A 72,089-nucleotide genomic window follows, 5' to 3' on the forward strand; every position below is an offset into this window, starting at 1 on the left:
GGAGCTCGGGAAAATGCGAAGGGAAACCCAGAAATCTGGGTCTGCGATGGTGTGCCGCGGCATGGCTTTTGCTTGCCGTGGCCTAGGGGTCTCTGGAGATGGGTGCCGCGGCACAAGGCAAATTTCAGGGAGTTAAATTTTGCAATTTTTGGTCTTTGCTCTGGGGGATTCGGGGGATGCCTCCGGGGTGTTATTCTAAGGTTTTGGGGGTTCCGAGAGTGTGGATTAGGTACCGGGAAGGTAGTCTTGGATTGGTTAATGACAAAGAATATTATATTTGTGTTTTGATTAGGAATTTGGAGAGGCTCGGGGTAGAGGACCGTGCTTGTGGCTACGTGGCATCGGAAATCAGTAAATTGAAAGGTAAGAACACTGCACCCGAGTGTATGATTGTGATGGGACTAAGTGCTCCCGAGAACTGTTTTGTGTCATCGTTGGTATTATGCCAAGGGACACGTATAAGCGGTCTAAGAGTACCGTTCATGATTTTTAGTGCACGGGGCGCGAATTGGCCACTGGGAGCCAGAAATAATAGGATAACAGAGGGAGCAGCTTGCGAGCGCTAGCCCTGGTTATCATTTGTGCATTGTGTTATATGAGCTGATATGCTTTGTATATGAAATACTTGACTATTGATATGCTTGAAGTTTATGAGATGCCATATGTGAGATTGACTTGACAGCTAAATGTGCATGTTCTATTGTTGATATGTGTTCTTGCTGGGCCTTGGCTCACGGGTGCTACGTGGTGCAGGTAAAGGCAAGAGCAAGCTGGACCAGTCCTGAGGTGGAGAGCTCCGAAGTGAAATGTACATAGCCAGCCGCTCGATCACCACGATCGAGGAGTGTGTCAGGACGGAGATCACCTAACTGCTCATTTTGCCTTAGTATGGCTGTTAATGTATATAAACTTTGTAACTTTTGTAGTATGGCTTTTAAACTGTCATTTTTGGGATCCTATGTACATAAACAATGTTTAGCAGTGAAAATGTATCTTTTGAGACCAAAACGCTTTTAACCCTAGTTCCTCTACTATTTCAATAACACGTTTTTACTTTAATGACTTGATTAGCGAGTCTGGCACTTTATAAACACACAGTGTAGCGGTCCTGGCTATCCAGGGCGTTACAACTTGGTATCAGAGCGTCCTAGGTTTATGGGTCCTGAAGACTGGCTGGGTATGTACATTCGCTGCGGGAGACAAGCTCAACTCAGGGTTTGGTAACTGTATATGTCTGATTATGTGTTTCAATGATTTGAGTGAGATATGAATATTGATATCTGTCTGTTGAATAGGGAGCATGAGATTCTGATAAGGCCTGGCCCTTGACTATTGCATGATGTTATTGAGGCGTGCTTATTAGCATTGCTGTGTATGTGGATGAATATTTGAATGAATTGCTATACGTGTTTGCTTGTGTAAGATTGGAGTTTTGGTGGTGGATTATGGTGAGATTATCACCCTGTCATCTTAGCCTAATTGCCGAGTCGTTGTTTGCAGATTGACTTGAATAGCTATGCGTTCAAGGAAATCAACACGACAAGCCAGCAGGTCTGGGGCTAGAGAGGATGATCAGGGCCCAACCCCTCCGCCAGCCCCTGAGAACTGGCAACAGTTAATGGCAGAAATGCAAGCTAGGCTTCAGAGCCAAGATGAGTTGATCAGAATGCTGCAGCAGGCTCCATCTGGGAGTGTTGCCCCAGCTGGGCCACCGGCGCTGGTACCTGTGGTACAGCCTGTTGAGATTGGTAATAAAATGGAACCGTTGTATGAGCGGTTCAGAAAGCAGCAGCCCCCGATCTTTGAGGGTGGGCCAGATCCACTAAAAGCTGAGCAGTGGATGACCTTGATTACCACCACACTTGATTTTATGAAGGTAGAAGGACATGATAGGGTGGCCTGCGCCACTTATATGTTGAGAGAGGATGCCCTAATCTGGTGGGAGGTGGTATCGCAGACCAGAAATGTTGCCACGATGACTTGGGAAGAGTTTAAAGATTTGTTCAACCAGAAGTACTATAACATTGCCATCAGGGCAGCAAAGGTGAATGAGTTTGTGGGCCTTGTTCAGGGCAGTTTGACTGTTACAGAGTATGCCTTAAAATTTGATAGACTTGCAAAGTTTGCACCGGATCTTGTGCCTACCGATGCGGCCAGGCTAGACAGATTTGTTAGAGGATTGAATGTTATGGTATCTCGAGATGTGAGGATTACCATAGTCCCTGGAGTGACTACCTATGCCCAGGCGGTGGAAAGGGCTTTGACTGCTGAGGAAGCAGAGAATAGAATTTGGAGAGATAATGCAGCAAGAAGGGAGGGCCGTAGACCGGTGCCTCCGTATTCTGGTTCTAGTAGAGGTGGAGGTGTTAGTGATTTGAAGAGAAAGACTCCAGAAGCCCCATTTGCTCCTAGGTTTGATAGAGCAGGTCGGGGTACTCAGGGTGGTCGACGGGGAGGCGGTGAATCGTGGAGGACTTACCCAGAATGCCCGAGGTGCAGGAGACGCCATTTGGGCGAGTGTCAGGCTAAGGCCTGTTATGTATGCGGGGTGGTGGGACACCTCAGGAAAGATTGCCCAACAGTGAAGAGGGGCGAGGCAGGAAAGGTGGACAGCTTGACTCCAGCTCGAGTGTTCACTTTGACGCAGGCAGAGGCCGAGGCTAGTCCCTCGGTAGTGACAGGTCAGCTTTCTAGTGCTGGCACTTCTTTTACTGTTTTGATTGATTCTGGTGCTACGCATTCATTTGTTTCTGATAGGGTGATTGATAGATTGTGTAGACCTAGTGAGGTTAGAGCTTCAGGGTTTGGGACAATTTTGCCTACGGGAGAGCTGGTGGTGTCTAGGAGATGGGTTAGGGCACTGCCAGTGTTAGTTGATGGTAGAGAGTTGTCAGTGGACTTGATTGAGTTGAGTATGGAGGACTTTGACATGATCTTAGGTATGGACTGGCTTATTAGGTATGGAGCTACCATTGACTGTAGAAAGAAAATGGTAACTTTTGAGCCAGAGGGTGAGGATCCCTTTGTTTTTGTGGGAGCGGTGCGTGGACCCCGTGTACCCAGGATTTCTGCGTTGAGAGCCAGAGATTTATTACAGGGTGGATGTATAGGCTTCTTGGCTAGTGTGGTGGATACCACCAAAGTTTCATCAGTTGGACCGGAGGAGACCAGACTGGTTTGTGAGTTTTTAGATGTGTTCCCTGAGGATTTGCCTGGGTTACCGCCGCGTAGGGAGATTGAGTTTGTTATTGAGTTGGCACCGGGGACAGAGCCAGTGTCGAGGGCACCATACAGGATGGCACCAGCGGAATTGAAAGAGTTAAAGATACAACTGCAGGAACTTCTGGATATAGGGTTCATCAGACCTAGCTATTCGCCATGGGGTGCTCCAGTCTTATTTGTTAAGAAGAAGGATGGGACTCTGAGAATGTGTATTGATTATCGGGAACTGAATAAGTTAACTATTAAGAATAAGTATCCCCTACCGAGGATTGATGACTTGTTCGATCAATTGCAGGGTAAGATGGTGTTCTCAAAAGATTGATCTTCGATCTGGTTATCACCAGCTGAGGATCAAGGATGAGGACATACCTAAGACAGCTTTTCGGACGCGTTATGAGCATTATGAGTTCTTGGTCATGTCTTTTGGTTTGACCAATGCCCCAGCAGCCTTTATGGATTTAATGAACAGAGTGTTCAAAGATTTTCTGGATCAGTTTGTTATAGTCTTCATTGATGACATCCTAGTGTACTCCAGTTCAGAGGCAGAGCACGAGTTTCATCTTCGACTAGTTCTTCAAAGGTTGAGGGAGCATCAGTTATATGCTAAGTTCAAGAAGTGTGAGTTATGGTTACCTGAAGTGACATTCCTTGGACACATTGTAGGTGCGGATGGGATTAAAGTGGATCCGTCTAAGATAGAGGCAGTTAGGGATTGGCCGAGGCCAAGGAACGCCTCAGAAGTGCGGAGTTTTCTTGGTTTTGCAGGCTACTACAGGCGGTTTGTAGAGGGCTTCTCGAAGATAGCAGCACCGATGATAGAATTGACAAGAAAGAATCTAAAGTTTATTTGGTCAGATAAGTGTGAGGGCAGTTTCCAAGAATTGAAGCGACGACTTATCACTGCACCAGTGTTGAGTTTGCCTTCAGGAGAAGGGAAGTTTGTTGTTTATTGTGATGCATCGATGTTGGGTTTAGGCTGTGTGCTGATGCAGAATGAGAAGGTGATAGCTTATGCATCACGACAGCTGAAGGAGTATGAGCAGCGGTATCCTACTCATGACCTAGAGCTGGCAGCAGTGGTCTTTGCACTGAAGATTTGGCGGCATTATCTTTATGGGGAGAAGTGCGAAGTGTACACTGACCATAAGAGCCTGAAATATTTCTTCACACAAAAGGACCTGAATATGAGACAAAGGCGTTGGCTGGAGTTGGTGAAAGATTATGATTGTGATATTCTTTACCATCCAGGAAAAGCCAATGTGGTGGCTGATGCATTGAGCCATAGAGGTCCAGGTCAGTTGTATAGTTCTGTTCAGGTTTCGAGGGAGTTAGCAGATGAGATGGTTAGAGCGGGAATAGAATTGGTTGTGGGCCGATTGGCTAATATTACTCTACAGTCGACCCTGCTAGAGCGGATCAGAGAGGGGCAGTTGATAGACGCTCAGTTACAGAAGGTTAGAGAGGATGTTTTAGCAGGAACAGCCAAGGACTATTCTGTTTCAGAGATTGGTTTACTGCGGTATCAGGGACGAGTTTGTGTTCCAGCTGACGAGGGGATCAGACGGGAGATACTAGATGAGTCTCATACGACACCGTACTCGCTTCATCCGGGTACCACAAAGATGTATCAGGATTTACGGACTTTGTATTGGTGGGCCGGGATGAAGAGGGATGTGGTAGAGTACGTTGCCAGATGCTTAACTTGTCAACAGGTGAAAGCTGAACATCAGCGACCAGCAGGGTTGCTTCAGCCTTTGGGTATTCCTGAGTGGAAATGGGAGGATATTACTATGGATTTCGTAGGAGGTCTACCCAGGACAGTAGGGTTTCATGACTCAATATGGGTGATAGTGGATAGATATACCAAGTCAGCCCATCTCCTTCCAGTGAGGTCAACTTATACTGTGGATCAGTACGCTGAGTTGTACGTGAAAGAGATCGTACGTCTCCATGGGGTTCCTAAGTCTATTGTGTCAGACCGGGATCCTATTTTCACTTCCAAGTTTTGGGGAGGTTTGCAGAAAGCTTTGGGAACTCAGTTGAAGTTCAGTACAGCCTTTCATCCTCAGACTGACGGACAGTCTGAGAGGACGATCCAGATACTGGAGGATATGCTCAGAGCTTGTGTGATTGACTTTGAGGGTTCTTGGAGTAAGTACCTTCCGTTGATTGAGTTCTCGTACAATAATAGTTATCAGTCAACGATTGGAGTGGCTCCCTATGAGATGTTGTATGGGAGGAAGTGTAGATCGCCTATCCATTGGGACGAGATGGGTGAGAGGAGATACTTGGGACCGGACATGGTCCAGAAGACGAGTGAGGCCATAGAGAAGATCCGGGCTAGGATGCTCGCATCTCAGAGCAGGCAGAAAAGTTACGCTGATCCTAAGCGTAGGGATGTGGAGTTTCAGGTTGGTGATCACGTCTTCCTTCGAATTTCACCTCTGTGAGGGGTGAGGAGGTTTGGTAAGAAGGGCAAGTTGAGCCCTAGATTCATTGGACCATTCGAGATCCTGGAAAGGATTGGTCAGGTGGCTTACAGGATAGCCTTGCCGCCATCGTTGTCTGGAGTTCATGATGTGTTTCATGTCTCTATGCTTCGGAAGTATGTCTCAGATGTAACTCATGTATTGAGGCATGAAGATCTGGAATTGCAGGCAGATTTGGCTTATGATGAGAGGCCAGTTCAGATCTTGGACCGGAAAGACAAGGTTTTGCGAAATAAGACGATTCCTTTAGTTAAAGTGCTGTGGAGAAACAGTAAGGTCGAGGAGGCGACCTGGGAGCTTGAGACAGCTATGCAGGATCAGTATCCGGAATTGTTCAGGTAAATTTCGAGGACGATATTCTTATTAGGAGGGGATAGTTGTAACGACCCAAATTCACTAATAAGGCTTAAGGGCCTTGATTAGTGTGCCGGGAGGGCAAGATGGGAATTATGTGTGGTTATTATGATTAAGATGTATGATTATGATTTTAAGCATGTTATATGACTATGTGAATTATATTATGTGATAATTATGATATGTGAATTGTACTGTGTGGGTGCTGTGATACAAACGTGATGCACGTGCCAAGACAGTCCTAGGAAACTAGATAATGGTAACTGGTGATTTGGTAACCTGCGTAACCGTTAGTAACTATAGAGAGTAACAGGTCTTATTGGGAAAGTGGTAGAATTGCAAAGTTAGGGAAAGGACAAATAAGCCCTTGAGGTCTAGTTAGTAAGTGATATTAATGGAGGGTTAAAATGGTATTTTGGCAGTTAGTAGATGAGTTTCAACTGAAGAGGGAATATCATATACGTGTAACACTTTGGGAGTTGGTTATGCTGAATTGTGGAGACCTAGAATAAGAGCAAAAAGGAGATAGAAAGGAGAAGCAGAAATCTAAACTCTTGGAAGGAGAATCAAGGGATGTTTGAAGTTATCCACCAAGCTTAGGCCAAGAAAACTCAGAGGTAAGATTTTGATTATGTTATATCCAAGTTTAAAGTCTGAATTTTAGTTAAGGAAGGTGAATTGAGATGAGTTGGTGGCTGGCTTTATGTAATTTCAGAATTGGGAACCAAGGGGGAAGGAGGTCAAGAGCTGGAGGTTGAACCTATGACTTAAGGTAAGGTCTCTGTATGTTTATTAGGTTTGTTTTGTTAAGGTATAGGGAGTTTGAAGTGTGGGTTGTGCTTGAGTTCAAGCAGTTCATAATTTCTCTGGTTTGAGTTGTCAAGTGGGAAATTCAAGAGTGAATTTTAGGATTGAAGGTGTGAGTGAGCTTGGGCATGATGTCTTTGAGTTGTTGTGAGGTTTGTTAGGGGTTTAGAGTTGGTTTTGGGGCTTAGGATAGAGTTTGGGGTGATTTGGAGAGGTTGGAGCTCGGGAAAATGCGAAGGGAAACCCAGAAATCTGGGTCTGCGATGGTGTGCCGCGGCATGGATTTTGCTTGCCGCGGCCTAGGGGTCTCTGGAGATGGGTGCCGCGGCACAAGGAATGTGGTGCCGCGGCACAAGGCAAATTTCAGGGAGTTAAATTTTGCAATTTTTGGTCTTTGCTCTGGGAGATTCGGGGGATGCCTCCGGGGTGTTATTCTAAGGTTTTGGGGGTTCCGAGAGTGTGGATTAGGTACCGGGAAGGTAGTCTTGGATTGGTTAATGACAAAGAATATTATATTTGTGTTTTGATTAGGAATTTGGAGAGGCTCGGGGTAGAGGACCGTGCTTGTGGCTACGTGGCATCGGAAATCAGTAAATTGAAAGGTAAGAACACTGCACCCGAGTGTATGATTGTGATGGGACTAAGTGCTCTCGAGAACTGTTTTGTGTCATCGTTGGTATTATGCCAAGGGACACGTATAAGCGGTCTAAGAGTACCGTTCATGATTTTTAGTGCACGGGGCGCGAATTGGCCACTGGGAGCCAGAAATAATAGGATAACAGAGGGAGCAGCTTGCGAGCGCTAGCCCTGGTTATCATTTGTGCATTGTGTTATATGAGCTGATATGCTTTGTATATGAAATACTTGACTATTGATATGCTTGAAGTTTATGAGATGCCATATGTGAGATTGACTTGACAGCTAAATGTGCATGTTCTATTGTTGATATGTGTTCTTGCTGGGCCTTGGCTCACGGGTGCTACGTGGTGCAGGTAAAGGCAAGAGCAAGCTGGACCAGTCCTGAGGTGGAGAGCTCCGAAGTGAAATGTACATAGCCAGCCGCTCGATCACCACGATCGAGGAGTGTGTCAGGACGGAGATCACCTAACTGCTCATTTTTCCTTAGTATGGCTGTTAATGTATATAAACTTTGTAACTTTTGTAGTATGGCTTTTAAACTGTCATTTTTGGGATCCCATGTACATAAACAATGTTTAGCAGTGAAAATGTATCTTTTGAGACCAAAACGCTTTTAACCCTAGTTCCTCTACTATTTCAATAACACGTTTTTACTTTAATGACTTGATTAGCGAGTCTGGCACTTTATAAACACACAGTGTAGCGGTCCTGGCTATCCAGGGCGTTACATCATTGCCATGGCTCTAAAACCAAATTAGGTAAAACATTAAAGATCTTGCGATCTGATAGGGGTGGAGGATATTTAATTAATCAGAACCAATAATCAGAACCAAGATCATTTAATTGAACTTGAGGATTTGTCTAAAACAACTGCCCCAAGGACTCTGCAACAGAATAGTGTTGATGTGCGATGTGAATCGCACGTTTATGAAAATGTGTGTTCTATGATAAGCTATTAAACTCTACCAACTTCTTACCCAGATCTTTTCTGGAGACATACTACCTAGACCGCATGTGATATTTTTTTTTAAATGTTGTGCTGTCTCAAAAGTTGTCTCCAAGACACCACTAGAATTATGAAATGGTTGTGAACTTGGTTTACATCATTATGGAATTTGGTGGTGTCATGTTTTTTTCATGAGTAAAAAGGTAGAAAGCTAGAACAATGAGCTGAGGGTTTGCTTGTTTGATGGCTATTCTAAAGGTACTCAGGGTGGTCTGTTTCATAGTCCAGTAGACAAGAAGTGTTTGGCTCTACAAATGCTACTTTTCTGGATAACGACTACATAATGAATTTCAAGTCTTATAGCAAAATAGTATTAGATGTTAAAATGATAAACTATTGTTCCATCCTTACCGACGCAAGTCGATAAAAACAAGGTACATTTAGAAACCACTAATCCAAGTCAGAAAGTTACGATGCCTCGTCATAGTGGGAGGATTTCTCGGAACCCAGTACCTATGATATGGATAGTGAAACCCAGAAGTTGGTTGGGGACACAAGTAACAATGATTCGTTGGCCTTTAAATAGGCAATGGGCAAGTCTGAAAGGGATTTTTGACTCGAAGCCAAGTACCAAGTAATAAAGTCTAAGTACTCTTAATTTGTCTGAGATCTTGTAGATGTGCCATTGGACTTTAGGCCCATGGGGTGCAAGAGGATCTATAAGAAGAATAGAGGAGGTGATAGAAAGGTCGAGACATTAAAGGCTCGACTCGTGGCAGAGAGAGAAATTTGACTTAGAGAAAACTTTTTCTCCGGTAGCCATGTTAAAATTCATTTAGTATACTCTTATCCATAGCCACAACTCTTGATTAAGAGATAAGGAAAATGGACATCAAAGAAGCATTTTTAATGGCTATCTTGATGAGACAATTAACATGCATCAATCAGAAGGATTTAAAGTAGTTGGACAAGAAATTCGGCAAGCTGAGTAAGTCAATATATGGACTTAAACAAGCTTTGCGCTCCTGGAACTTAAGGTTAAATGGAAACATTAAGACCTGAGTTTTTGAACAAAATGTAGTTGACCCTTGTGTTTGACAACTTAGGGAAAAAGACATTGTGGTGTTTTGAATCCTTTATGTAGATGATATCTTATTCATTGGAAACAATGTCAAGAAATTATCAAACATAAAGAACTGGATAGAAATGAATTTCCAGATTTCGTTGTAGCAAGTCGTGTTCTTGGTATCCAGAACATCAGGGAAATAAATAACTGAACTTTAGCTCTAACTCAAGCGACCTACTTTAGTGAGGTGCTTGGTCATTACTCAATAACAAATTCCAAGAAAGGATGTTTAGTGTCTTGACATGGAATTTATTTTTCTAAGCAACAGTCTCCACAGACTCCTCAAGAGAAAGAAAAGATGTAACGATCCTTATGCATTTGAAATTAGAAGTCTAATGCATGCTATGTTGTGTGTTGTGATCGAAGTTCTTCTATGCAGTGGGAGTGGTGAGCAAGTGTCAGTAAAACCTTGGAAATAAACAATAGATGGAAGTTGGTATCTTTGATGGACTAGAGACTATATGTTAGTCTTTTCAGGTGGATCTTTGTACCTGTTAGGCTACACATATTCAGATTTTAGACTGATGTTGATGACAAGGAGTCTACTTCTAAAAAATGTGTTTACTCTTGGGGGTGGAGCTATGATTTGGAGAAGCGTTAAGCTATCTGCCATTTTAGAATCCACTTTGGAGGCTGAGTACATAGCTGCGTCTATGGCGGCTAAGGAAATAGTCTGGCTAAGGAAATCTATATGGAACTCGGTGTTATTCCAGAAATGGATAAACCACTCATTTTGTCTAGTGACAGTAATGAGGCAATAGCGAATTCGAAAGAACCTTGAGGCTACAAAAGAGCAAAGCATATAGAGAGAAAGTACCACATTATCGAGGATGTGTGGCGAAGGTGTGAAGTGAAGGTGATGAAGATAGCATTGTAAGGCAATCTTTCATATCCCTTTACAAAGATATAAGCAGAAAACATAATTGTGAAGCATGTAGAATGCATGGTTTTGAGAAACATGTCCCATTTGTTTTAAAAGGGCAAGTGGGAGTTTGTTGGGTTTTATGCCCTTATAAAACCATGTCGGACATGTAGCACGGTTTCATATTATCAATAAAAGTAGTAGAAATCATTTAGTTTGACAACCGTGTTGCTTGCTTGTTTTATTACATGATTATTGAAATAATACAAACATTTATAATATCCCGAACATATGGATAGTTACAATTATATTGACTAGGTCACAGTGGATTATAGTTGTAATTATATGTTCAAAAGAACGAGTCCTAAGATTATATCAGTGCATTGGATTTTCACTAATTAGGCAATCTATGATATGATCTACTTACACATTCAGGGTGTGATGTCTTGTCCAAGGCATCGACCAAGTAGATAAGATCTGATGTATTTAGTTACATCGGACTAGGACCGATATTGATTATTGATTGATAAATAAGTATCGTTGTTATCAAATCTAATCAATGTCACAACGTTGACCATATGTTAAGTCGATCTTAATTCTGAGTGATAATATTCTGCTAATTATATTATTTAAATCTTTTGGCTTGTTCGTTACCAGCTTACCCTACAGTCTAGCCCATACTTACATCTTGGAGATTTATTAGTGTAATTGAGTAGGAGTATTATTCATAGATACGAAATCTATAACTTCAGTATGAGAAGTGAAAAGTTGATTTCCTTAATTTCTTTGTTCAAAAGGTTAAATGATTGAGATCTCATTTCTGTGATTAAGTTCACGGAAATATCATTTATAAGGAACTTAGTGGGAGTTAAGGATAAAATACTGATTAGGGGTAAAACGGTAATTTGCACCCAGCTCGTTAGTAAGTCATCGATACAGGATTGACTAATTGTAATGGTTATAACAATGGATAACGTATTTATGGTTTTGAAAATACGTTCTATGAATTCAAGAGTTCAATTCCGAGTCTATAGTGGAGTCACGAGGAATTAATAAGGTAGTGAAATTATTCGTAAATAAATTCACGGTGACTTGTTGGAGCTTGATGTCATGGATCCATGGTCCCCGCATCACCTTTGAGTAAATCATCTAGAATGTCTCAATTAATTGATTTAATTATCAATTAGGATTTTTAAAGTTGACTAGGTCAATTTTGGAAAATTTATAGAGATATGAGAATTAGAGAATAAAAGAAAATCTTTGGGTAAATTTATTAATATTGATAAATTGGTATCAATATAAATAAATAATATTAAATCAAGTTTCAAATTATAATTAGTTGATTTGAATAAGGATTTAATTAATTAATTAAAAAATAAATAAATAAAAGGTTTTGAATTTAGGCCCAGTTGGGATTTAAATTCAAAACAAAGAGATTGGGCCCAAATCCATTTATGGCAGCCCAAGACTTTTATTTTTGTTTATTATTTTTAATTAATTTAAATTTAAATAAATCTCATTAAGTTGCCTATATAAGAAATATGATATCTAGGGTTTTCATAAGGAAGTGAGTTTCAGTTGATTGGTAAGTGAAAAGCTAGACAGTCTAACCTTTCTTGGCCACTCTCTCTTCTTCTTCTCATCAAGATCTCTATCTCATGTGTTGAGAACCAGCCCACACTAGTTCTAGGTTAATCAAAGGCTTGGTGAAGAAGATTGTGTTGCTGATCTTGTTGAATCGCTTGATAATACTCTGCTACAGAAAGGAATCAAGGGTTAGAGAGATTGAAGGATGGATTTGTTCCAGTTCCGTTGCGTAATGTAAGTTTTTACTTTACTTTGTATTTGTATCAATTTCATAGGAGCATGTTCTAGGAATTTGCATGTTTGTTTGATAATATGTAAATTGCAAGAAAATAAATAAAGATCCTGCAATGAGTTTTTTCCAACATACCGTTGTTGGGCTTTCAACCAAGACGGGAACTTCACCTTCATGCAACCAGGGTTTTGGGAACCATATCTTGCCAAGTTCAAGATTCGGTTCTCACAAGAACCCTCGGAGACCGCCGAAGCTTCTAACGCTGCTGAAGGAGATGGCGAGGAAGTGACCTCCTCTGAGCAAGTCGACGGACCCTAGTGATGATATTACTATTTTAGTTTTTATTTTTATGCTTTTGTAATGAAGTCCCTTGGGACCAAAACAATTGCTTTCGGGCTCAGAACGATGTTTTTTCTCCTCGAGATAACAATGTATTTTTTAATTCATATCTAACTTGTGATCTATTTGTGTTCCCCTTAGTCTATTATTTTCTCATGTTTTTTAATCCTTCTATTCTTGTACATTCGAAATCTTAGGGGTTATCTTTAGATCGGCATATATTTTTGATGGCTCGACTAACTAATTTTAGTCGACATCTTAGTTGCATCCAAGATTTTTCCCACCTAATTTCTTCATAACTGTTAGGAATTGGGTCTCGAACCTGGTCGTATCCAGGGGTTTTAATAGGCTTAATAGCTTTGTACCTGTTAGGAATCAGGCCTCGAACCTTGTCGTATCCAGGGGTTTTAATATGCTTAACAGCTTTGTACCTATTAGGAATCAGGCCTCGAACCTAGTTGTATCCAGGGGTTTTTTTATTATTAGAAATTTCTCAAACTTAGTTCGTGTTCAGAATTTTTAAAATTCAAACTTTAAAAATTCGTTGAATAATCAATTTCCAAACTCTAAGTTTTAGATTTCATCCGAATAGGCTGAACTCTTTTAAAAACTCTCTTCGGTTATGTGCCCCCCAAGCAACCAGAACTTATAAATGTTCTCGGTTTCTTTTACAAAGTGAGCCCGCGATAATAAAATGATAAAATTGATAATGTAATAATCCAATTGTTATTAAAATTAAATGGATTTTATAAATAAGCCTTACATAAATGGTAAATCTGAAAACATTATATACAACAAAATTATTAATAATACTTTTTGAGGTGTAGGGCATTCCAGGTCCGTGGAACTATTTCTCCACTTAGTCAGGCTAGCTTGAAAGTCCCTTCGCGTAGGATCTCCACTATCTGGTATGGTCTTTCTTAGTTCGGCCCTAACACATCGTCCTTGGGATGTTTAGTTGGTAAAAAGACCCTCCGGAGAACAAGATCGCCTAATCTGAGTCTGCGACCTTTCACCTTCGAATTGAAATAACAAGTGATATTCTGTTGATAATGGGCGACTTGTAACTATTATGCCTCTCGTTTTTCCTCGATTAGATCAAGGGATGCACTAAGTAGCTCGTAGTTATTATCCTGATCAAAGGTCTTTTGTCAATAGGTTGTCACCAGTACCTCAATTGGGAGAATAGCCTCGCTTCCAAAGGTCAGAGAAAAAGGAGTATGTCCCGCGGACGTTCGATGTAAGGTCCGGTAGGCCCAGAGTACCCGCGGGAGCTGCTCGGGCCATATTCCCTTGGATACATCTAATAGTTTCTTCAAGCTCTCCTTCAAAGTCTTGTTTACGACCTCAACCTCCCATTGGCTCACGGATATGCTACCAACGAGAAACTCTTGGTTATGCCATATTTTTCAAAAAAGTCTGTAAAGAGATCGCTATTGAACTGAGTTCTGTTGTCAGACACAATCTTTTTTGGGAGCCCAAATCAACATATGATATTTTTTACAAAAAAATCCAAGACTCTCTTTGAAGTGATGGTTGCCAGAGGTTCGACCTCTACCCATTTCGTGAAGTAATCGTTGAAGACTACCGCATAATGAACTCCACCTTTTCCTTTCATGAAGGAACAAATTAAGTCAATTCCCCATACTGCAAATGACCAAGGGGATGAGATCATGCATATCTTGACTGAAGCATCTCGGGCAACTATGGCGAAGTGTTGGAATTTGTCACACTTTTGCACATACAAGATAGAGTCCTTTGTTAGCATGGGCCAAAAATATCCCTATCTCAGTAACTTCAAAGCCAGGTTTTCCCCCCAGCATAGTCTCCGTGGAAGCCTTCGTGTTTTCTTGCAAAATAATTTGTGCTTCCTCAAACATAACACATCGTAGGAGATGTAGAGAATTCCCTCGTAGATATAGAATCCCTTAAACCATAACATATCGTGGAGCTTGACAGCAGCTTTCTTGCGCCCTTTCGATCGTCATGCAACTTTTCAGTTGTGAGATACTCCACTATGGGGCTCATCCAGGTCGGTTTTATGTCAATCATTCCGACCTCAACCATTTCTGCTTTTATACTCGGGCTTTCCAAGAATTCCACTAGAACCACATTTAGTGTATCCACCTCTTTGGTGGTAGCAAGTCAGGCAAGAGCATCAGCATTGGAATTTTGCTCGCAGGGTACTTGTTCAACGGAGCTAAACTCAAATTCAGACAACTCATTCTTAACCTTGGCTGAATAGGTTGCCGTCTTGATACGATGAGCTTGGTATTCTCCCAATATCTAATTGACTACAAGCTGAGAATCACTATAACATTGGATAGCTTTGGCCTTTAGCTCTTTTGCCACCCTTAACCCTGCCAATAAGGCCTCATACTCAGGCTCATTGTTGGATGTTTCGAATTTGAACTTGAGAGCTGTATGGAATCGATGCCCTTCAGGTGAGATCAAGATTATCCCAGCTCCTAATCCATTTTTATTAGAGGATCCATCAACGAAGATTTTCCACAATTTTTTTACTTGTCCTCTTATCGACTCGTCTTGAAAACCTGTGCACTAGGCCACAAAATCAACAAGGGCTTGACTCTTGATTGATGTCCACAACATATATAATATTTCAAATTGGCAGAGTTCGATGGTCCATTTCAGTAGTCATCTTGACGTTTCAGGTTTTTGCAAAACCTGCCTTAAAGGTTGGTCGGTTAAGACATGAATAGAATGGGAATGGAAGTATGGCCTGAGCTTGCTTGAAGCCAAAATAAGATAGAGCACAAGCTTTTCTATCAATGGGTACCGGTTTTTGTGCCCAATTTTCTTCTCGAACTAACAAAGAACTAACCGCATTTTCCATCACAGCCAGATATAGAAATAGACATTCTCGGACACTAGTTTTGATAGTACTAGGGGTTCAGCCAGATGCGCTTTCAGGTCGCAAAATGATTTTTCACATTCTTCGGTCCATTCGAACTTCTTGTTTCCTCTGAGCAAGTTGTAAAATGGGAGACACTTGTCAGTGGATTTTGAAATGAAGCAGTTTAAGGCCACCACCTTTCCAGTTAAGCTTTTTAATTCCTTATGCGACCTTGGCGAAGGCATTTCCAACAACGACTTGATGTTCTTAAGATTTGCCTCTATCCCCCTTTTGTTGACTATAAACCCTAGAAACTTTCCCGACGAAACTACAAAGGTGCACTTTTGGGGGTTTAACTTCATATCATATTTCCTCAACTTGCCAAAACATTCTTCCAGGTCGGATACATGGTTACTAGCAGTCTTTGATTTAACGAGCATATGATCGACATACACCTCCATGTTTCTCCCGATCTGGTTAGCGAACATTTTGTTGACTAATCGTTGGTACATAGCACCAGCATTCTTCAGCTCGAATAGCATAACTTTGTAGTAGTATACGTTATGCTCAGTCATGAAGCTGGTATGCTCTTGGTCTGTAGGGTTCATCGCGATCTAGTTATATCCAGAATAGGCATCCATGAAAGACATGAGCTCTTGACTGGTTGTGGCGTCTACCAACTGATCAATTCTTGGTAATTGGAAACAGTCCTTAAGACAACCCTTGTTGAGATCGAAGAAATCAATGAAAGTTCTCCACTTCCCGTTTGGCTTCGGGACTAGAACGGGGTTAGCAACCCAGATTGGGTATTTTGCTTCCCTGATAAAACTGCATTGAAGTAGGTGAGCTACTTCTTTCAATGCTTCCGACCATACTGTCCCCAAAAGCCTTTGTTTTGGGGAAATTGCAGGCACATTCTTGTCCAGGTTCAAGGTATGCATTATTATACTCAGACTGATTTCCACCACATCCTAATACGACCATGTGAAGACATCCAAGTTCTTCCTCACGAATTCGAGCAGCTCCTTCTTCCTTTCAGCATCAAGATTTTTTCCTACTCTTGAAGGTACTTCTGGGTTGATATTTATTTCCTTGAGCTCTTCTATTTCTTTGAGCTTAGATCTATCTTCGCCTACTCACAAATCATTTTCATCCTGCTGGACGAGCTCGTTATCCCCTTCTCGAGGTTCTTCCGTCCCATGGATAATTTCCATTACCTGGGACTCCTCACCTCCTTCATCTATGACTGTTGCCTGTTGCTCGGGTTGTGACTTTCTCTTCATGGCTACGCTATAGCATTCCCAAGCAGCGAGCTGGTCTCAACATATTGTGCATATTCTCGCGGTTGAGGGGAATTTCATTTCCAGATGTCAGATCGAGGTGATGGCTTCAAAAACCAACAATGCAGGTCGTCCCAAAATCGCGTTATATGTAGCCGGAGAATCGATTACCACGAACTCAAGTATTTTTGTAACACTTCGTGTGTCATCTCCTAGCATAACAAATAGTCTAATTGTCCCTACAGTTGCCATCCCTTCACTTGAAAATTTGTATATCGTCATTGAGGTCTCCTTTAAATCGGTTACGAATAGTCCCATCTTTTCTAGGGTTGATCTGAAAAGCACATTTACTGAACTTCCATTATCTACCAATATCCTTTGTACCCTTCGATTAGTGAGATGCACAGTTACCACCAGCAGGTCATTATGCAAGAATTGAATGTGGCTAGCGTCCTCCTCTATAAAAATGATTGGTTGTTTTTCCAACCTCTATTATTTTGATAACCACTGCTCTAGGAAAAATTCCACACCGTTATCAGATTTCAGCTTCTGTATATACCTCATATAGGCTCCATTGCTCGTGCCAACCAAATGATGTCCTTCGGCTATAATAGTTATATCTCCTTCTACTGTTGGGGGAGGGTTGACTTGATTATGATTTGTCTGATCCATCTGAGCCCTTGGCTGACTTGTCGAAGCTTCTGGAGCTGGACAAGAATTCTGCCTGGAAAATTGATTGGGAGCAACTCGATTTTGGGCGTACTGGGCTAATGGTCCTGCCCGAATGAGAGTCTCAATCTCATCCTTCAGCTGTCCGCAATCATCGGTGTTAGGACCGATGCCATTGTGATATCGATAAAAATTTGAAGGATCTCTCTTCGCCCTTTGATGCCTTAAAGGTTTGGGTTTCTTCCATGGAAGGCGTTTAGAGTTTGTCAAGAAGATATGTTCCCATGTATCTATTAGGTCAGTGTAGGTGGCATAAACAGGCTTAAAATTTTCCCCAGGCTTGTTCTTCTTCATGCCATTCTATTTGCCCTCACCATTCCCTTTTCTCTTATTGTTCCCCGCTTGGTTATTCTTGGTAACAAGTTGAGCCGTAGTTGCAATTTCTATCACCACTCCAGCAGGTTGAATATGGGCCTGGCTGGTTCCTGTGACAGCAGATCGCTGCACTTCTTAGTTTATCCACTCCTGAGCTTGGGCCAAGAACTCATCAACACTCTTAATTCCTTTTTGTTGTTGCTCCTGCCATAGATCGCCTCCCACTAGGATTCCAATTCTCATCGCCGTAGCTTGGAGCTATCATCAACGTCTCTAGCTCACACTGCAACATTGGTGAATCTGCTCAGATATGCTTTCAAGGATTCACCAGTTTGTTGTTTTACGTTGGCCAATGAGTTGGATTCTACGCAAGCTTCCTTTGAAGCTCGAAATGCTTTCATGAACTGAAAAGATAGCTTTTTCCAAGAGCTTATCGAATCCTTTTTGTACTTCTTGAACCACTCTCTAGCAGGCCTGATTGGAGTCATGGGGAACAGAATACGCCTTAGGTCGAATCCGGCATCATGGGCCACAATCAACGTATTGAATATCCCGAGGTGGTCGGATGGATCTGTATTTCCATCAAATGATGGCATGTTTGGCATCCTGAAGGAAATAGGATACACAGTTGCTGCAATATTCAGGGCAAAAGGTTCAAGCTCCTTATCGGAGTCACAATCATCAATTCCCTTTCCAGATAAGAGCTTCTTCATCTTCTCCTCCATTAAGGTCAGTCGCTCAAGGGTTAGGTCTTTAGTCTCTAGGTTAGCTGGGGGTTGTTCACCAGCTCCCATCCTATTGTATGCATTTGATCGATTGTTGTCCTTCCATGTTCGAGCTTATTTAGGTGGGACATTCACATTGTTGCATACGATATACAGACCTCCCTCATGCCAAGTATAACTCACATCATCGTGGCAAGCTGAATACCTCCTTTGTGAATTCAAATGATCACACACGTCAGGTTGTGGATCGTACCGAGGACTTTGAACTAAGCAAAGGAGATTCCTCAGGTTGCTCTCAGACCTGCCTCCACGCTGGCACCCTATCCAGTAACTTCCATTTGCAAAACTTACAGCCCACGGTTGAGATTGAAGACCTTATTTATCAGCACGTGCCCATGGGGCGTAAGTATCTACTGACGGGGAAGGATTTCTCCTACTATTTCAACAAGTTGGAGTGTCTCTTTGTCGGCGTGGTGGTGTAGGATGTCTAACTGGCGATGGTGGATGTCTTATTCGTGAGGCTATCCTCGTTTCATCAGGACGAACTAAATTAACCAGCCTCGGCTTTACCCCAATGTCCCGAGTTCTTTGTGCCTGTGGTTCTGATCGTGGCACAGGAGTATTCGCTAGGGAATTTTGTGTCCGTGAACTTGTCCCAGCTCGCCCCAGTGGGTTGTTGTTGGCATTCCTGGGAATCTGTGCAGAAGGCATGGAGCTAGGGGTTGCAGTTCTGACTGAACAACTGACATGCGTATAATGGTTCCTGTGATGACTGGTGGGCTAAAAACTTCAGTGATTTCACTCTGAAGGTACAGAGCTTGGAGTGGGTGGCAGTCCTGATAGAACGACTGGTTTTGGACCGATTATTCATGTGGGACTTATGAGATCGACTTTGCCTCTTTCCGACATTACCGTCGGTTGCTAGAGAGGGTAACTTAGCCAGGAACTCCTCGATCTGTCTGTTTGACCTAGCGCGATGGCTCCCTAATTGGGCATTCTCCATCTCGACAACTGTCAAATATCTTGGATTAGAATTTGGTGGGAGTGACGCTAAACTCCCAGCATCGTCTTGGCCCACCGGTTGCTTGCCAGAACATTGCTGAACGTCTGGGCCCCTTTCAATGGGAGCATTGGTATGATGGACCTCCTGCCCACCAGGCTATTCCATTTCATTGCCATGCATCAATCGAGTAACCTCCATGATGAATGTCGAATGAAACTTGTGAAGCACTAATGTCCTATCAACGAAAGCATTAAACTGTTGACGCAGTTTTTCATCAACAGTAGATTTAGAAATCTAATAGGTATATTAGTGCTTATTTGTAAACTGTAATGAAATTATAAGAACCCTTTCATACACACACAATTTTTACGTGGTACAGTGGTTAAAATCCACCTAGTCCCCAAGATAATATTATTTCTTTTCTCTCACAATTTCTGCAGAGTTTCAGCAATACAAAAAGGTCGTCCCCTTCCCTGTCCATTATCCGTCATATTTATAGTGGAATTTCCTGGACAGGCTTGGGTAACCGTGTGTATAAATATCATATACATTTAATACATATTATTCCCATCTACATTGGGATATAATTTGATAACAAAATATATTCCTTCTATCTCGGACAATAAATGAGAAATGGGCAATACAGCCTGGGCATTAATGAGTGTATAAAGAGCCTCCGAGTCTCTTGGGATCCTTCAGTATGTGTTCTGACCAGGTTTCCACGAGTTGAATATCTTCAATGAGTTGGTGATCAAAGATTATCTGAACCTTAGTTCGAATTAAGTTTAGAGCGCCCAAAGGAGGATCTGGCCACTATAGGTCTCCAACTAGATCGTTATCCTAAGAGGCGACTTGATGATCACCTGAATGTTGTATTGTCAAGTCCCAACTCGAGCTGCTCACATCATTATTAAATAGAGATTCTACTTGGCTGCTTTTCCATATATCCATCTGCCAGTTGTACCCCTAGCTAAGTGAGTAAACTCGTGCTAATTTTAAGGATACAAAAAAATAAATTTAAATAAAATGTGACATCACCAAGCGCTATCACATTTTATTATTAAAATATCCTATAATTATTTTTGGAAATGTACTTCATTCAACAATTTTCCATACACTTTCCATAAAATAGGCATTTTTTTATTTCAAGTTTTTTCTCAAACATAGTTTTGCCAAAATTATTCCATCAAGAATATTTTATCCAAGATTTTTACTCGATAGGGATTTTGACCCGGTCCATGACCAAAGGTCTCGGTTTCTAAAAAATACCGCACTTACCACAATATGGTTAGCATTCAAACATCACGAACTTCTTGTAACATAAAATGTTCACCTAAAATAATACATAATACATAGAATTAAAATTCTTGAAACTAAGAATTAAAATTATACATAATAGATAAAATTCTTGAGGCGTTACAGAATCACAATCAAATGTTTGTTTTATTATCAAGTAAGATTACACATGTCCAATATCCATACCCCACGTGTGCATGAACCATGCACACGTGGCACAGGTTTCATCACTAACTCACACATAAAATCATAGAAGAATAATTCTCAAGCATACTATCATATTCTTAACAAATGCCCAACAATTAACGTTCACTCAATTAAAAGACTTATTTGGAACGTAAAACTAAACTTGCATGCGACATTTGTATGTGGGAAAGTCTTTAAAATGTGCATAGAAGTTGGAAGTATTTAGTTCTTTAAATTCTTAGAAATTGCGTAAGAGTTTATTAAACAAAAATATTTTACCAACTTGATTTATAACGCAAGGCTATATTAAAGTCGTACTCAAAATATAACTAAAAGAATTATTTTAGTTTAGTTGTCATTTTCAAAATATTAATCTCCTTTATTATTCCTAACTCAAATAAAATAATCACAAAAGTATAGTACCATTTTCTATTTCTTTTCACACCAAAAATAATTAATTAATGAAATTAATTAATACTAAATAATTAATCATAATTATTTAAGATAAAATAATTTTTGTACTCTCTCCCTTTACCCAATGGATAAATAAAATATGACACATTTAACTTTGTTAAAATAATAATATCTTAATGTTACCACATTTTCATAAATATCACAATTTTAATTATGTTGAAAAGTTTCTTTGTTCCATCATTTTATTACTCAAATAAAATACTTAGTCTCATAAAAATAATGTCATTTAGTTAATTATTTTACAAATAAAAAAACAGCACTATTTTAATTAAAATATTTCATATTTTAAAGTATGTAAAATCATATTTTTCATCCATAAAGTCTAAGGCTAATTTTATATGGGCATATGCTTTACATATTTTATTTAAAAAGATATTTTCTTCCAATAAATTAAAAAAAAAACTCGCAAGCATTTTATATGTTTAAAATCACATAATTATACAAAAACATATTTTCTTTCACAAAATATATAAAAAAAATACATGTGTTTAATTAGATAGAAATCTCATTAAAATGTGAAAAAATTACCTCTTATTTACATAGGTTTTAGTACATAATTTTTTACGCATAAATTGTGCATTTTTAAAATTATTGATTAATTATCAAAATAAAATAAGAAAATTACAGCAAGCACATTCACCTTTAATCATGTTTAAATCATAGTCTAACATTTTTCTACCATTTCATGTACTCCAAGAAAGCAATTCTAATCATAATCTAAATAATTCAATTTTAGCATGCTTCTAAGATTACAAGTAACAACAAAGAAGCAAAACAAAAAAACATGCTAAGGGGCCGAAGCACATACATCAAATAATTCTAACATGCTTTCTAAGAACAAGATTAAACCAAGATACAACAACATCATCAATGACCATCTCCCTTGCTGAAACCCATAGGAAATTGGAACCCCAAATAAATTTTCCAAACTCATAACAACATTCTAAGCACGCTTCTAAATAGATATCACCATCAATTTCATCAAGGATCCTCATTATCAAATCTTCAATCACCTAACCAAAATAACAACTTATCCTCATAAACATATATTGACCAACCAACAAATATTACAAAGCCATAACCAAGAATCCATTCATCCAACAAACATATATTGAGAGAAATCCACTACCTTCCTTGGTATAAATCAAAGACTCAAAATGGCCACCTCTTTTGATCAACCTAGGGTTTCGAAACCCACAACAAGAAAGAAAAGAAAAACAACAAAACAGCTATTAGGTTTATGAAGGAGAAGATGAAAGTACAAGAAATCATCATGAACCAAGGCTTACCCATAGGTATTTTTGAATTCCCTTTTCCTCTCTTCTTCCTTCTTCCTTGTTCCTTTCTTTCTCTCTCTACTCGAACCCTCTTTCTCTCTCTTGCTCCTCTATGCAATTGGCCAAAACCTCAAATGAGCTTGAGGTTTCCTCTTCTATCCTTTTATCACCTATAGCTGAAACCCTAGGGGATTAATCTCCCAATAATGGCTTGTTTTCCCTTCCTTAATTTCCTCACAAAAATCAAGAAAATGAATTAAATAAAAAAAGGAAAGCCCCTCCCCTAGTTGACCGACACCCTAAATCTCCCTCTCTCTCCCCACCATTCGGCTAAGCAAGGCCACACTCACACCAAATCTTCAACTTGTGACCTTCAAAATTTATCACAAGACAACTAATACCTCAAAGGATCCTACTATATTTATCTTCATTTGATTTAAATTCATAAATAAATGGAAAATAAATTCCCTCTCTTTCCTTCTCTTCCTCACGCCAATCTCTTTCCCTTTCTATTGCTTTCAATTTCCCAATTTTCTAAAATTGGTGCAAGACCTTACCTCTCAAATCTCTTATTTTATCTAATTAAATAAATAAATAAAAATAATAGGAAAACAAAGAAATGGGAGTTAATAATGCATGAGAAAAATATTGCATGCTCACCATGCAATCACGCACATGCACACACACAAGTGCTCAAGTGCTTCTCTACTAACCATGCACCTTGGTCCACATAATCAAAACTCAAGAAAGCTCTTAAAAATAAAATAATTAAATAAAAAAATTAACAAAAATTAAATTCACATAATTCCTACCAAACAATTCAAACAATTAAAAATAAGTTCATAACACTTAACAATTAATAATAAAAAAAAATAAAGCACACAAATTAATAAATATATAAAAAAATTGGTGCACTACATTATAATTTTCCCATTAGTTATAAAATTACCCATTGGAAATTAATCCAAAAATTAGAATTAATTTGTTTCCAATTAATTATTAGGTCCAACTAAAAAGATTAACCTAATACAATTAAGTTCAACTTAAGTAAATGTGCCTTAACAATTCAAGCTTGCATGGATGAGAGCTGGGTTCAGTATGTCATACTCATTACTAAGGCTCCCTAACTTCCATACAAAGTCCAAAAAGATATAAATTTGAACCTTCATTGCATTAATTGTTATTCAATTGATTAGGCCCAATCTAGTAATGCAAAGCAAATTGGCCTTCACAAGTGGGACCACCCACAAGAGAGGAATTTAAACTTTACATGTTCGATTGGGCTTTGTATTACTAGATTGGGCCTAATCAATTGGGCATTAAAAAAAAATATGAATTTTCGAAATTTATGATTTCTCAAAAAGAAAAAAATTCACTTGGGCACATATGCGCACACAAGCGTGCGCATGGGCATGCCCACCGCGCCTTGCGCGCTATGGTGCACAAAAAAACTACTAATCTGCCCAACCCATCAAAATCCGGTCGCTTTGAACCTACCCGTTAAAAAACCTGCTAAAATTGGGTTGGGTTGAACCCAACCCGCCACTAGATGGATACAATTCGCACCCACCACTTTATTTTATATATATATTTAAGGGTTCATTGAAAATTATAAAGTTTGTGACCCTTTTATTATTGGATTTTGAGATGTGAATTATTGTATTCTTTATATTTATACATATTGATACCTATTTATATTAGTCTAAATATTTAACTTTTTTTAATGAAAAATTTCGTTGCTACGAGATTAATGGTAATAACTTATGAATTGTATATAAAAACTTGTTTAGGAAAAATAGATGAAAAAATAAATAATGCTACTTGTCTTGATGGTTTAACTATTAGTGAAACTTTTCATAATAAAACTCAAATTGTTGAAATTATCAATGTGTTGATTGATAAGTTTAATATCATTTATAATTTGTATAATTTAGACAATTATTATACTAATTATTAAATTTCTTAATGATGTTTTAAATTCAAGAATAAGATATGATAGTATTTTATCAAGTTATTATTCATGATGACATTGATGAGTAAAGAATATAAAAGTTTGAACTTTATAGTCTTCAATTTTTTATTTTAAATATCATAAGTCCTTAATTTGAACATTAAATCAACCCAATTCACCCATAAAACTGCACAAATCCGCCCATAAAAATGTTAGGATTTATGCCCTAAAAGCATGTAAAGATATTTTATTGATTTAAATAAAAGTACAATTTTATTATATTTGAATGTTATAATTATTATTTGAATCATTTATAAGAATATGAAGAAAATTTCATATTAATTTATGAATATATGATCTTGTATTAGTACAAGAGAATAAAAATCATATACAATGAATAAAAGTGTCACTAACATATTTGTAGCGCACCAAATTATTATTTTTTAATTAATTTTTTGGTTCATTTTATTTTTAATTGTTGAGTATTAGGTAATTATTTTTAATTGTTTGAATTATTTGGTAGGAATTATGTGGAGTTAATTTGTTATTTGTTTTATTTAATTATTTTAATTTTCAAGATCATGAGTTTTGGTTGTGTGCACCAAGGTGCATGGTTAGTAGAAATGCACTTGAGCACTTGTGTTTGTGCATGTGCATGGTTGCATGGTGAGCATGCAATAGTTTTCTATGCATATTGTATTTTTACTTTTATTTATTTATTGTTATTATAAAAAGATAAAATAATAAAAAGGGGTAAGCTATTAGTGGCTTTGTACCTGTCTATGGAAGGTTAAAAATTTGGGAATGGAGTGGGAAAGGCTTTCTATGGCTGAGTATGGAGAGAGGGAGTGTGTGCAGTGGTCGGCTAGGAGAGTGGGAAAAGAAGAGGGATTTTATTCCCATTTAGTTTCAATTCAATAAATTAAAATTAGATAAATTTAGCTATTTTGGGTAAGTGTATGGTTGACATCTTTCACATTTATTATCTTAATTTCTTTTATTTAAGAAAATCAAGAATAAAGGAAATTAGGAGTTGGACTTAACTTTTTCATATTGGCTAGGTAGTAAATCCCTTAGGGTTAGGCTTTTGGAAATAAAAGGGAAGGAGAAGCTCTCCCCTTGCCCATTTGGTGACCGACGACAAGAGAGAGAGGGAGAGAGTGTGAGTACGAGAGATAGAGAGAGAGAGAGAGAAGGAAAGAAAGAAAGAGAAAGAGGGATCGAGGAAGAAGAAGAAGAAGAAGGAAGGAGACTAGGCTCAAGGATAGTAGGTAATGTTTGGTTTCATTTTGGTTTTTGACTCTCTAAGAGTAGTTCTTCTTCTTCTCAAAACTATGTATTGATTCTTCTTTTTTCTCTTGTTTTTGTTGGGGTTCGAAAATCATAGGAGCCCAAAGGGTTGATCAACATTGTGGGTTTCGATTTCTATCAAAGGAGGTAGTGAACCTATCCTTTTTGTCATGGTTGTGAGATTGATTCTAGTTTATGATTGTGATTTATTGATGATTGATGTTTTGTTTATTGTTGCTTATATTAGTTTGTGGTTGTTTACCATATCTTTGTATCTTGTTCAAGTTTATAGCAACATGCTAGGGTTGTTTGTGTGGTTCATTTTTTTTTTATGAATGAATGCATGTATGGACATATATATGTATGTGGGTATGGGTGTGTGGTGTATTTAGGCAAGCATGAATAGAGTTTTGGGCTTGCATGATGTATGAGATCTTATGGTTATGTTTTAATGATTATTTAAATATAATTATTTATGTAAAAAGAATGCAAGAATGTTAATAGACACATGCTAGGGCTTAAGTTTTGGTTTGGCCTATTTTATGAAATGGTTTCTCTTAAATATTCCTATAAAATGCGAAAGACATATGATATGTTGATTATGAAGGTTTCAGCCTAGGGTCACAATTGGTGTTGATTTTGTGCTAAATGAAGGAACCGGGACTGAGAGGCAGGCTCGACTCATCTTCTCATCCACGACCAACCTACATCCTCCGAGATGCTGATTAAGGTGGTAGACTAAATGTTCACTGGAGACGGACCTTATTAGGAATCCCGGGGAGGTCTCCACCATCACGATGTCTACCTTGGCAAATGAACTCGGGTCCTGGTGAACAAACAAGGACTTCAGTAAATGAACCGGGACATTAGTAAACGAACCTGGACCAAACGTCCAGATAGGGCAAGCCTTGTTTTCCCTGATGTTGACCTATCCCCACAAAATTCGACAATTGGTCTCCTCAACTAACTTGCAGAATAGGGTATGCATGGAAAGTACACTGTTCCTAGGAAATAGTACTGCCACTACTGTGACAGATCTTGTCCCCAGAATCCCCTTAGTATCCCACGTTGACCACTCTGTGCCAACGTACAATGGACAACTGTAAGGCTTGGTCACGCTTAAGCCAGCCCAATAAGCCTAGATTAAAAACATCTAATTATGTTACTTTCTTTGTATTATGGCTCAGTTAGCGAGAAAATTGTAATTACATCGTTATTGGGCCCGGATTATTCCGGGCCAAGCTACTTGACAACCTATAAATAGGGTCAATTGTGCACTGTAGCAGGGATCCGAGAATTTCTCTTGTAAGCAAAAACTCTGTTGAACTTGTAGAAAAACTCCATTGTCAAAACTCTCTAAAGCCTAATACTAGTGACTCATGGACTAAGGCTCATTAACGCCCTAACCACGTAAAAATTGTGATTGTCCATCTTTTATCCTTTTTAGTTTCTGAAAAACTCGGTAAAAAAATTTGTGCTTTCATTGAGAGAAAAAGAAATCTTGAGTCAACCTTGATCATCTGCGAAAATGGTGAACACTAGGCATACCGTGTTCGATCCTGCTCACCAGCAACAACAAGATAATGGAGAACCATTGCCCAATCAACCACTTCCTCAAGACCAACCCGAGGATGCGCCTTACCAGGGGCCTCTGCCTGATGACTCCCAGAACTTCGGGGATGGGGGTGACTACGGCGAAGCCTATTACAAGGAAGATGAAGGAATGTATGAGGATCACGAGGCTGAAAGACCTGTTGATCTTGACGAGAAGAATATTGATCCTGAACAGGAGGATCTAGAGGTGGTCCGTTAGAGACAACAGGTCCTAGATCAAGAAGCCAGGATGGTTGAACAATAGGAGGCCACCCGCCAAATGCAAGAGTCCCTCCTGGCTCAATAAGCCTTTATTGCTGCCCAAGGATTGGCAGCCAATCCTTCAGCCGTTCCTCCCCCAGGAACGTATCTGCCTGTCCCACTTGTGAGGACTGGCGTACCCAACGATGCTACCCGTATTCCTCCTCCGAGACCATCCCCACATCCCGAAGCTGGCCCGTCGAATCCTATTCATGAAAAAGGAAGGCCAAAATGGTTGATCCTCACTACAAGAAAAAATGCTTTTAATAACACCGAAAATGTGTTAGCCAATGATAACACACTTTCTGTGTTATTTTAATATATAGATAAGTGTTTAATTATGTTTATAGTCGTATATATAACACATTTCAATACTTATAAATTTGTGTTATACTACACTTTAGTATAATACTTTTTTTGTGTTATACTACACTTTAGTATAACACTTATTTTGTGTTATACTACACTTTAGCATAACACATTTTTTGTGTTATACTACACTTTAGTATAACACATTTTTTGGGTTATACTATACTTTAGTATAACACATTTTTTGGGTTATACTACACTTTAGTATAACACATTTTTTGTGTTATACTATACTTTAGTATAACACATTTTTTGTGTTATACTACATTTTAGTATAACACATTATTTGTGTTATATAATGAAGTTTGCATAACACAATTCTTTGCATAAAAAGTGTTATTGTAATAGATATTATAACACAATTTTCGTATTATTGTTATATTTAGATATGTTTTAATTATCATTATATATTTTATTTATATAACACTAATTTATTCTATTATATATTATTTTTATATAATTAAAATTAGCTTTCTAATATATACTAGCATCATCAAATGAACTTGATTTTCAAATAAAAAAAAGTAAGAACATTCCACATTGTATTAACAATCCACAAATTAGTTTAAAACATTCAACATTGTCATCGACAACAAAATGTTCTTAAAGTATTCAAGGAGTCTTAAATATTCAACATAGTTAAAATTTACTACTTTCAACGCAAAGAAATAAACAAAGTTACTACTTTCAAGGAGTCTTAAGTATCCTTTTCTATTTCGCTTGTCACATCTGCAAAATAAACAAAGAAATATTTTATTATTATTATCTAGCATCACAAATTACTTCAAGAAAAATGCTATGGAAATTATATCCAAGAAAGGACACCACATACAAAATAATGAATTCACAACTACACCAAAGCAAAGAAACCAAACACTAAATTATAAGACATTGGTTATTTTTTGAGTATGAAAATTGTAACGACCCAAATTGCTAATAAGGCTTAAGGGCCTTGATTAGTGTGCCTGGAGGGCATAATGGGAATTATGTGTGGTTTTAATGATTAGGATGCATGATTATGATTTAAAGCATGTTATATGATTATTTGAATATTTGAGATGCATGAATATGTGTATTAGTATGCATGTAGGCCCTGATTAGGTTAGAGGGGCATAATCGTAATTTTGGCCATTATGGGCATAGCTGTATTGATATATGTGATAATTGTCGAGACCACATTATTATGTGGATATATCTGTGATCTGTGACTCGAGACGATCCTAGTGAGCAAAGTAGCGGAAAAGTCATGGCGGGGATTTGTACCCGGCTCGGGGTGAGCTTAGGGGTATAAATGGGAATTTAGCGAATATACCGGAGTCTATTTTGACATTGAGGAATATTATTGGTGATTATTGAGGTATTAAGAATTAAGTGGGTAATATTAGAGACACTCGAGGAGTTAGCGGGAATTGGGTAAAATGACTAAAATGCCCTTAAGTGGACTAAAGGGTTAGAAATAAAGGGGAGGGCATTAGGGTCATTTGGCGTGTAAGGAATAGATATGCTGAGGTTTTATGTTAGTGGGAATTGTAGAGAAAGGGTAGAAGTCTGAAAAAGAAAGAAAAGGAAGGGAAAAGAAAGAGAAAAAAACAGAGAGAGTTCTCTAGGTTGGTTTATATTTCCTTCATTTGTTCCTTGAGGATTTCTGGAGTAAAGCTCAGAGGAGAGCTGGGATAAAGTAAGCATCAAGGATCCTAACCTAGGATTGAGAAATTGGCAGAGGTTTAGCAAGGATTCATCAGCACTTGAGGTAAGACTTTAGAGTTCTTCAGTTTCTGTTTCTGGTTTTTGAGCTATGGTGTTTGAGTTGAATTGGATGGAACTTTAGGGAATTCAGGCCTAAGGCTGAGGAGGAGCAAGCCAAGGAAGTCTAGAGGCACCTTGAGGTCGAAATTCCACCAGAGGTATAAATTCTAAACTCTAACTTTGTTGTTCAGCTGATTTCTGCTAAGTTTTAGTGCTTAGGAGTGGCTATGGTGAATTTTGAGTTTGGGGATGCATGTGCTTGAGTTCTAGGTATTTGGGGTGCTTGGGATGAGTGGAGTATGGTCATAAGGTTTTTTTTGTGGTTTGGGAAGATTTGGAAGAGTTTTGGTTGAGGTTGGTTCGAGGAAATCGCAGGAGGGAAAAACTGGTGTTGGTCAGTCTGTGACTAGCGCTACAGCGCTAGCCTTTGGGCGTTGTAGCGCTAGGCCAAGTTTGCTGATGGGGTTTTTCTTCTGTTTGTAGCGGTGTAGCACCCTCCCATGAGCGTTGTAGCGCTACCCTGCCTTCTGAAGGGGATTTTAGGGTTATTTGCAAGGGCTTTTGACCTAGGGTTTGGGGTTTGATTCCACCACCTTGTTTGGTGGAACTAGGACTTCTCAGGGGCTCGGGATTGGCCCCGAGGCTAGGTTTTGAACTTGAGGATTGATGATGACTTTGGCCATGATTGTGTTTAGGTGAACGCTAGGGCTCGAGGGGGATCGTGCTCAAGGAGTCGAGGGATCAAAGCTTGTGAATTGAAAGGTTAGAAAACTGCACCTGGCTGTATGTTTGTGATGGGACTAAGTGCTCCCGATACTTGTATCGTGTCAATGATGGTATTACGCCATGGGACATGTAAAAGCATCCTAAGAGTGCCGTACACAGTATTTGGGCACAGGGCACGGCTTGGCCATTGGTAGCCGAGGACAGCTTAACATTCACTGAGCTCGGCTTAACCGGGCCGGAGTCAGTGGGATAACGGAGGGAGCAGCCTGAGAGCGCTAGCCCTAGTTATCATTTGTGCAGTGATATGGGATATGAATTGATATGCTTAGTGTGTTGAATACTTGGTCATATGGAATGATTATATGTTTGAGAACATGTGATGCAATGTGAGATATGGATTTGTCTGTTGATTGCTTATGCTCTGTTGTTGTGTTTTCTTGTTGGGCCTTGGCTGACGGGTGCTACGTGGTGCAGGTAAACGCAAAGGAAGATTGGACCAAGCCTAAGATGGAGAGCTCTGAGGTGGAATGTACATAGCCAGCTGTTCGATCGCCATGGTCGAGGAGTGGGTCAGGACAGGGACTACCTAATTGTCTGTTTTGCCTTAATATGGCCTGATATTGTGTATAAACCGTGTGTCTTTTGTAAACAGTCTTTAAACTTGATATTTTTGGGATCCCGTGTAAACAGATGATGCTTCTTAATGAAAATGTGGCTTTTGAGACCAAACCATTTTTAACCCTAGTTCCTTTATAGTTTCAGTAACACAATTTTAATTAAAGGACTTGATTAGCAAGTCTGGCACTTTATAAACACACAGTGTAACGGTCTTGGCTATCCAGGGCGTTACAAAAATGTACCTCTTGGAATAACTTTTTCAGAAGGCCATGCAACTGTGGAACCAACTACTTCTTGTATTGTAAGCATCGCATGATTAGGATGAAATAAGTAAGATTCTGGTACAATATCAACATCAACCCATACTCGCATAAAGTCTGGTCCAAGAGGCTTTCCATGTACAGTTATCTTTGGATCACTAGAATCCCAATGACCTTCAGCAACAATTACATCTGCCCAGTCAAGCAAGTAGCAAGCATTCTTCCCTTCTGTAAAGTTATGTCTTTTTTCTAGTGCAATACTCTACCAAATTTATTTTAAAGACAATATATTAGTTTCTGTATTTGTTCTTCTAGAATGAAAATTTAAAACAATAACAACTTTTATAATTTACCTTAGGGGACTGAATATTGTTTGACTGCGGTACATTGCGAGACTGTCCTTCGCTTGTTGTCACTTTACCACCAACCTAAATATAAAACCAAGATAAGTTTCATTGGAAGATAAGAAAACTAAAGTTTATAAGTGCAAGATAGAAATACCACCAAGTGTTCTTTTCGACCTCAATTGTTTTGTGGGTTGTAAATATATCAATGAAAAGGCCTAGTGGGCACTGGCATTACTAGCATTCCTTATCAAAAGAGAATTGTTTTTTAGCAACAACACAATTCACGTAGTTTCCTGCTTATAGTTTTGAATATGAGACTATGTGAATGGTAGCAACATGATACAAGGATGGATTCAAAGCTATAAGTTGCTTGAGAAATATACACACTTTAATCACCGAAATCATTGGATCAATGAGTGTCATGTTCTTTAAAGTTATTATCTGGACACTTCTAAAATTTTGTTAGCATACACTTTGCTAACTAAACATGAAATTTCTCTATTTAAACAGAGAAGGACAACGGTCCAAGGACAATAAAAGATGTCAAGCTAATAAGCGGAGAGCAAATATTGAACAAGAAAAGGTAAACATTTAAGTATTGATCTCAGAATGAATCCTGCTCTAAGTCTTAGTTCTGTATTTAGTTTCTTTTAACTAAAAACTATACAAATAGTTTATTTAATGCTCTCCTTCAGCTGCACTAAAGAATTAGAGAAGGATTCATTTTGAGATCAATGTCAAAATGAATAGTTTATTTATTCCAGATTGATTCATGTCATGATTTCTCTCTGCTGCTTTCATTTATAGCTCATATATTTTGCAATGTTCTTGTTTTTTTTTTTGGAACAGTTCCCCTTCTTTTGTAGCGATAGAGAGTACTTGATAGGTCGTCACATTTGGGAATCAGGACAGGCGTACTACTGTGTCACTAAGGTATGAGAAGAAATTTGTTACCAGATTAACATCCTTCTTGCATTTTAGATTTTGATCAATAAAAGTATCTAGCTCAGTAGAGAACTTATTTTCACTTTGTGAGTAGAGGATATTATTGAGCACTGTCACTCCTTACTCTTGGAGCGTACATTCAGATATAGTTTCTAGCATGTTTACTTTGATCAATGAAAGTTCCTAGTTCAGTAGTTAGCTTATTTTCTTGTTTAATATTTCTTAGGGAGTACAGGAGTGTACGCCCTAGTTTTCCCAAGGGCTGATTAGCGAGATGAACTGCGGCCTAATCATGATTACCTCGTGGATATCCCCAAAACCGGAGCTGCCGTCATAAGATCATACCTCCTTAGCTCGAGATAACCCAAGGGTTCGCCAAGATTACCTAAGACTTGAGTCCGGACTCTGAAGGTCGAAGGTCGAGTTAGGTATCAAGCTCGTGGTACGAGCTAGATATGGAGGCTATGACTCTTTGTAAAGTCAACACACGCAAGGTAAACATGCATATATCAGACATCATGTGTCTGATATGCCCCTGACTTCTCGGACACGCAACAGGAACGTGCGTATTCAGACACCCACGACTGGGTTGGGCCGTGCGGCCCATTATCTCCTTACCTATCGATTTGACCACACTTATGTGTCAGGTTTAGGAATTAATCATGAATGTCACAGAATTGATGCGATAGGTAAGAAGGTCATGGGATGACCTTCTTACCAACTCCCAGGTGCCTTCTCCTATAAATATGGGGACCCTGGGAGTTAATAGGGGTTGGATTATCTCTTGTAAGAAATACCCTGTAATCAAATATCCAGTATATAACAATAATACTGACTAGTGGAGTAGGAGGATTTTAACCTTCAAACCACTTACAAAATGTGTCTTGAGCCACCATTTCACTTTTCCAAGATCATATATCTGTTACGGTTCAACATTAGCACTAATCCCTTTCTCTTCTTTTCTTAATTACCTGTTGGCGAAGAACCGCGTCAACAGTTTGGTGCTTTCATTGAGAGCAAGTTTGGTTAGTGCTGTCGCAAACATCCAACTATGGTGACTACTCGATCCAGGCACGGTAACGAGACAGAGCAGCATGATGGGCAGGAGGCTCATCATACTGCCACCACTGGTGAACAAGTTCCTGAGACCCAGCAGCGGCCAGGAAAGCAGCCAGTGGGCCAAGATGACATCGGAAGTTCGGCCCCCCGGCCACCTAATCCAAAACCATGTTATTACACGGCGGTGGAGATGGAGAACGCTCAGCTAAGGAGCCAGCTAGCAATAGCTAGCTAGCAGATCAAGGATGTGCTGGCCCGACTACCCCTCTCACAACCGACGCTAACGTCGGAGAGAGGCAAGGCGAGGCTCCTAAGTCTCGCCGGGGTAACCGGTCCAGGCATAGCTGCTCGGAAAAACTTCCGACATCCAACTCCACTCCTTCATCACACCATCGAGAGGCAAGCTTCGAAGAAGTGCCTGGAGCCAGGCAACAGCAATACAGTCGTTCGGTCAGGACGTCGACACCTAGCTCCCAACCATCCTCGAGAGCGCCCAGGGGAGCTCGAGGTAATTCCCGAAGGAGATCCAGGGAGGGCTCGCAGCATCAGCCCGTCCCCAACAACCGTCCTGCGCCTCGTCCAGATCGCCAGGCGCGGGACCAGCAGGTTGGCAGGGCCAAAAGGCCCCCACCAAATTTGACCCGTCCTGACGGAACTAGGATCACCTCTCTAGTCAGGCATCCTCCGTCTCCAATCAGATATCCGTCTCCTCCTCGGCCCGTCCGAGATATCCCAGCCTATGGAAGTAGTAGGAGAAACCCGCCATCAGCTGGACCTTCCCGACGTAGCAGGGCGCCAAGGGAAAGCCCAGATCCTCACCACCAAAGGTGGACTCCAAGCCTATCTAGCAGGAGCCACTGGACCGGCAATCGCCGGAGTGATCTCTCTGGGGGAGACCTGCGTCAGCGTTTGAGTTCGGCACAAAGTCATCAAACCACCCATGGAGACCTGCGAGATCGCCTTAACTCTCATAGGGGGGAACCAGCAGGAGGAGATGGCCACGCTCGCTCAGGGGGGCCCTATCTGAAGTACGTAACGGAGGGAATGTCCCAAATAACCTATCTCAAGATAGGAGGGGCAATAACCCACCAAATGTGTACAATGGGCCCAGAGCTGTTGAACAGCCCCGAAATAACCAAGGACATCAGGACTAAACCCTCGAGCGCCTGGCTCAGATGGAGGAGCTGATGAGGAAGCTCCTGTCAGAAAAAGAAAAAGACGAATATGATTCAGGGGACGAGATGGAACTCTTCGCCCCCAGTATAGCAGCAACAGCGTACCCATCTGGTTTCCGTATGCCACACTTGTCAAAGTTCAATGGGGACGGAGATCCATCGGACCATCTAGGGATGTTCAACACCCTAATGATGGCCCATAACATTGGCCGCGAGCTGAGATGTTTAATCTTCCTTTCCACACTGACTGGACCTGCCAGGCAGTGGTTCAAGCAAAGTAAAGGACAGTCAATCAGCTCCTGGAAGACTTTCTCGGAAGATTTCAAAAGGGCATTCCGAGCCTCCCAGGCCGCCCGTGTTCAGGCCTACTCCCTGGCTAACGTAAGGCAACAGCCCGGTGAGACTCTAAAGGCCTACCTGAGCAGATTTGCGAACGTCGCTACTCGAGCCAGAGACGCAGATGATAGCTCCAAGCTCATGGCCATGAGAACTGGAATCCTCATCGGAGGAGATCTCTAGAAGGATATACAAAGGAAGGGAGTCAGCTCAGTTAGTGAATTCCTTAACAGGGCCTAAGAATGGATAAACTTGGAGGAAGACGAAGCCTCAGCTGTGGGAACTAGCCAGGTCCCCAAACAGCCCGCTGGAGTGGGGACGGAGGTCGTGACAACGACCCAAAACGTCACACAGAACAACCAGCCCGGTGGAGGCAAGAGAAAGGGGAATGGCGAAAACAGTCAGCACGGCCAAAAGAAGAATAAGTCCATGGACAAATTCAAGCCCGTCTTCACGACTTATACAGATCTCACCCAGTCTAGGGAGAATATCTTCCTAGCCAACTCTACTCGAGTCCCCTGGAAGAGGTCGGAGCCATTAAAGCACCATAAGGGGAAGAGAGACACCTCCATGTTTTGCTATTTTCATAACGATGTTGGCCACCATACCGACGATTGTAGGCATTTAAAAGATGAGATCGAGACTCTCATCCGAGACGGCCCCTTGGCTCAATACGCGCGGAACAGGGTTCCAGCGAGTCGACCTGCTCCAGAAGTCCCGGCCAGTCAGCCCAGGCCTTGGGTAGATCAGGACGTCCCTCCTCCCGTGGTTGGAGGAGAGATATCCACCATCTCTGGAGGTCCGCACATGGCCAGCACGAGCAGGGGTGCCCAAAAGAGATACGTGAACGAACTAAAGGCTCATAACAGAGTAGAGTTTGTCCCGGAGCAGCGCCAGTCAAAACAGCAGCGGTTGGAGATACAACAGATCATTTTTACGGAGGAAGATGCGGGCCATGTCCAGTACCCTCACAATGACCCTTTGGTCGTGGCAGTTCAGCTCGCCAATCAGAGGGTGAGGAGGGTGCTGATCGACAATGGGAGCTCGGTGAACCTCCTGTTCCGATCCACGTTAGAAAAGATGGGTTTAACCATCGCTGAGCTGAAGGCGACCTCCATGATGTTGTATGGTTTTTTGGGAAAGGGATCAGCAGCAATAGGGACGATCGAGCTGGTGATCACCCTAGCAGAAGGATCTCGGACAGTCTCCAAGCTCCTCGAGTTCGTGGTCATCGACTGCTCTGCCGCATACAACGCGATCTTGGGGCGACCTACGCTCATGGCGTTTGAGGCCGTCACTTCCATTCGCCAGCTCGCGATGAAATTCCCTACTTCCACGAGAATATGCACTATTCATGGCGATCAGCTCGCTGCCAGGGAATGCTACAGCATTTCTATGAAGGGAAAATCTAAACCCGGGCATATGGCAATGGCCATTCAAGGTGGTGAAGAGGAATCTCAGGAACCCTTAGCTAATCCTGAGATTGAAAAACCTCAAAGCGCCGAAGGGTAAAATGTCGTCTTAAGTGAGGATATTGACCCCCGAATAGGCGAAGACAGATCCGAGCTCCAGGCGATTGAGGAGCTCGAGGAAGTGAACATTGATCCGTAGAATCCATCACGGATGGTCAAGCTCGGGAAAAACCTCCGTAGCAAGAGGAAGGCGGAGCTGACTAAGTTTCTGCGGGATAACCTGGACGTGTTTGCCTGGTCTCATGAGGACATGGTGGGAATCAGCTCGAGTGTCATCATGCATACACTTCATCTGGATAAAAGCATTCCCGCCAAGTCCCAGAAGCAAAGACGCCTAGGAACAGCTCGGGCTGAAGCCTTGGAGGAAGAGGTGGCCTGGCTCAAAAAATGCGGCTTTATCCGTGAAGCCAAATTTCCAATATGGGTCGCCAACCCCGTGCTGGTCCCGAAGCCCAACGGAAAATGGCGGACCTGCATAGACTTCTCCGACCTGAATAAAGCCTCCCCCAAGGATTGTTTTCCACTGCCAAGGATTGACCAGCTGGTAGATGCCACGGCAGGGCACGAGCTCATGTCCTTTATGGACGCGTACTCAGGCTACAATCAGATCGCCATGAATCCGGTGGACCAGGAACACACCAGCTTCATGACCCCGACTAACGTCTATTGTTACAAGTTCATGTCGTTCGTGCTGAAGAACGCCGGAGCTACCTACCAAAGGTTAGTAAACAGAATGTTCGCAAGCCAGATCGGGAAAAACATGGAAGTTTACGTTGATGACATGCTAGTCAAGTCAAAGACTGCCGATAACCATGTTTTCGACCTGGAAGAATGTTTTAAGATACTACGGGAGTATGGCATGAGACTTTATCCACAGAAGTGCACTTTTGGAGTCGCGTCCGGGAAGTTCCTGGGCTTCATAGTCAATACCCGAGGAATCGAGGCAAACCCTGACAAGATCAGATCACTGCTCGAGCTTCCCTCGCCCAGGTCGCGAAAAGATGTCCAAGGCCTGACAGGAAGAGTAGCAGCCCTCAATCGGTTTATTTCCAAGTCCACCGATAAATGTTTGCCATTCTACAACCTGCTCCGAGGAAACAAGAAGTTCGAATGGACAGAAGAGTGCGAAAGTGCATTCCTCAACCTGAAGGCACATCTGGCCGAGCCACTCGTATTATCCAAACCCAAAGCAGGAGAGCCTCTTTTTCTCTACCTAGCTGTCACTGAGGATGCAGCTAGTGCCATGTTGGTACGAGAAGAAGACCGAGTTCAAAGACTAGTCTACTACATCAGCAAGAGACTTCTCGGGGCTGAATCCCGGTACCCGTTGATGGAGAAATTGGCGTTCTACCTTATCACGGCCTCGCGAAAGCTCAGGCCGTACTTCCAATCCCACTCTATACATGTCATGACCGATCAACCTTTAAGGCAGGTTTTGCAAAAACCTGAAGCATCGGGACGTTTGTTAAAATGGACCATCGAACTCAGTCAGTTCGAGATTATGTACACTCCGCGAACTACTATAAAAAGTCAGGCCCTGGCCAATTTTATGGCAGAGTGCACGGGATTCTAGGAGGATCGCGCAGAAGACTCATCCCAGGTCACCTCATCCCAAGCGTCGTGGAGGATCTTTGTGGATGGTTCATCCAACGAGAACGGCTCCGGAGCTGGAATCATTTTGATATCCCCCGAGGGACATAGATTCCACTCGGCACTGAGATTCGGATTCAAGGCCTCCAAAAACGAGGCCGAATACGAAGCTTTGCTAGTCGGGCTAAGGATAGCCCAGGAGCTGAAGGCGAGCTCCGTCCAGTGCTTCAGTGACTCCCAACTCGTGGTAAACCAGGTTCTGGGCGAATATCAAGCATGGGAACCCAAGATGGCCGCCTATCTGGCAAAGGTGAAAGTTGAGCTGTCCGCGTTTGAGCAAGGCTTGATCGAACAGATACCTCGGGAGCAAAACACTAATGCAGATGCTCTTGCCAAGCTCGCCACCTCTGGGGAGACGGAGACCTTGGGGTTAGTACCAGTGGAATTCTTGGAGAAACCAAGTATAGAAGAAGTCGGGACGGAGGTCGAGATGATCGACGCCAGGCCGACCTGGATGACCCCCATCCTTGAGTATCTCGTCGAGGGAAAGCTGCCTGAAGGGTGTAATGATGCACGGCAAGTACTCTATCAAGCTCCCAGGTATACGATAGTAGATGGGGTGTTATACCGGCGTGGGCACTCCCGGCCTCTCCTACGATGTGTTCTTCCAGGTGAAGCAAAGGCCATCCTGCAGGAGGTGCACGAGGGTTTTTGCAGAGACCACACTGGGGGGCAGAGCTTGGCCTTAAAGGTCCTGAGGCAAAGGTATTACTGGCCAACTCTGTCCAAAGACTCGATTTCATACGTGAAGAAGTGCGACAAGTGCCAGTGATTCGCCGCAGTTGCCCGAGCTCCTCCGGTTGAGCTAAAGATGATCTAGTCCCCATGGCCGTTTGCCGTTTGGGGGATAGACTTGGTTGGCGCCTTCCCACTGGAAAGGGCGGAGTCCGTTACGCCGTGGTAGCCATCGACTACTTTACGAAGTGGGCTGAGGCAGAACCTTTGGCATCAATAACGTCCAAAAAAGTGCTTGACTTCGTGGTTAAAAGCATTATCTGTCGCTTCGGCCTGCCCAAGAAGATCATCTCCAATAATGGTACTCAATTCGACAGTGACCTGTTCACCGAGTTTTGTGAAAGGTACGGAATTGTGAAAAGTTTCTCCTCCGTGGCCTATCCTCAGTCGAATGGCCAGGTCAAAGCTGTCAACAAGACACTCAAGGCGAGCCTCAAGAAGAGATTAGATGAAGCGAAGGGGGTCTGGCCAGAACAGCTCCCCCAGGTCCTATGGGCATACCGGAACTCGCATCGGACTCCTACGGGTCATACTCCTTTTTCCTTAACCTTTGGAAGTGAGGCAGTCCTCCCCGTGGAGATTAAGGTGCTTTCGCATAGGGTCCAATCTTACGACCAGGACCGAAACCACGACCTACTGTGCAATTCCCTTGACCTAGTTGATGAAAGGCGAGAAGATTCTCAACTCTAGCTCGCCCATTATTAGCAGAAAATCATTTGCTATTTCAACTCCAAAGTCAAAAAGCGCGCCTTTAGCGTTGGCGACTTGGTCCTAAGGAGAGTTTTCCTGGCCGGGAAAGATCCCAAAGATGGAGTCTTGGGACCAAACTGGGAAGGACCGTACCAGGTCATCGAAATCATTAAGGAGGGAACTTATAAGTTAGCTCGGCTTGATGGAGGGTCAGTCCCGCGGACTTGGAACGCCATCCATTTAAAGAAATATTATCAATGATTCACTTGTAAGGCCTGGAAGGCCACTTTTTTTTTATTTATGAATGAGAATCGGCTTTTTGTACATGTTTGCAAGTGTAATCTAAAGTAACCACGAAAGACCCTTTCCTAGTTACTTGGGGGGCATATGGTACCTGGATATAACCAGGTCTCCTTAATGACTTAGAAGTTGATTCATATCGATTGACCGTTGTTTTTCTTAAAAAAAACGCGTGATATTGATAAGGATTAACGCTAACTAAGTCCTATCCTGGATATAACCGGGTCATAAAACTTAGAAGTTGATTTAAATCTATTGATCGTTGTTCTTCCTAAAGAGCTCGAGATATGGATAAAAGTTAACGCGAACTAAGTTTTCAAATTAAGTTACTGGTCATAACCGGGTCATAAAACTTAGAAGTTGATTTAAATCTATTGATCGTTGTTCTTCCTAAAGAGCTCAAGATATGGATAAAAGTTAATGCGCACGAAGTTTTCAAATTAAGTTCCTGGTCATAACCGGGTCATAAAACTTAGATGTTGATTTAAATCTATTGATCGTTGTTCTTCCTAAAGAGCTCGAGATATGGATAAAAGTTAACGCGAACTAAGTTTTCAAATTAAGTTCCTGATCATAACCGGGTCATAAAACTTAGAAGTTGATTTAAATCTATTGATCGCTATTCTTCCTAAAGAGCTCGAGATATGGATAAAGATTAACGCGAACTAAGTTTTCAAATTAAGTTCCTGGTCATAACCGGATCATAAAACTTAGAAGTTGATTTAAATCTATTGATCGTTGTTCTTCCTAAAGAGCTCGAGATATGGATAAAAGTTAACGTGAACTAAGTTTTCAAATTAAGTTCCTGGTCATAACCGGGTCATAAAACTTAGAAGTTGATTTAAATCTATTGATCGTTGTTCTTCCTAAAGAGCTCAAGATATGGATAAAAGTTAACGCGCACTAAGTTTTCAAATTAAGTTCCTGGTCATAACTGGGTCATAAAACTTAGATGTTGATTTAAATCTATTGATCGTTGTTCTTCCTAAAGAGCTCGAGATATGGATAAAAGTTAACGCGAACTAAGTTTTCAAATTAAGTTCCTGATCATAACCGGGTCATAAAACTTAGAAGTTGATTTAAATCTATTGATCGCTATTCTTCCTAAAGAGCTCGAGATATGGATAAAGATTAACGCGAACTAAGTTTTCAAATTAAGTTCCTGGTCATAACCGGATCATAAAACTTAGAAGTTGATTTAAATCTATTGATCGTTGTTCTTCCTAAAGAGCTCGAGATATGGATAAAAGTTAACGCGAACTAAGTTTTCAAATTAAGTTCCTGGTCATAACCGGGTCATAAAACTTAGAAGTTGATTTAAATCTATTGATCGCTATTCTTCCTAAAGAGCTCGAGATATGGATAAAGATTAACGCGAACTAAGTTTTCAAATTAAGTTCCTGGTCATAACCGGATCATAAAACTTAGAAGTTGATTTAAATCTATTGATCGTTGTTCTTCCTAAAGAGCTCGAGATATGGATAAAAGTTAACGCGAACTAAGTTTTCAAATTAAGTTCCTGATCATAACCGGGTCATAAAACTTAGAAGTTGATTTAAATCTATTGATCGCTATTCTTCCTAAAGAGCTCGAGATATGGATAAAGATTAACGCGAACTAAGTTTTCAAATTAAGTTCCTGGTCATAACCGGATCATAAAACTTAGAAGTTGATTTACATCTATTGATCGTTGTTCTTCCTAAAGAGCTCGAGATATGGATAAAAGTTAACGCGAACTAAGTTTTCAAATTAAGTTCCTAGTCATAACCGGGTCATAAAACTTAGAAGTTGATTTAAATATATTGATCGTTGTTCTTCCTAAAGAACTCGAGATATGGATAAAAGTTAACGCGAACTAAGTTTTCAAATTAAGTTCCTGGTCATAACCGGGTCATAAAACTTAGAAGTTGATTTAAATCTATTGATCGTTGTTCTTCCTAAAGAGCTCAAGATATGGATAAAAGTTAACGCGCACTAAGTTTTCAAATTAAGTTCCTGGTCATAACCGGGTCATAAAACTTAGATGTTGATTTAAATCTATTGATCGTTGTTCTTCCTAAAGAGCTCGAGATATGGATAAAAGTTAACGCGAACTAAGTTTTCAAATTAAGTTCCTGATCATAACCGGGTCATAAAACTTAGAAGTTGATTTAAATCTATTGATCGCTATTCTTCCTAAAGAGCTCGAGATATGGATAAAGATTAACGCGAACTAAGTTTTCAAATTAAGTTCCTGGTCATAACCGGATCATAAAACTTAGAAGTTGATTTAAATCTATTGATCGTTGTTCTTCCTAAAGAGCTCGAGATATGGATAAAAGTTAACGCGAACTAAGTTTTCAAATTAAGTTCCTGGTCATAACCGGGTCATAAAACTTAGAAGTTGATTTAAATCTATTGATCGTTGTTCTTCCTAAAGAGCTCAAGATATGGATAAAAGTTAACGCGCACTAAGTTTTCAAATTAAGTTCCTGGTCATAACCGGGTCATAAAACTTAGATGTTGATTTAAATCTATTGATCGTTGTTCTTCCTAAAGAGCTCGAGATATGGATAAAAGTTAACGCGAACTAAGTTTTCAAATTAAGTTCCTGATCATAACCGGGTCATAAAACTTAGAAGTTGATTTAAATCTATTGATCGCTATTCTTCCTAAAGAGCTCGAGATATGGATAAAGATTAACGCGAACTAAGTTTTCAAATTAAGTTCCTGGTCATAACCGGATCATAAAACTTAGAAGTTGATTTACATCTATTGATCGTTGTTCTTCCTAAAGAGCTCGAGATATGGATAAAAGTTAACGCGAACTAAGTTTTCAAATTAAGTTCCTAGTCATAACCGGGTCATAAAACTTAGAAGTTGATTTAAATATATTGATCGTTGTTCTTCCTAAAGAACTCGAGATATGGATAAAAGTTAACGCGAACTAAGTTTTCAAATTAAGTTCCTGGTCATAACCGGGTCATTAAACTTAGAAGTTGATTTAAATCTATTGATCGTTGTTCTTCCTAGAGAGCTCGAGATACGGATAAAGATTAACGCGAACTAAGTTTTTCAAAAAATTGTAACCAAAATGCGTAAGGGCAAGAAAAGGATCAATTAAATATGTTAAATCAAATTGTCTCGAGGTGGAAGCACCTCATGCAAAGGTTACACAAAAAATATTAAAAAATAGTGAAGGGAAAAAGAGAAGAAATGCCCTAAGCTCTGCCAGGTGGCCCCTTGGAGGTCACCGTCTCGCCTTGCTCAGCTGTGCCGGATCCTTCCCCGACCTTGGAGGGAGCTTCTTTATCAAGGCGAGCTTGGAACTTCACCAGCAAGCGCTCCCAGAGGCTCGCTGACAAGAAGGAGAAGTCAGCGTCTAGATTGTAGGCCTAGCAATGGTAGAACAGGTCTTCCAGGGACTTTTCCGAAGTTGTCTGCTTGGCCTCTAGGGCGGCCTGGGCCTCAACCTTCGCGGCATCTAGGTTTGTCCGCGAGGTGGCGAGGGAGGTCTCGAGCTCTTGGACCTTCGAGCGGGTTTTTTCCAACTCGGCCTGCGAGGCCGCCAAGGCATCCTTAGCTGCCTGCAGGGTAGTCTGGTGCTCGCTCCTCATGTCCTCGAGCTGAGTTTTGGTCCTGGCGATGCTTCGATGAAGGGCAACGGCGCTCTGGGAAGGTGAAAAGACAATTGCCTTAGAAAAAAGAGAGGAAAAATAGGGCAAAGTGTAATAATAAAAACCACAAAAAGGTTAGTTAGCTTACCGTCATGGCCATGCTCAGTGAAGACTCCAGCACGCCCACCGGGCTCATTGTCTCGATGGCCCGGAGCTCCTTCTCGGTGAACTTGTATATATGGCTGACGACGTAGTTCGCCGACTCATACACCGTTCCCCGGAAGGCCTCGGGGATCTTCCCCAGATCCTGGGGATTGACTGGGATGCGTACCTGGAAGGGTACCATCGCCGAAGTCCCAAGCTCCGTTCCTGCGTCCCGGGCGACGGCCGAAGCTCGCGGAGGGGGTGGAGGCATGTTACTTCCCCCTGCAGCAAGAGGAACCGCTCCCACGACCTGGGCAGCTGGGGCTTGCTCCTTCTCCTTTGCAGGAGACTTGGAGGGGGTCCCGGCGGCGTGCTTGGACGTCCGGAGCCTCTTCATTCTTGGCCCAGCAGCCCCTGCTGGGGGGTTCCCCCTGAAGAACGCACCTCGCAGGCTCTCCTCGGGCTGAGACATCTCTTCTGTAAAAACGAAAACATGGTTAGTACAAGAGTTAGCAATCATACAGAAACAGAAACAAAAGTGTAATGAGAAAAATTCAAGTATGTGTATACTAAAGGGAATCCTACCCCCCGAGCTAGAAGAAGAATCTAATTTGATTACTTCCCGAGCTGGCGCAGGTTCTGGGTCCGAGGCTGACTCAGGGCTAGATTCCTCTACATATTGCCTAAGCCCCGGAGCTACGGCACCCCTCCGGAGTGATGTCCATGACCGAAGGTTGGTCCCATACTCCTCGAATAGGATCGACCTAAAGGCTAGGGTGTTATCTACTACTACGGTACCCCTAGGCCGGCTATCTTGATAGTCCAACACGAGCCGGTCGACACAGTGGAGCAGGGTTGTGTTCAAGTCCGAATCACTTCGGTGATGATGGACGAGCTGCCTAGGATTGAACCTAGCTAGCCGGGGGTCTGCTGTGGCCCTATCTAGACTCCTAAACATGTAAGGGTTACCTTGGCCAGAAGGACCCGCGGCTGCTCTGGATTGGATCCTCTCCTCGCCCGTCCTCTGGGCGACCTCCAAAGCCCGCTTCCTGTTCCTCACGAGGGGAACTTCGTCATCCTCGTCCTCCTCATCTTCATCTCCCGCGTCCTCCTCCACGATGATGGGTCTGGTGTCGCGAGCTGGGGGAAGCCCCCGGGGCCTCCTGAGGTTCAAGGTCTAATTTGGGAAAATCAGCTTGCAGGCTACCATTGTCTCGTCTGTTACGAGCACGCGGTAATCTTTCTCACTGGGGGGCAAGCCTGCCAGTGTCTCGTATTGGGCCCCGAGGGTCACAGATTTCTCTATCCTCGCGAAGATGGCTGCAGGATTAGTCTAAGTCAGAAAGGGATACGGGAGGAGCTAAAACGACACTTAACTTACGAGCTAAGGATGAAAAACACTTACGAGGACTATTGAAGTAGTGGAGCTCGTAGTTCCTGAACCCCGTCAACATGAAGAATTGATACTTGAAGTCGTTGGGGTGGCTGGGCAGTTCGATGACCGCAGCCGTATTGGGAAATCGAGTTAAGTAGTAAAACACGCCGCCTCGCTCCCGCTGGTCCGGGCTGGCCTTGAGGCAGAAGAAGTACAAAATGTCCGCTGGAGTGGGGACCTCCCACTCGTGCTTCAAAAATAAACATCTCAACCCCACCAACAACCAGTAAGAGTTGGGGGGAGGTGGAATGGGGCCAACTTCACATAATTTAGGAAGTCAGTGAAATACTGGTCCAGCGGGAGGAATGCCCCCGCCTTGAAATGCTCGCCGCTCCAGGCCGCGAATGCCTCGTCAAGTGGCGCGCAGCTCCGCTCGCCTTCCGCGGGAGGTCGGGCAACCACTGACACTCTCCCTAGCCCGATGTTGTGGGAGAGGAATATCTTATTGATCTTCGTCTGGTCGATGATTTTTGAGACGATCTTCTCCACCTCGAAGAACGCATCAAGAGCCACCTCGAGCTCCTGCTCCACTGCCGGCCCAAAGTTGGGGATCGGGGAGTCCGGCATCACCGCCTTTCCTTTGTCCTGCTGGGAGGTCGAGCTGCTGACGGTCTGCTTGGGGGCGTTCCTCTTCGGTGCCATCTGGTCGCCTAGTGAACAAAAGAAAATATTTCAGAAAAGGCGACCCAAGCATGAGGAAAAATCAAATGTTCTTTGCACGAGCTGCGGTAAGCCCAGCCCGTGGAGAGTGGGACCACGCGGTTCAATGAACACGCGCCTGTGCTCCCAACAGATCCCCGATTACTCGGAATTCGTGTGTCAGGAGGGTCAGGATAGAATTTTCCTTGGGGGGAAGGTTTCAGTAGGCAAAGATTGCAAAACCGCTTGTGAAGCGTGTCCCCTACACTACCCGGTTTCGCACCCAAAATTCCAAAACTCCTACCCATAAATTTTCCCCAGAAAATGCATCTTGTAAACCGTACTCCTAAACGATTTCATACAGCAAAATACCCTAAGCTAAAAGGCTTTCACCCTTCATACCCACAAAAACCAGTAAACCCTTGCATGTGGCTACAGTAAATATTTACCTAAGCTACAGTGAAAAATATTTTCAAAACACGGATGGTCAAGAGACTTACAGAGTGTTTGGTTGGGAGGTGAATGAAGGTGTCGCCTAGATTGGAGCTTCGTAGGAGTTGCTGTCTCCAAATATTCAAAGGAATCCTCAGGCCTGAGCTTCTTGAACACTGAGAATGGCGGTCGCAGAGAAGAGGGTTTCTTTTTTCTTCTGAGATGAAGAGAGAAGAAGGAAAGAAGTTCTGAGAAATATCAAATGAAAGGGTGGCCCATGCGTAGGGTGGCCACCCCTTTTATATACGTGAAGGATCACGTATAGAGGGCTGTTGGATGGCCTTGATGTGGGATCCAAGGCCCTCCACTCGAAATACAAAACGACAGCTGGGCATAGGCTAGGCCATTAAATGCGGTTCTCGGAAGACACACCATCACCAACCACAATGTTCCACGTATTAGGAGCATGCGTCAAGTGTGGAATGCGCAGGGTTCATGGGGAAGCTTAAAAGCCCCTACTGTGGCCTTGTGCGACGTCGTTTACCACGAGCAGGGGCTTGGGGGGCAGATGTATGCCCTAGTTTTCCCACGGGCTGATTAGCGAGCTGAGCTGCGGCGTAATCATGATTACCTCGTGGATATCCCCAAAACCGGAGCTGCCGTCATAAGATCATACCTCCTTAGCTCGAGATAACCAAGGGTTCGCCAAGATTGCCTAAGACTTGAGTCCGGACTCTGAAGGCCGAATGTCGAGTTAGGTATCAAGCTCGTGGTACGAGCTAGATATGGAGGCTATGACTCTTTGTAAAGTCAACACACACAAGGTAAACGTGCATATATCAGACATCACGTGTCTAATATGCCCCTGACTTCTCGGACACGCAGCAGGAATGTGCGTATTCAGACACCCACGACTGGGTTGGGCCGTGCGGCCCATTATCTCTTTACCTATCGATTTGACCACACTTATGTGTCAGGTTTAGGAATTAATCATGAATGTCACAGAATTGATGCGATAGGTAAGAAGGTCACGGGATGACCTTCTTACCAACTCCCAGGTGCCTTCTCCTATAAATATGGGGACCCTGGGAGTTAATAGGGGTTGGATTATCTCTTGTAAGAAATACCCTGTGATCAAATATCCAGTATATAGCAATAATACTGACTAGTGGAGTAGGAGGATTTTAACCTTCGAACCACTTAAAAAACGTGTCTTGAGCCACCATTTCACTTTTCCAAGATCATATATATGTTACAGTTCAACATTAGCACTAATCCCTTTCTCTTATTTTCTTAATTACCTGTTGGCGAAGAACCGCATCAACAAGGAGAAAGGTAAACATTTAAGTATTGACAAAACAAGTGTGATATCTCTCACAATTCAGGGCCAATTTAAGAAGCATACATAGCCATTGAGTTGTTAGTGTGACCATTTTCTATTAGTATACATTATAGATTCAATCTATTGTACTCACTTTGTTTGGACCTACTTATAGGCTATATAGATCGTAAGAATACACCATACCATCATATGGCTACGTACTTTCAAATTTGGGTTATAATTAATTGAAGAAATTACACTTTTTAATTGTAATTTTATTCCACCATACCATCATATTCTTACCAGTTTTTTTTCCTTAAAAGTCTTGGCAGTTTTCCCTCTACGAGCTTATTACTCTCTTGAATAAATAAAAGCATTTCATTTCTTGGTTTTCTTTTAAATTATGGCTTTCTATTTTCTGTTATACTAATCATATCAGCCCCGGTTTCTTATGGATTGAGCATGCATTTTTAACATCATTTTTAACAAAACAAGTGTTATATATCTCACAATTCAGAGCCAATTTAAGAAGCATACATAGCCATTGAGTTTCATAGATTTGTAATTTTGAGTCAGATTTTATATTATATTCTCTGTCTATACACGATTGTAAGGGATTGCTGATGATTTCGGTCTTCTTATTATGTAAGTTTTGTAGTATTGATCTCAGAATGAATCCTTCTCTAAGTCTTAGTTCTGTATTCAGTTTCTAGTTTAGTTAATGCTCTCCTTCAGTTGCACTAAAGAATTAGAGAATGATTCATTTTGAGATCAATATTAAAGATAATAAATAGTAAAATATTGTGTACAATTTCTGAATGTGTAAATTACTTTTGTTTTTGTGGCTTGAAAAGCTTGTTTGCATTTTATTATGGAGATTTATGTGGAAATCAGTAAGGCAGACTGAGTTTCACTTATTTTAGATAGATTTTCCTTTGATTGAAAACCTTACAGTAATTTTTGAGGAACCAAATACTACAGAGAACTACTGAAATTCCTCATTATTAATTAATAGACAATGCTGGTATAGACCAAAACCCTAAACATTACAAGGTTGAGTTAGATTGAGAGGCTCCCCTTTCCCAAAGATTGCCAAATTCTTCTCTAAGTAAATCTCACTCTCTATCTACAATATCTTCCCAACCTAACATCCCAAACAACTTCTAACACAAGTCTTTCTTATTGGAGGCTTATCTAAATGCTTATCTAGTTATCTTATTGGAGGCTTATCTAAACACAAGTCTTCACCACCATTTTTTGTTAATTCTGCTGGTTTATTTTCTATCCATTTAATAGTCTCTAGTTCAAGAGATTCTAGTGTTGTTTTTAATTTGAAAATCAGATTCTAAAATGGTAGCCACTAACTAATTGGGTTTGGATCCAAGACAAGATTTTAGCTTAGGTTATGGAAATTTTGTTATGGAAATTAAATCTAATCTATACATATGCAAATAATGAAAACAATATGACTAAATGAAAAATTTAATCTATACATATAATGAAAAATCTAATCTATACATATAAAAGCTTACCTAACCATCTATCAATACCAAGTCAAAAAATTCAAACAACACACAATAAGTTTTCTTCCTTATATCACCGCAGCACACAAACAAATTTTCCAGAACCTACTTCTCTAATACACACAAGTTTTCAACCTTCCGTTATCACCGCAGCACACAATTTTAATCTCAGAACCTACTTCTCTATGGATGAATATTTAAGATATTCAAACTCTAACATTTTTAAGATATTAATAATAAGAGTTAAAAGAACAAATTCCGTACCTCTTGCAAATTAACTTTGCCAATTCTATCCCCAACGTAAAGAATATAATCAATACCTAAAAGATTAATACAAAATTAAAATTTTTCAATAGATATTAAAACAGCCTTTGAAATCCAAAATTTATCTAATTCGATCTTAAAATTTGGGGATAAAATATATACACACATTTACTTTAAAGGCATTTTAAGTATGACTTAGTAAATTTTGACAAAATGGATAGGAGAGTGTACCTATTTCACACAATACAACAGTAAGTTTTGATCGTTTTCTAAATATATGGGATTAAATGGTAATTTTTCCATAATTAAATTGTTTCTTTCCAGGGATGATTGAGATGTTATTATCCAATAATTTTTTTTCTAGGGAATGCCAGAGTATATTCAGTATATACTCTGGCTGAAATTACAGACAGAAATTGAAAGGGTAAAGGCTGAACTGAAATTTAGAAGTGATAACCAAAATCTAGGCAAAGTAAATGAGAAATGACAAGCAGGGAAAATGAGTTCATCAAGCGTAGCTAATGAATGAAAATGAGAAATAACCAACAGAATATAAGCCGTAAAAAAAAGAACTTAGAAGTGATATTCTTTCGAGGCAAAGTAAGTGAGACATAAATTCATCAAGCGTAGCTAAAAATGAGAAATAACCAGCAGAATATAGGCAGTAAAAAAAAGAGCTTAGAAGTGACATTCTTTCTAGGCAAAGTACAGATATAAAGATTGTAAGAACCCAAACTATAAAAATTGGGAGCTGATATTCTTTCAAAACATCAATTAGGATCAAAATTTTATATGCATTGTTAAAGTTCATTAATATGGATTCATATTTCCAATCAAACTTGTATGTTTCAATCTAATCCATGCAACTTTCAAAAAAATAATTCCCTACAACTGTCATCACCACTCACTAACCATGTATAAACTGGTAAATGCCCAAATAAAAACTCAAAATAAACTGGTAAAGTTGATAAATGAACTCAAGAACAGTTCATCAACACTTGTTTTTTGCCCCCAATTAAAATTACTCATTTTTTTGCCCCCAAAAATAAATGTTTATGCTCTCTTGTAAACAAAATGATTGGCTGAACCTTAACTCTTTTTTAACTTTACATTGAGTTTTTCATATTAATTTTTCTATTTCAAGTAAATAGGCATGCTGAATCTAATAAATAAAATTTTCTACATAAGCCTTCTTTAGTACATAAAAAGTTAGTCTAATAAATAAAAGCTTGAGCAGATACTACTCAGATATTCTATTCGCTTCTATTTTATCTAATAAAATAAAAGACACAGTTCAATTCTATAATAAATGAATGGATACAAAGAATATCATTTCTATTAACAAGTTATAGACTGGTAGACATGGAGAAACAAAAGTTCTTACTACTTCTAAATGGAGAGAATCTTCTTGGTCTCTCTCTCCAATTGCTGACTCAATTATTGAAGACTTTTGCTAAATTAAATAAGCTGAGATAAAATAGTTGCACCACTCCATCACCTCAAAACATATCATCTATGCTGGAAACAGCCACCAGAGCCACCTTGGCTCCGTCAAGTAAGACTCTCCTCGGCTCACTATGGCTTTAGCCTAACCCTCGACTGACTCTTCTAGGACAAGTCACCCCAAATTTATGTCCTATTCAGCCAGATTTCACAGACCAATCATAATTACAATTTAAGTACAAATTAAGTTACAAACTCATGCTTCACAAAAAATATATTGAATATAAATCCATATACATATATAATTGATAAATTACTACATGTTCACGTGAGATTTTGGTCCCAATGAGCCCAGGTGTTATGCCAATGATTGAACCAACTTCATTTCTCAGTGTCTCACAAAAATGCAGCCTTGCTTGCCTAAGTATATATAACAGAGAATACTATAATTTACACACAAAAAATAGGGCATTCTACAGTCCCAAACATTAAGCAAACTCTCATATAGATTAAAGACCAAACATATTGGTAAGAGTATCACATGCACCCAAACATTTTTCATGGACAGCTTCTCTGTTCTTATATCAGATAAAGTATAATAAAATGGTTTAAATTGAGGAAAATGGATTGACAATATATCAAGAACAAACTGAACAAAGTACTTATAGATAGATTAGGAAAGAACATCATAGTGAATAGGGAATATTGATTGAACCAGCACCTAGTCTCATTAAAAAAAAACAGCAAGTGCATCAGATGAGGTCTGGACTTAACAAAGCAGCAATGTGTACTACTAGGAAGGATGAAGCAATGTGTTAAAGAAAATACAAGTCATTCAGGAATTTAATCAAACATATTCTATGCACACATTATCACATCAAGAGAATCAGAAAAAACTTCATAGATTATTATGCAAACATGTGTTTATGAAAAAACACACATATATTTGTGTAAAAATATGCAGTAAATTCAAAATAAAAGATTTAACATAATCAACCATAGATAAATCTTTAAAAATAATTAGTAAACTCAAAACCTTAAAGAAATATGAAACACACAAGTTATTCTCAAAAGTAAAATAATCAAATTTATAAACCCATTTTTAAATGAAAATAAAATCTTATCTCGGCATCACTCAACAACCCAAACATTGATATGAAGAAGACACCACCCTTTGCCCTTTGAGCCACTACCACGAACCCTCACCACCACCACCATCACGCCTACAAACCTGCATAACGCAAACCCAAACAGAAGAAAAATAATTAGAATAGCCCGTCCACAGCCAAGAACCATCGTCAACCCAGATGAGGAAAAAGAGAAAAGCAAATAGAATCAAACTTAGTGACTGAATTAATAGAATCAATTCTCATTAAAGAAGTAATGATACAAAAGAGTATATATACAGAAAAGACCAAAACTAATAAAGTAAGTAATCTACAAAATAACAATAATTAGTTACAATGAACAACTAACTAACCAAAACAGTTAGTGTTGTTGGGAAAGCATTATATGGGCATAATTGTTGTAGTGTTGGCATAATGCAGAACAAAATTTCTAATAAATGGTCTGAATACAAGCGGATTTATAGAAACATAGATAACAAAATTTAAAGCATTAAAGAGGGCTGCCTTTGACCAAACACCTTAACTACAGCCACTATATAGCCAGGATATTATTTTTGCCAAACACCTTAACTACAGTCACTATATAGCCAGAATAAACACCTATCCAACTTTGTTTGGCAAAAATAATATCCTTAACAATTCGGACAACTTAAATATGTGGAGAATGAGAATTGCTGATGAACTATACAAAACCAGTATGATAAGGATGTACATTGTAACTGTATATATAATTATATATATATTTGGGAGTGAGACTGCTAGCAACACTCTTCTTCCTAATCTCTCTCTCTCTCTCTCTCGTTTCTTAGCATGTAGAAAAGAAAAAGTTAGTATCCTAATACAGGATTGTTGGATGCGGTCTGATCAAAATCCTGTATGAATTTATGTCAGAAAACAAGATACAGGATTCAACTGAATACCCCTTGAAACTCTAGCATAAACCAGACATAAAATAGTTCACATGTTTTATGCTAATTCTTTTACAAAGAACCAAGCAAAAAACACTCAAGCTCTCTTCTATTCATTCTCTTTACATGTACAATCATCCTAGAGATCCAACTCCATCTAGACCATTTTATCCCAATGCCCTTCCTTCAAAATAAGAAAAATCCTAGTGAACTATGAAACTCATATTTTATATAACAATCATTATTAAAGATGCATAAAATATTATCGTTATTCTGTATAGTGTAACTAGTTACACAGAAAGGTGACTAAATTAAAGACTTCCCAATAAAGGACTTTTTTTAAACTATGGCTACCAGTCACTCTTCTCTTCATGATTAATATTATTAAGCATGCCAATCAAACATTTATCAATAGATTACAAATGGAAACTATCAAAGGTAGACAAAATAAACGTTGAAGGAAGATAACTTTGTGTGACAAAAAACCAAAATTCTATCTTGAAATCAAGGTAGCTGAGTACAATGATATGTTAGAAGAACAGAATAATAGAACCAATTAAGCAATTGTACAAAGAAAAAAGTTTGTTCAGAACAAAATATATCAAAGGACTTAGGATGATGGGGCTTGCAGCAAGCAATAAGCGAGAAAAACTGCTATCATTGCCCATAAGCCCCTATATGAAAGAGTAGACATAGAGTTTTAAAACAAATTACACCAACTATTAAAGTAGAAACTACATAAATAGGTAAACAAAAATAACAAATAAGAGCCTACCTTTTAACTGATGTAACAACATCTCCAGATGCACTGCCTTCTGATCCAAGACCCCGCTTACCCAACTAGTAAATGCATCAAGAAAATAAAAAGCAAAAACAATCTCTTAGTACTTCATGAGAATGATCAAGAAACAAAAATACTGTATCATTATTTTGCAACTTCAGAAGTTCAATCTTCCAACTTCTAGATAGCCATAAGTTATCCACCACCCAGTAAAGTCCCCATCCTAAGAGAAACCAGTAAAATCCAACAATAAAAAAGATAGATGCAACTAGCAGCGATTGCAGAAGACATAAAACTCCTAAAAGGAACGCAACCTTTTGTTCAGGTAAAAATATAGTGATCAACCTGAAAGATAATAGTAAAGGTGAAGAACATTTAAGTCACGATCTACCATCAGTGTAATCTTCCACAAATGTATTGCAGCACTATTTAATTAGCAAAGAATTGCATAATTGGTATAAATAAAAAAATCACTGTCAACATGGGAAGTCTTAAATGGCAGAACTCTCACATGAGAAAGCATGCACCGATAAGTAACATCGAAATGGTCCGAGGCTTGTATGCCCATGCTGTCCATGGATCAAGGTCATCAGTAGCACTAAAATGATTAACATCACCATTTTCTCGACTACTATGATGGTTTGCCCGTAATCTCCTATCACCATTAGGCTCCATGGGCTGACCGTCAGAGAAGTTCAGCTCCCTACAAATTTAGCATAAAAATACAGCATAAGAAAGGTAAAGTTTGCATTAACTGAAAATGAATTATCCAATAAAGAAAAAGATAGGGATTAAATGAGAGTGGAATCAGTGGATGACCATAAAAATCTGAAAACAAAAAACATAGAGAAAGCTGTAATAATTTGTTCAATTTTCAAGGCCCCATTTGTAGATAACAGTTCATTACTTTGAATGCTATGACAGTTGCATTTAATGCCTACAATATAATACCACTAAGGCCTACATGTTTGAAACATATATTCCATGAAAACATGAGAGATTAGTCAGGCCATAAATCAAATCCAGTTTGCCCGACATGTAGGTACAGTCCCTACAAGTTGTACTAAAATCAAACACCATTCTATATAAAGTCATAACCACTTCAACACTAAATTCCACAATCCTACATATATTAGCATACCGATCATCGTGCCATCTATCACACTCTTCTACATAAAGTAAACCCACTTCTATACTAAATTCCACCTGGAAAAAATGCATTTATATGATTGAAAAATACTTTTCCAAGTAGAAATAACAAATCCCAAAAAACTCTCCTTAAAATTCACCCTCGATTAAAACCACGTCATATAAAACCAGACCAAAAAGATAAAATTCTGGCGCACTAACAAGAAACAATCATTGGGACATGTTTCACAGCCTCCTATACTATCCAACACATCTATAAATTAAGGCCATGTTTACTTCAACTATAATAAACTATGACAACCTGAAAATATAATTAGTATCTCAATTAACTCTTCTAATTATATATCCCAAACACTACAAAAAACTTCATACAATAAATAAAAGAAATCTATAAAAAGGCACCTACATGCTGTTATATATACAATATAACGGATTATACATGGCTATTCGCTATTTTTTTTTTTAAGCAAAACCAACGTACCAGTTTATACGAAGCAAAACCCCTCTGCAAGATAAGGCATTTTAAGAAAACATTAAGGAGAAAACTACCAAGTTATTTCTAACATGATAAACCACTAACCCAGTTAATATGTGAGGTTTATGATTAAATAAGAATCCAACAACAGGATATAGGGGGGAGACTAAAAAAACTAGAAACATCTACCAACACTTCTGATACATCTCTCATCATTTGAAAATCAACCTGGGTCGTTAACAAAGGATAGTGATAATCTAAAACTCGAGTGACCCCTGGCCATGCTCTGGTAAAATTACTTGGCTGGACCACACCAAGAATCTGCTTCATTTAGTCCTTTGAAGTTATAACAAGCAATCCTAAAGCGCCAATGAGAATATACTTGATAATGGGATTTTCGGTCATAATAATAGTTACCCAGCCAACATAAGGTAAGAACCCTACAGCTCTGCCCATGATATGGTGCCGCTAAAGCCAGAGCTGGCCATGAGCATACAATAGCCTGTCATCCCCATAATTATTATCTCCTTTTGTTAGGACATCAACTTCTTCAGTATCCTTTCATTCGTGAACCTTGATGACACGATGCACAATTGGAATTTCACGGCCATCAACATTAAAAACAACAATCTCCCCGGCACGAATAGGTTCCTTACTCATGTGTAAGAACAATATATCCCCCCTCTTGAAGCCCGGTTCCATGCTTCCAGATAGAACAACTACAACAAGTGACTCACTGCCGGTCATGCACATCAATGCCTTCCATATTATAAACGCAGAAGTAACGATCAAGCCAAGACTGATGGTCTGAGTGAGGAGCTGGCGGATCTGAATGGACTTGATTGAGTCGATAGATTCACCAATCCAACCCATTTTTCTTCAGAAAATTTTCTCCGCTTTCCATGGCTATTCGCTATATTGATGAAGAAAAGTACCCTTACCCGGAAAGAAATCACACACAAACCCACCAAGCTAATAAAATTAAGAATTAAATCTCACATGCATATATAGCACAAGAACCAAATACTACCATAGAGCTATATAATTCAAAATTTTCGTTGAACTAATTCACCTAGAGTAAAAGCATTGGAATCCAAAACTGACTTAACAATTAAGCTAATAACATATAAGAGGAAAAAGAATAAGAGAACATCAAACTAATTAAAGCAAAAAAGCTATGAAATCTTCACACGTGCAACTATGAATTAATCTTTTCAATCAAAGAAAGAACCCATTACAAAAGTCATCATCATACAATTGATCAAAAGTTAAAACCATTGCATGTAATAACAATACATCAAGATCGTAATGATGCTAATAATGATAATTAGATATAAATAAAGCATGATTATTAAACTTTAGCATGAATGAAATAAAAAGAACCCCCAAAAATAAAAAGAAATAAATACATACGGACAATGATTCACAGATTGATATACACACATATATACATATACATATATATACATATATAGAGAGACAGAAAGAGAGAAAGGGGGGGGGGGGAGGGGAATATAGAGAAAAAGGCATGTAGAGTGAGATAGAGATACTTACGTAAAGATGGAGAGAGAAGAAGAGGTGAGACTGACAAAGAAATCCTGGGAGTACGATTAGAGGGACCAGGAGATCCTGAGCCGTCGGATCAGAAGCTTGATAAATTCCCAACCGAAAATGCAGTCGAAGAGAGAGTGAGAGAAAGAAAAGAGTTATTATCAATGGAGAAGATGACCGATAAACACTCCAAATTGAATATTTTTCTTCTTTCTCTTTAAAATTTCAAAAATGGGTATTGAGAAAATGGAATCTTTAATTCCTATATAGACAGCAAGGGATTGACATCGAAGACACCATGGCCGAAGAAGAAAACGAGTGGTCGAAGCCGAAGCAGGGGATTGACTTCTTCTTCTGAAAACGAAGAAGGAATTAGTCTGAAAAAATATAACTTTTACAAGTGGCGGGCACCCAAAATAAATTACCGCCTCTTTTTTCACATATATGTATATATCATAATAATTTTTCATTAGTATTATATCCATGTGTTATGGAAATAGGTATGTGGTGTAGTGCCTGTTGAAAAAGCAAACCCCCAAAAGAGAGCTCATCTCGTTCCAAAAATCAAGCTAAACCAGGGCAATTCCCTAGGAAAGAACAAATGAATCATGTCCCAAGACGAGATCATCTGAACAATGCGTAGGGGAAGCTCCCGCAGGGTACTAAGCCCCGGAACGTCCCCAGACAGGACGATCAGAGACGGTGCTTTTATCCCAGCACCTCCATGAACAAGGATCACAGAGGGTGTAAACACAGAGAAGAGCCAGAACCAATCAGTTTGGGAGATGACACTTCCCGAGTGGACTTATGCGACGACCTCAACGCCCGAAAGGTGTGGTCCCACAAAGAAATGATTCGCCCTCGAGGAGGCAAATTGAGGAATAACCTCAACAACAGGAGGAATGAAAGAGTCCCCCTGGACGATGGAATGGCCAGGAAATTCATGGAACAGCTGGCTGCTCTTAGAAAGGTCACGGACTGCCTGATCCAAAAGCAAGAAGGCAGAGGTTCTAATTCTGAAGAAGAAGAAAAAGAACCATGCGCCAAGCACATCCTGGACGTCGTGCTATCCAAAGGGTTCAAGATGTCGGATATACCCGCCTATACTTGGAACACTGACTTCAATGATCACTTGTCTCGCTACAATCTCCTGATGACTGTAGCCCATGTCTATGACAACGACATGTGCCTATGTTTCTCAATCACTCTGGCTGGACTCGCAGAAGAGTGATGGAAAAGACTTAAGACGAGGTCGATCTAGTCTTGGTTTGGATTGCAATTAGCGTTCCATAAACAGTTCGCGGTCGCCATAAAGCTAGACATGGAAGTCAGCGCACTGGCCAACATCAAATAGCATCCCACAAAGACTCTTAGGGCTTACATCCAACGCTTCATGAAGGAAGCCTCAAAAACTAAGGTGGATGACGGACAATGCTTGGTAGCTCTCCAATCTGGAATTAGAGCTGGATCCCCTCTCTGAGACAACATGCAACGCAATAAGGCGATCACCTATGAAGAATTCATCAGAAGGGGACAAGGTTTCATCAATTGGAAGGAAGATATAATCCAAGCCTTTGGGTGGCAGCCAGCAACCTAGGAAATAGCACAAACCTTCACCAGATATGGAACACAATATCTGGCAAATATCTACCCGGCAACACTAGCGGCATCCGGATCTGTTGGGGCCCTTGGGATGCCATTCATGACCCCAACGGTCTATGGGTCAACTTCGACGAGATATGCTCCATCTCCATCAACCCCATTCTCCGGGTACGGAGTGGCACCCTCTGGGTATAGTGCCGCTCTCAGGGGTGCCCAACTGCCTTAGGTTGAAGCAGCTGAGGAATGCATAAACCCTTCCCGGGGAAAGAGATCACGCAAAAGTCAGAACCAATCTGAGCCCTCAAATAAGGGAAAGAGGGGGTACGAGCCCCAATTCTCAAAGTATACCAACTTGGTAGAAACTCGAGAAAACATCTAACTTGCAATAGGCAATGTAGTCCATTACCGGAAACCAAGCCACATGTTCAAAGCAGAAAAAATTCAAGGAACACCAGCAAAAGGTGTGCTTCCACCAGGACGTAGGCCACATGAACGAGGAATGTCGTCAGCTAAAGGATGAGAACGAGAGCCTGATCAAACGGGGAAATCTCCACCAATGGGTCAGGATGCCAATGGCAGTTACGAGAATGCCAGTAGCTCCCAGAAAACCTTTGGCCCCGGGTGCCCAAGGGTCATATCGAACTCCTCAGGGAAGGTACGCTCGTGGATTGGCAGCACAGGCCATTCAGGGGGCCCCAATAGTGCAATCACCTGGAGGCCCTATGGCTCCTAAGCTCGAGATGCCATATCCTCCCGGAACCGTGCCTCCTATGGTAGATGGCCACGTGGCCACCATATCAAGAGGCCTGTACCAAGGAGGACCATCTTGGAACAATTCGAAAAGGTACCTTAGCAAGCTCGATCACGACCATGAGGTGTGCGCCTTGGTCCGAACTACAGCAATAGGGTATCCCGAGTGTTGGTAGATGATAGGAGCTCTGTCAATGTCCTATTCAAGCAGACATTCACAGCGATTGGCCTAATAGAGGCAGATCTAATTTCCTGCCCAACATAGATCTACGGCTTCAATGGGCTACCCGTGACATTGGGGAACGAGGTTCAGGGCTCATTCAAGTATTGCACTTTCATAGCGGTGGACTACCCCATTGCGTACAATGTGATCTTTGATCATCCCGCTTTAGTTGACTTCTGCGCAATCACCTGCCTCTGCCACCACTGCATGAAGTTCCCATGTGATAATGGAGGCATGGGAACTGTATGGGGAGATCATAAGAGTGCCTGGAAGTGTTATCACATCTCCACCCGATCAATCTTCATGGTCCGTGAGGAGCCTCTTGAAGAGGAAAACACTGATCCAATCCAACCACCACAGCCAGCACGGAGGGTGGTTCGGGAGGACGACGAATTGGATTCGCAGATAGAGGCGAATATGGCGCTAGAGACCATGGAGGAAGTTAAGGAGGTGTTCATTAGTGACATCGATCTGACCAGAGTGATCCGGGTAGGGAGAAACTTAAAGTCAGAGGTTAGGGTTGCCATAATTTCCCGGGTGAAGGAGAACCAGGACGTCCTGGCTTGGTCTCATTCAAATATGATCGGGATCGACAACAATGTCATATTTCATGCCCTGAACATTGACAGGAATGCAACTCCCGTCGGACAGAAGCGAAGGCCCCTAGGCGCGGAAAGGTCAAAGACCCTCAATTTAGAATTAGAGAAATTGTCTTCAATCAATTTCATTCGGGAGGCCCCGTATCCCATTTGGATGGCCAATTCGGTGTTGGTACCAAAGCCAAACGGAACATGGAGGACTTGCATCGACTTCATGGATCTTAACAAGGCTTGCCCAAAAGACTGCTTCCCTCTACCCCAAATTGATCAAATGGCGGATGCTACGTCGGGTATGAGTTGTTAAGCTTCATGGACTCTTACTCCAGCTACAACCAGATTTCAATGCACGTAGCAAACCAAGAACACACCAGCTTCCAGATGGACAAGGGTGTATACTGCTACATCGTCATCCCCTTTGGGCTTAAAAATGTTGGGGCCACCTATCAGAGACTGGTCAACAGGATGTTCTGGAACCAAATGGGGAGGTACATGGAGGTCTATATAGATGATATGTTGGTAAAATCAAAGACCTTGGCTCAACATGCAGATGACCTGGTAGAAGCATTTACCATCATCTAGATGTATGGGATGAAGCTGAACTCCAAAAAGTGCACTTTTGGTGTGGCATCCAGGAAGTTTCTGGGCTTCATAGTAAGCTCGAGAGGAATAGAAGCCAACTCGGACAAGATGAGGGTCTTGATCAAGATGCCATCGCCATAGAAGCACAAAGACATTCAATGCTTGACGTGAAGAATAGCATCTTTGAGTCGCTTCATCTCAAATTCCACAGACAAGTGCTTCCCGTTCTTCAATGTACTTCACGGAACTAGAGGTTTGAATGGACAACCGAATGTGAAGTGGCCTTCCAAAAATTGAAGGAAGATCTGACCCAAGCGCCAATCTTGTCGAAATCAGTGGATGCGGAGCCATTGTAGCTGTATTTGGCAGTGTCAGAAAACACCATCAACGCGACTTTAGTTCGACAAGAGGGAATGGTCCAGTTCCGGTCTATTACATAAGCAAAAGGTTGCTGGGCGTGGAGTTTAGATACCCCTTGATCAAGAAGTTGACATTTTTCTTACTGAACGCCTCCAAGAAGTTGAGACCTTACTTCCAGGCCCACTCCATCAAGGTGCTGACTAACCATCCCCTACGACAAGTACTACAAAAACTCGAATCAACGAGAAGACTTTTGAAGTGGGCCATGGAGCTTAGCTAGTTTAATATTGTGTATGTCCCCAGGATTTCTATCAAGGGACAGGCCCTGGCTGACTTCATCTTAGAATGCATCGGGATAAGTGAAGATGAAGAACCCGTCGACCCAATAATGCCCTTGTGGAAGATCTTTGTCGATGGAGCCTCCAATGAAATGGGATCAGGGCCAGGATCATCTTGACATCCGTTCAAGGTCACCAGTTGCAAAGTGCCATACGTTTCCAGTTTGCAGCGTCAAACAATGAGGTTGAGCACGAGGCAATGTTGGCCGGAGTACGCTTGGTCCGGGAGGTAGGGCCAGCAAATATTGAAGTCCACATTGAATCCCAACTGGTGGTCAGGCAGATTTTGGGGGAGTGCCAAACAAAGGGGGAGAAGATGGCCGCCTACGTGATGCAAACCCGAGAGTTACTTCAATCTTTCAAGAAATACTTCATCCGCCAAATCCTCATGGAACAGAATGTGTTTCCAGACACATTGGCAAAATTGGCCACGGATGTTGAAGTGGAACTCTTCAGAGTAGTCCCGATCGACCATCTACCTGCGTCCAATATTCAAGCCCCCACAATCATCAACGCCATCGATTATTCTACGTCCTAGATTGGCCCTCTCATACAGCACCTAACCAATAGGGAATTACCCATAGATAGGTCTGTCACAAGAAAACTTCAATACTAGGCTCCTAGATACGTCATGATGGATGGAAAACTCTATCTCATGGGGTCTTCCATGCCCTATGTTAGATGCGTATTCGGGACCAAAATGAGTGTAATCATGCATGAAGTGCATGAAGGCTTTTGTAAAGATCACACGGCCGGACTCAGCTTGTCCAAGAAGATCCTCCAGCAAGGATATTTCTAGCCAACAATAAAGAAGGATTGTGTAGATTATACCCGCAACCACGAACAATGCCTAAGGTACGCAAAGATCTCGCGAGCCCCTCCAACGGAGATAACCCTGATGACCAGTCCCTGGCCTTTTGAAGTTTAGGGAATCAATTTTGTAGGATCCCTCCCGACCAGGAAGGGTGGAGTAAAATACTCTATCGTAGTTGTCGACTACTATACCAAGTGGATCGAGGCGGAACCTATAAGCACCATCACCTCCAAAAAGGCCCTGGACTTTATCATCAACAACACTGTGGTCGATAAGGCTTCCCTCACAAAATTGTGTCCGATAATGGGAAGTAATTTTATAGCATCAGCTTCACCAAATTCTGTGAAAGACATGGCATCATCAAAAGCTTCTTCGCAGTCGCAAGGCCTCAAGCAAACGGGCAAACAGAGGCCGTGAACAAGATTTTGAACAGAAAATTAAAGAAAAAGCTACAAGCCTGCAAAAGCAAGTGGCCGGAAGAGTTTCCCCGCCTCCTATGGGCCTACCAAACCACAGAAAGAACGCCAACCAAACATACTCCCTATTCAATGGTGTACAGATGTGAAACTGTCATCCAAGTAGAAACAGCGATCCTGTCTCATAGACAGGACACATACAATCCCGTCCGGAACCACGCCTTACTCCAGGAATCCCTAAATCTCATCAAAGAGATCCAAGAGGAATCACAAGTGCAGCTGAAGATGTATCATGGTAACATCACCAAGCACTTTAACTCTAAAGTTAAGAGTCATAGGTTTGAAACCGATGATCTAGTCCTTAGAAGAGTCTTCCCTGCATCTCAAGATCCAGGATTGGGTGTTCTGGGACCAAACTAGGAAGGACCCTACGAAATCCAAAACGAAGTATGTCTGGAACATATCGGTTAAGGTGACTAGACGGAACGGAGGTCCTAAGGGCCTGGAACGCAGAACACCTCCGCTGATACTATCAGTAGTCGATAGGATCTAATTCTGCTTTTTTCTAACATTTTTTATTTCTACCAATGTACGCCTCACGGAGATTTCTTCTTTAATGGAAATGGTGTGCACAAAACACCATAAGAAGTGTTGTAAAGAAAGAAAAAGTTTGCGTCCGTCTTTAATTTTTACAAGTGACCTAAGACTACTTGAGTACCCAATAATCCTTTTTTGTACAAATTGGACAATTCGAGAATTGCACTGACACCCATCGATCACCTGGGTAATAAAAAGATTATTTTCTGATTTTTAGGGCGCGAGTGGCGCAGATGCACCATTAACCTGGAGACACGCGTCTGAGACGTTGAGAATTTGAAAGGATGGGGACAAACTTGGCTTCTAGTAAACGAACCGAGATATTTGAGATTGATCCAGGAGAGTGAGGCAAGACTCCACCATGCAAACACGGATGAAGACTTAGGGGGTAAATGTTATCCCCGTTTTCCACCTTTGACGCGTGGCATGACCCAACAATTACGCGGGCCCTCAGAAGAGGTCCAGGCTCATCCTTAGCCCAATGAACGAAGAAGGAGGAAAGGAACCAAGGCCAGATGTCCAGATAGGGCAAGCCTAGTTTTCCCTAATGCTGACCTGTTCCCACGAAATCCGACAGTTGGTCTCCTCAACTAACCTGCAGAAGAAGGTACGCATGAAACATACATTATTCATAGGAAATATTACTGCCACTACTCTGACAGATCCTGTCCCCAGGATCCCGTTAGTAGCCCACATGGACCAGTCCATGCCAACATACAATGGGCAACTGTAAAGCTTGGCCACGCCTAAGCTGGCCCAATGGGCCCATATTAACAACATCTAATTATGTTACTTTCTTTGTATTATGGCTTCGTTTGGAGCAAATTGTAATTGCATCCTTATTGGGCCTAGATTAGTCTAGCCCAAGCTACTTGATTGCATATAAATAGGATCAGTTGTGCACTATAGAAGGGATCCGAGAATTTCTCTTGTAAGCAAAAACTCTACTGAACTTGTAAAAACACTCCATTGTCAAAACTCTCTAAAGCCTAATATTAGTGACTCGTGACTTATTAACGCCCCAAACACGTAAAAACAATGAATTTCCATCTCTTATCATTTGTTTCTAGCTCTTATTTCATAACATATTTCTAGTTTCCAAAATACTCAGTAAACACTATGAGTTTAGTGACGTTTTATAAAAGAATAGAATTAGGGCATTTTACAAATGGTATCAGAGAAGGTCGTTCATGTTTCCAAGGACCCTCCCCATACATGCTAAAGATGAGAAAACCTCACCTAATAGTGTCGTAAGTACTTGCTTTAAAGGTTATCTGTTTTTTTGGTTGTACTTTTGTAATTGCAGTATAGAAAGATGCCTCATATTACTAGAACCACTAAGAAACATTTACTAAAAGAGATCCGCGCTATACCTGTTATCCAGATTTCCGGATAGCGTTTAGATGGATAGCCTCGGGGAAGCAGAATTATCAAAGTCTTTCACGAAGGATGACCAGGGCTCGCGGATGGACAGAAAGGCTTCGCCTCTCCCGTTTAGTGTCTAGCACACCCTTTCAAGCAACCGCGACCCGGAAGCTCGTCAATTCTCCCGGACTCCCGAAGGGATATCCTTCGGGGAAGGTCCTTCCAGGAGAAGCACTTCAGGTTACCTTCGCGGATACAGTTCCGTGCCTCGCACGGAAGAAGACCAAGCGGTCGAGTCACGGAGGAGGCATAGTTGGAATGATACTCACCTGACACAGGATCCCGCCTGACACGCCTGACAGGTCGAGGCCACACACATCCCAGCACGCCTAAAAGTGCCTTTTCGCCTACTGTTCCGCTGACAGCCTGGAAAAGACAGCTGCCTTTTGACATTCCCCATATTTTCATGTAATTATACCTACGTAGAGCCTTGTAGCCATGCTACTACGGTAATTGTATCCCCTATTTACGGCTGGTGTAATTAAGACTCATGGGGGCAGAGTAAAACCCTAATCCAAAACCCTAGCTATAAAGACCTCCTCATTTTACGATAGGAGGGAGGCCAAGAAATTACAGAGCAAGAACTCTGCCAAAATCTCTCTAGCTTCATCTTCTTCAAGAGAACCCGAGAGAAACATTGTGAGTTTGTGAGGTTCTTGTACACCAGCCATTCTACTGTAATTCTCTACAAGTATAATAACATCGACTCATGGACTAGGGCTCGTTAACGCCTGAACCACGTAAAATACCTGTTTGTCTATTCATATTTCTGCACTTCTACAGTTCTTATCTTTTTATTATTTTGTTTGTATTCGTTTCCGAAAAACTCAGTAAACATTTTGGTGCTTTCATTGAGAGCTGTAGGGAGTTGTTAGTCAGCTCTTTTTCTGTGTACGTTTTTTGTATTCACTCCGTACTGAAAAGATGGTGACTACGAGAAAATCCGCGATTGACAGGAATGCTAGGGTCAACCCCGATACTATGATGGAAGATGCGGTACAAAACGAACCCTCGGCAGCCCAGACCGAAGGAGAAAGTACCCACGACTCGGACTACCAGGGTGAAGACCCGACATCCCGCCAGGATCGGGTCAATACTGAAGATACGACATACATAGAAAACGAAGAAGAGTATGTCCGAGACGGTTACTACAAAGACGGCTACTACTACGAGAAGGATCCAGAACTGGTCCAAGTAGCCGAAGAACTGGTGGCCACTAAGGCCAAGCTTACTGAGCAGGAGCGTGTCTCCGAAAAAATGCAGCGCATGATGGAGCGCCTCCAAAGCAAGTTCGGAGATCTAGGCGACTCGGACGAGGATGCCTCTGTTTTAGGTGGTGCTAATGCCACCATGCCGGATCCAGCCGTTGCTGGACCATCCAAAGCCGCCCCTAACAAGGGCAAAGAAAAAGTTGGGGAGCGTGTGCGCACTAACTCCCCTGCACCTCCTAAAGGCGTGAATCACCAGGCCGACTGCCCCCCCCCCCCCCGTGCGCAGAAGGTCTCTGGCGCTCCTAAGCCCAGATGTCCTTCAGCCCCAAGGGGGCACTCTGTGCCTAAAGGGCCCGGTGCTAAGGCACCCAGGCCTAGGGGAAGGAACAACCGCCCCAATGATTCCATCAACCAGGACGGTCGGGCTGCAGACACGCACTCCGAAGATAGCTGGTCCACGGTGGACCTAAGAAGAAGGTTGGAGGCCAAGTATGAAAAGGCCAAAGGAGAAAAGGCCCGGCCTCACGGAGATGACCTGCGAAATCATCTCAACGACAAGCTCCGGGGACGTGACCTCCCGGAGAGCGATACAAAGAGGCTCGAGGAACAGATCGCTGCCTTGACCAAGCTGGTCCGGAAGCAAAGTGGGGCCCTGTCAGACTCTGAGGAGGAAGACCCGGAACCATGTATTTGGAGGATCGCAGAAACGCCCCTCCCGGAGAACTTCAAAATGCCTCATATAGAATTATATGAGGGGAGGATAGACCCGCGCACCCATCTAGGTAAATACAACAAGATGATGCAAGTGGCGCGCGCCATTGATGATGCCAAATGCATGTGCTTCTCACTCACCCTTACCAAGTCCGCGGAGGACTGGTGGAAAAGATTAGCTCCCGGATCCATCCACGGTTGGAAGGAGCTACAGTCCGCATTCAGGAGGCAGTTCATTGCTGCCCGGGACCACGACATGGAGGTTGGTTCATTAACCAACATCAAGCAGCTACCCAATGAGAGCCTCAAAGCTTTCATTCAAAGAGTGATGGAAGTTGCTGCTAAGACCAAGGTCAGCGATGACATGAAGCTGATTGCCCTTCAATCGGGGCTTACCGTCGGCTCCCTGCTATGGGGAGAAATGCAAAGGAGACGAGCAGAAACTCTGTCCGAATTCATATCAAAAGCTCAGGGAATCATCAACCTTGAGGATGCCTACCAACAGGCCTTTGGAGTTCCCCTAGCTCCGACGCCCTCCGTGACTGCACCGAGCTTTGCTTCGCAAGCTCCCGCACCAGCCCTCACGCTTCCAGGAGCCCAGTTCACTCCAAGCGTGTATGGGCCTTCCGCGTCTGCTCAGACGCCGAGTCAAACCCATTTCTCTGGGTACGGAGCTGTACAAACCGGATGTAGTATCGCTCCCGGCCCGTCGCAACCGCAAGCGGAAGGCCCAGAACAAAATCTGAGCCAATCGCGGAATAAACGAGGCGAAAGAAACTCCAACCGGCGGGACCATTCAAAGAAACCCCGGAAGAACTATGAGCCCAAGTTCACGGAGTACACCAGTTTGATAGACTCACGAGAGAATGTCTATCGGGCGACCTGTAATATGGTCAACTACAAGAAGCCCCCGAAAGTGTCTCACGGAGGAAGACGTCCGCGAGACTCCAATAAGAGGTGTAAGTTCCACGGAGACGTGGGGCACACCACAAACGAATGCCTTCAGCTGAAGGATGAGATCGAGTCCCTGGCAAGAGCGGGACACCTCGGTCAATGGGTGAGGATACCCATAATCTATCCCGGACAGGGAGTAGTTCACGGAGCTGCGTACTCTCCGGGACAGAGGGGGACCGCTAGCGCTCCTGGAGCCGGTCACCCCCAAGCTCCTGGATCTCAGTTCCCAGCGCTTCCTGCTCTGACCTCTCCGGCACCCATTGCCATGTTGACTCCAGGACCCGGAAAACCATATCCGCCTGGCCTTGCTCCGCCACCCGTTGACGGACACGTAGCCACCATTTCCGGAGGACCGCACCTTGCCGGAAGCACCCGCAACTCCCAGAAAAGGTACTTGAGGGAATTAGAACACACCGGGGAGATGTGCGCCTTGGTTCAGTCACCTGCTCAGCGTCCCCGTATGATGGATCTTCCCATCACCTTCACGGAAGATGACGCCCGACATGTGCACTTCCCCCACAACGATCCCCTCGTCGTGGAAGCCCAGATCGCCAATAAGAAGGTGTCACGGATCCTAGTCAATAATGGAAGCTCCGTAAACATCCTCTTCAAAGCTACCTTCCACGCGATCGGATTAACCGAGACAGATCTGACCCCATGCCCCATCCAGCTTCAGGGGTTCAATGGGGATGCACTCATGCCCTTAGGCAAAATTCAACTTCCAGTCACCCTCAGAGGAGACCGCGACGCTTGTGCCTTCAAGCACTGCACATTCGTGGTGGTCGACTGCCCCACGGCGTATAATGCCATCCTAGGCCGACCGGTCCTAATCGATGTTGGGGCCATAACCTCGATACGCCACTTATGCTTGAAGTTTCCATGCGACAACGGGCGTATTGGCACCCTCCGGGGAGACCAACGAAGTGCACGAAGCTGTTATAACGTCTCCGTCCGATCCGTCTACACGGTCCAGGAGGCGATTGTTGCCGCACCTTTGGCGGAGGATTTATCAGAAACTGGGGGTGCCCAAGGGGCATACATTGACGAACTCGACCCTAGAGTGGGGGTCGAGAGGACGATAGAGCCGATGGAGGAAGTCGAAGAGGTGATCCTCAACTCGGGAGATCCCACCAAAGTCATTCAGGTGGGGAAAAACCTTCCATCGGCCATTCGAGAAAAGATCGTGGCCACTGTGAAGAATAATCAGGATATCCTGGCATGGTGCCACGCTGATATGACGGGGATTAATCCTAATGTTGCGTGCCACGCACTCAACATAGACCCATCTGCAACTCCAGTTCGCCAAAAGAGGAGGTCGTTAGACCCAGTGAGGGCCGAAGCAGTCAAAGCTGAAGTGGACAAGCTGATGTCCATAGGCTTTCTCCAGGAGTCACTCTATCCCGTGTGGTTGGCCAACCCGGTTCTGGTCCCGAAACCCAATGGGTCCTGGAGAATGTGTATTGACTTCACGAACCTGAACAAAGCCTGCCCAAAAGACTGTTACCCTCTTCCGCGAATCGATCAGATGGTAGACACTACTTCCGGGTATGAACTCTTATCCTTCATGGATGCATACCCCGGATACAACCAGATCAAGATGCATGTCGCGGACCAGGAACACACCAGCTTCCTCACGGACAAAGGTGTCTACTGTTACGTGGTCATGCCTTTCGGTTTGAAGAATGCTGGGGCGACATACCAGCGTCTAGTAAACAAGATGTTCAAGGACCAGCTGGGGAGGAACATGGAGGTGTATGTAGACGACATGTTGGTGAAATCCAAGACCTCCGGGGACCACAGTGACGACCTTGAGGAAGCTTTCGCCGTGATCCGAAAGTACGGAATGAAACTGAATCCGAAGAAATGTACTTTCGGGGTCTCGTCTGGGAAGTTCCTCGGTTTCATTGTCAGCTCCCGCGGAGTGGAGGCCAACCCTGAAAAAATCAAGGCGTTCATAGATATGCCTTCTCCCCGAAAGCATAAGGATGTCCAAAGCGTTACCAGAAGGATAGCTGCTCTCAGCCGCTTCGTATCTAAGGCCACTGACAAATGTGTCCCCTTCTTCAATGTGTTGCGAGGAAACAAGAGGTTCGAGTGGACCCCCGAATGCGAAGCAGCCTTCCAACACCTCAAGGAACATCTAACTCGAGCTCCCATTCTGTCCAAACCTGTCGAAGGAGAGGCGTTGTTCTTGTACTTAGCTGTGACAAAGCATGTCGTAAGTGCCGCTCTCGTCCGGGAAGACGGCCGTCTCCAGCTCCCTGTGTATTACGTGAGCAAGAGGTTACTGGACGCCGAGTCTAGATATACAATGATCGAGAAACTCTCCCTCTGCTTGCTAATCACTTCGCAGAAGCTAAGGCCCTATTTCCAGGAGCACACCATCAGAGTACTCACCAACCTCCCTCTCCGGCAAGTCTTGCAGAAGCCCGAGTCTTCTGGCAGATTACTTAAATGGGCCATGGAACTGAGCCAGTTTGACATCCACTACCAGCCACGTGTTTCCATAAAAGGCCAAGCTCTCGCGGACTTTATTATGGAATGCTCAGGAATGAATGACCTCCCGGAAGATCCTGTCCCGGAACTTCCCACATGGAAGGTCTATGTAGACGGAGCCTCAAATGTAAAAGGAGCTGGAGCAGGGGTTATCCTAATTTCTCCCCAAGGACATCAGCTCCAGAGCGCCATCCGTTTCACGTTCCCAGCATCCAACAACGAGGCAGAACACGAAGCCATGCTAGTTGGATTACAACTGGCCAGAGAAGTCGGAGCCCAAAAAATCGAAGTATACAGCGACTCCCTACTTATGGTAAACCAAATATCCGGAGAATACCAGACGAAAGGAGAAAAAATGGCTGCCTACATGTCTCTCTCCCGCGGCCTCCTGCAACATTTCAAAGGCTACCAAATCCGCCAGGTCCCCCGGGGCCAGAATTCACTCGCGGACACACTGGCCAAGCTTGCAACAGACCCGGAGATTGAACAATATGGCCTAGTGCCCATCGGGCACTTAGAAGCACCTAGTACTGAGACATAGAGGGTAAATGCCATCATCGACCATTCCCATTCCTGGATAGGACCCATCCTCAGATTTCTCACCACCGGAGAGCTCCCCACTAATAAAGCTGACGCAAGAAAGCTCCAATATCAAGCTCCCCGATACGTGGTTATGGATTGAAAGCTTTACCGCAGGGGGTTGTCCATACCCTTCCTTAGGTGTGTTGCCGGAACTGAAATCAGCACCATCATCCATGAGATTCACGGAGGCTTCTGTGGTGACCATACCTCCGGGCTGAGTCTCTCCAAAAAGATCCTTCGTCAAGGATACTTCTGGCCCACCATGAAGAAGGATTGTGTGGATTATGTCAGAAAATGTGAGCAGTGCCAGAGGTACGCCAAGGTTCCGCGAGCGCCGCCTACAGACATTACCTTAATGACCAGCCCCTGGCCGTTCGCCGTTTGGGGCATTGACCTAGTAGGTTCCCTTCCAACTAGAAGGGGTGGAGTGAAGTATGCCATAGTCGCGCTAGACTACTTCACCAAATGGGCTGAAGCTGAACCTATGAACATAGTCACGTCTAAGAAAGCACTGGACTTTGTCATCAAAAATATAATGTGTCATTTCGGGCTTCCACAAAAAATTGTGTCCGACAACGGGAAGCAATTTGATAGTGAGCATTTCACGGACTTCTGTGCTTCGCATGGAATCATCAAAAGCTTTTCCGCAGTCGCCAGACCTCAAGCTAATGGGCAAGTGGAAGCAGTAAACAAAATCTTAAAGACCACGTTGAAGAAAAAACTCCAAGCATGCAAGGCTCACTGGCCAGAAGAGCTTCCGCGAGTACTTTGGGCCTATCGCACAACAGAGAGAACTTCGACGAGGCACACACCTTATTCCATGACCTTCGGTTGCGAGGCCGTCATCCCAGTAGAAAATATGATCCCCTCTCACAGGCAGGATACCTACGACCCTACCCGGAACCACGCCCTTCTCCAGGAGTCCCTGGACATGATCGAAGAGCTCCGGGAGCAGTCACAGGTCCAACTCAAAATGTACCAAGGCAAGATAGCCCGACACTTCAACACGAGAGTCAAGAGCCGTACATTCGAAGTTGGGGACCTTGTCCTACGGAGAGTATTTCCTGCTACGCAGGATCCGGGAGTGGGAGTCCTCGGACCCAACTGGGAAGGCCCCTATGAAGTCCAAGAAAAATTGGGCCATGGGACGTATCACTTAAAGAGACTAGACGGATCTAAAGTCCCGCGCGCCTGGAACGCGGAGCACCTCCGCCGTTACTATCAGTAGGCCCCGGACTATCTAGTCGAAAGTCCTTGGTGGACGTAGCAAAAATGTAAAATATGGAGATAATCCTCCCAGCTGTAAAACACATGCCTAACAGGCTAATTTAATCAAACACGGAGAGTTTCACTCCGCTTTTACTGCATTTTTTATCCCT

The 72,089-nt window shown here is 42.0% G+C and overlaps 1 long non-coding RNA gene and 1 pseudogene across 1 annotated transcript; both read right to left on the minus strand.

Annotated features, from left to right (window-relative positions):
• Positions 1–54,383: 54,383 nt before the first annotated feature.
• On the minus strand, positions 54,384–57,309 carry LOC133829341 (uncharacterized). The gene is made up of 2 exons (XR_009891700.1): positions 57,057–57,309; positions 54,384–54,581 (listed from the first exon to the last, which is right to left on the minus strand). It is a non-coding gene; the product is annotated as an uncharacterized LOC133829341 (long non-coding RNA).
• Positions 55,561–56,523, minus strand: LOC133831071 (uncharacterized; annotated as a pseudogene).
• Positions 57,310–72,089: the final 14,780 nt, after the last annotated feature.

The sequence above is a fragment of the Humulus lupulus genome, chromosome 4 (assembly GCF_963169125.1).
Source record: "Humulus lupulus chromosome 4, drHumLupu1.1, whole genome shotgun sequence".
Taxonomy (NCBI): Eukaryota; Viridiplantae; Streptophyta; class Magnoliopsida; order Rosales; family Cannabaceae; genus Humulus; species Humulus lupulus.